Source organism: Physcomitrium patens, chromosome 4 (assembly GCF_059467195.1).
Source record: "Physcomitrium patens ecotype Gransden chromosome 4, ASM5946719v1, whole genome shotgun sequence".
In the NCBI taxonomy this organism is placed as follows: domain Eukaryota; kingdom Viridiplantae; phylum Streptophyta; class Bryopsida; order Funariales; family Funariaceae; genus Physcomitrium; species Physcomitrium patens.
This window is the reverse complement of record NC_143413.1, coordinates 4,855,292-4,927,380: the sequence shown is the minus strand read 5'-3', so window position 1 is coordinate 4,927,380 and position 72,089 is coordinate 4,855,292. Positions and strand designations below refer to the sequence as shown.

Here is a 72,089-nt window from a genome sequence, read left to right as displayed (position 1 = left end):
TTCTAGAAGGTTCTAGAAACTTGTCTCTAGAAGGTTCTAAGGACTATGTCCCTAACATCACCCCCTCTTTTAGCTTTAAGGTCTCTGAGAAGCAATGTTGTTGTTAATCAGTACCAACGCAAGAAAATGAAGATCTGTCGCATAACGTCTGCTATAAACTCCAACTGTTGTTCACGAGGTAAGTGGTTCATCGGTCCTTGAAGCCAACGGTAGTGGCCTACTCCTTCAACTTCTGACCAAGCATGAACTTCCGTATCCTCTTTGTAAAATTGTCTTACAAACATGCCTTCTAGCTGACCATCGTAAGCAGGCTAGGACTCAAATACAATCACCAGTGATCTGTTACTTGGTATCCTCCGTCGTCGTCATGGTGTAGGCGGTTCTTCATCTCGGAGTCGCCTTCGTGAGCTAGTCAGTTGAGATAATCTGACTGGCATAGTATCTATCTCTTGGCTATCCATATCAGAAGACCAAATTATGGCTACTAAAAAAATTCTATTTTATCTTGGAGAAAATAACTACATGAACTACGAATTTTGGTGGTGCTCTCTCCTTTTCTTATATTCTTGGGTGAACAAGCTTCAGAAGGAAGCTATCGTTGAACCGGCTTAGGTTTATGAGGATGTTATTGATGAAACTGCTATACCTTTTATGGGGCATTGGCAAGATTTTCAACTGGCTCCCACATTTGCTCATTAATATCGTAGCCGCACCAATGAACAAGATACTCCAACTTGCTCCACTTTCACCGTGAATCCAGTACCTTTTCAACCTCGTATTCCTCGTGGTTCTCGATCTCAATACTAGGTGGTGGACATTGCACTCTTCTAAAAAAAGACGACTCTCGATAAGGCTCCAATAGAGAAACATGAAAGACTGGATGTACCTTCATAGAAGCCGGTAATTCCAGATGGTACGCTACTGGATTGATTTGCTTCTGGATGATAAATGGTCCCAATCTTCGATAGTCCAACTTATTATATAGTCGCTTGGTCTTGATATTTCGTCAAAGAAGCCATGCTTTATCTCCAATTTTGAAAATAGGTGCTTGATTCTGAAATCTATCTGTAGACGCCTTGTAGGATTCTTGAGCGGATTGTAATTGAAGCTTCAATGTATTTTGAAGCTCTAATAGTTGTTTCGCAAATCCTTCAGCTGTTGGATTGTTATTTGTTGACGGACTCAATAAATCAAACTTCGGATGATACCCATAGTTGGAAAAGAATAGTATGTATTGAGTCGACGCATGGAGGATGTTGTTATATGCAAACTCGACTAGCGACAGATATTTGGTCCAATCGTCTTGCTGATAGTTGATGCTGCATCGTAAGTATTGTTCCAAGACTTGGTTCACCCGTTCCGTTTGGCCGTTAGTTTGAGGATGAAAAGTCGAAGAAAGCTTAATATCGACCTTCAGTATCTCAAAGAGAGATCTCCAAAACTTTGATACGAACTGGGTTCCTCGATTTGATACGATATCATCTGGTAGTCCATGATATCGATACACATTATCAAGAAAGAGCCTTGCTGTGAATTCACTGGACGATGTCTTCTTGCAAGGGACAAAGTGCGCCATCTTTGTAAGCCGATCTACCACGACAAAGACACTGTCAAATGAGTTCGATGATAGCAGGTCCGTGATGAAGTCCATGGAAATTGAAGACCATGGTCGATGTAGAATCGACAATGGCTGTAGGAGTCCATAAGGGCGATGTCGAGGATTCTTGGATTTTGAACTGATGTCGCAGGAGAAGACAAAATCTTTCACATCCTTCCACATTTGGGGCCACCAAAAATCTCGAGAAATAAACTTCAAGGTCTTGTTGAATCCAAAATATCCCGCAGCTGGAAAATCGTGGCGAGATTGAAGAACTCGGAGTCGTGCTGGTCCTTTTGGGATATATAACTGCTCCTCAAAGTATAAAAGATCTCCCTCCACCTTGAACTTGTCGTCATTGGCATGCTGCTTAATATCAATGGCTACTGAATCTTCAATGGTCACAGCACGTACCTGATTTAGGAAGTCAGCATCAATTGGCATAATAGTAGCTAAAATTACTCTGGCTTCAACAATGTTGTATATTGTTGATCAAACGCTGCTTCTCCAGCCTTTGGTACAAGATACGATCTCCTCGATAAGGCATCAGATAGTCCTTGGTACTTTCCTAGTCGATAAGTGATAACAAAATCGAACCTAGATAGCAACATACTCCACCGAGCTTCACGTCAATTTAGATCTCGAGCCGACATAAAATACTCCAAATTCTTATGATCTGTGTATATGGTCACTGGATGTGCAGCTCATTGAAGAAAATGATGCCATTCTTGGAAAGAATCCACTATAGCAAGAAGTTTCTTATCGTGGATCTCATAATTGATTTTAGCAGCAAAGAACTTTCGAGAATAGAATGCAACCAGATGAAGCTTCTTGTCTTCTCCCATTTGTGAAAGTACAGCTCCCAAAGCAAAATTCAAAGCATCAGTTTCTAAATAAAAGGCCTTTGTAAAGTCTAGATGTACTAAGATTGGAGCCGTAGTAAATGCAGTCTTCAGGTCTTGAAATGCCTTCTCTGCTAGAGATCCCCATTCCAACTTATCCTTGCATGTCAACCGAGTGAGAGAAGCAGCAACTTCAGAGTAATTCTTGATGAAGATCCAATAAAAGTTGGTAAAACCAAGAAAGCATTGTATATCTCTAACCGTCTTCGGAAACTCCCAGGACATGATTGCTTCCACCTTCTTGGGATCCATCTTCAAGCCTTCAGTAGTCGCAACAAACCTCAGAAACTCCATCTCTATTTGGTAAAATAAACACTTCTCTAACTTGGCATATAGTCCTTGCTCACGTAGTTTCTTCAAGACCAAACGAACGTACTTTTCATGTTCTTCCTCATTTTTGGAGAATATCAGAATATCATCCAAACAGATGACAACAAAATCGTCAAGGTGCTCTCAAAAAATGTCATTCATCATATGTTGAAAGACTGCTGGAGCATTGGTAAGACCAAAGGGAATGACATTATACTCAAAATAGCCATACCTTGTACGGAATGCTGTCTTCCACTCATCTCCTTCCTTGATTCGTAAGAGGTTGTAAGCTCCCCTTAGATCAATTTTTGTAAAGATCCTTGCACGTCCAAGTTGTTCTAAGAGACCAGAAATCAAGGGTAACGGATAACGATTCTTCTTTGTTACCTTATTGAGGCCTCGATAGTCCACGCACATCCGCAATGAGCTATCTTTCTTCTTCACAAATAAGATGGATGCTCCAGTTGACGATTTTGAATGACGGATGAAGTTCTTGGCTAGATTCTCGTCGATATACTTCCGCAACTCCGCCAACTCCGTCTGCAATAGATTGTAGATTGGGCCAAAAGACAGTTGTGCTCCTTCCTGCAAGTCTATGGCGCAATCATATGGTCAGTGTTCCAGTAGCATGTCGACATTCTTCTTTTGAAACACGTCTTTAAAATCCTTATATTGCTCAGGTATACTTGTTGTCGAGATCTTTTCTCTGGTAGTTGGAGCCGCATAAATAACAAACGGTGTGCCTTCTTTGGACGATCTTATAAACGCTCTTGCTCTAATGAATAAAGATTTCTCTATTCGGGGTTTTCCAATAGGCTTGCTCTTGGGTGGTTTTGTGGAAAAGGTCATCTTTCGTAACCTCTAATCTATGGATGGGTTATACTTTTTCAACTAAGAAAGACCAAGAATAACAAGATTTGATGGGATTCTAATATAATTGAAAATAATATGACTACTATGGCCCTTAAACATCACTTCTATAGGTTTTGATTCATGGGTGACACTACTAGACAATAAAGGTCGCCCATCTATGACCTCAACGTGAAAAGGTTTGGATTTTTGTACTAAAGGGATCTTATGACACTTCGCAAATTCTTCATCTAAGAAACAAGCAGATGCTCCTCAATCTAATAATGCTAAGGTTCTCAGTTTTTGAGGGCCAATAAGCAAAGAGATTGTAAAGCAAAGGGCAGGTTGAGCAGAAAGAAAAGAATCTCGTTGTTGTTGCGATATTTCACTATCCAACTGCACGGTTCCTATTGTGGTTGGGCATCCTCGTTTTCCTGAACAAACGTGCCTCTAGTCCTGACAATACATCGATTTTGCTTCTTGGGGCAGTTTCTAACTTTGTGGCCTTCTTCACCGCAATACAAACATAGACCTTCCTCCATACGCCGCTTTTTTTCTTCTAGGGTAAGGGATTTGACACGTACCACATCAATTTACATGTCTTCTACCTCTGAATGTGAATTCACGTTGCTTGCCGACATAGTTGGGACGTGGCGAACTATATGTTGTCTTGAACATTGGTCTTGGTAGCGTTGAAATAGGTGATTATCGCACTTCACAGCTTAGCTAATAGCTTCGTTGAGCATTTGTGGATCAGGAAGAGTTAACAGCAAATCCTTCACATCATCCCTTAAACCCCAATAGAATTGACTTATCAACGCTTCTTCATCCCAATTGATGTCGCATGTTAATTACTTGAAGTTTGATGCATAGACTGATATAGAGCGCATCCCTTGTCGTAGTGACCGGATCTTTGTTGTAGCCCATCGAACCTTGTCGTGTTCACCAAATGCTTCCGCAAACACCTCCAAAAAGGTTTCAAAGTTGTTTAGTATGGATGATTGTTTCTCAAACAAAGGAGCAAACTATGATAGAGCTTGCCCTATAAGTAAGGTTCCAACAAGCCTAACACGTGACTCCTCCGTTGGATAGCGTTTGGACTGTAAAACTGTTATCAACCTGATTTGATTAATGAATCCTCAAAACTTAGAACGCGTACCATTGAACTTGTCCGAAAGGCTAACTTGGGGCTCCTTATGTTGTAGAACTAGTGGTGCTTGTCGAACCTGAGGCAAAGTTGCTTCTCCAAGTGCAGAAGTTTGAGGTTGGTGCAACTTAGATTGTGCCATCCCAGATGCTCCATCATTATGAAGCCTTGCCACAACTCCTTCAATCTCTGCAGTTCTTTGCGATAACGTAGCAAGGGCATTCATGATAGCATCCAACTTGGACTTCAAACTTTCTGTCATACTAATGTCTTGGCCTCCGGCCATTCTAAGAGAAGGACAGAAATGACTCTATAAGAAGACAATATTGATTTAGAGGAGGGTACTCTGCAACCTCTAAAATGCCTTAAGAGCTTCAAGAAAAGGGGTAATCCACTCTCTCCAAGAAGAATAAGACTCCAATATTGTAACAAAAGAAGTATCAATTTAGAGGAGGATAATCTGCAACCTCTAAAATGCTAGTACACTTTCAAGCAGAGGGGTAATCTATACTCTAACGAGGAAGAAACTAACTCTGATATCTGAGGTGAGTGAAGTCTCGACAAACTGTCACGGACACAGAAATACAGACTTGAGATCTAATAAGAAGTTCAAGAAGAACTGGTAAGAACTAGATTAATCAGATGAATACAAGAACAACACCAAAGAGGTGAGCTAGAGCTCGAAGAGATGTGTTGTCGAGACTGAAGAACTCTTCAGCCTCGATTCTAATATATACTCCTATTTAGGAAGCTTCTCAAGCAACTTCTACCAACTAGGAAGCTTTTAGAAGGTTCGAGAGACTTGCTTCTAGAAGGTTCTAGAAACTTATCTCTAGAAGGTTCTAAGGAGTATGTCCCTAACATCTTCTACCAACTAAAAAGGTTCCAGAGACTTGCTTCTAAAAGGTTCTAGAAACTTGTCTTCAGAAGGTTCTGAGGACTATGTCCCTAACATATTGGCGTCTTTCAAAGAATTGATTATTACATTTAATGGCTTTAACAATAAATTATTGCAATAAATCTGTTTTTAGCATTGTCAATAATAAATCTTTGACATTATCTTTTAATCCATATTAAAATTGATTGATAAGAATATTATCATTCTAATCCACATTGTAAGTAAGATTTTGGAATTTAACAGTATGTATAGGGACTAAATGTGATCTTTGTTGTAGCAATATAAGTGTGGTCTCTTTTATCTTTTTTTGATATTTTTTCCAAATATAGCTACAAATACTTCCAAAAATGAATTCAAATTATAGAGTAGTCATTAATCTTTTTCTATCAAAAGTACAAACTAATAGAGAGTTCTTCTTGATAGAAGTGCGTCTATAAATCCAACTTGAATTAATCCATTGATGTATTGAAAAAGATGCAATCTTAAATAGACCTTAATTTGTTGCAAAAATCTTTAAAATTTTGATCTTGTTTCATCAAACTTCTCAATCATACTAATCTTTGCCTCTTTTATGCTTATAAAAACAAGACATCTTAAATTTGGTTGTAAGGCTGATTTACTTGCTTTTCTCAACCATAAAACTTCATGGTATAGACTTTAAACTTCAATCATACGTATAGAAATAGTACCTCTATGATTTATATTAGAAATACATGTTTCTATTCTTAGAATGTTGACAAGCTTGTGAGGATCTATAATGGTTATAAATCTATTCTTACTTTTGTAAAGAATAGCATCTATAATATTTCCTTCTATAGAAAACTCAAATAAATTCAAAAAATTATAGCAGAGGAAGATAATCTGCAACCTCTAACATCAAATGAAAATTTCTACAAAAAGAAATAATCCACTCTCCTTAAGAAAAAAATCAGTGCTAAAAAAGTAACTATTTATTCAAAAGTAGATAGTCTACAAATTTCAAAACATAATAATAGAAGTAGAATAATCTATTCACTTTTAAAATAAGATAAGAAGAATAAATTATGACTCTTATCAAATTATAAAGGACGTGAATTTCAAAGAAAGAAATCTTCAATGCATTCTTATGTCACCCAAAAAGACTAAGAAATCATTCAAAGATGGTAAAATATTGAATTAAAATGGCTATTGTCAAAGACAAGAAGACTAAAAAGTCTTGAATTAAGACTGCGGATTATAAAGGCATTAATAAGAGTGAAGAAGGCTTCATTCTTGCCTCTATATATACTCTTTGACTAAAAACTACATGGCGATATGCTATAGGATCTCTAACACATATTGACTTTGTTAGATACATGTCTTAACTTGCAAGACAAATTATCTATATATAAACCACATAATTAGCTTGTTCTACAAGCTTCTAAATGTGTGATATGTAGCTAATTTGTTGAAATTTTTTCTAGCCTATCAATTAACTACAAACATGTATAAAGTCAATTCAACATCTATGAAGCTACTAAAAATTTTCTTTAGAAGATATTATAAAATTAATCTACTTTTATCTACTTATATTTAATTATATAGGTAAGTATTGGAATAAATATGTACGTCCATAACCACATTGTAACTAATTACAAAAGCATATAAGTTATTTCACCAAAATCAATATTTAAAAATAATATTAAATTTGTATAATAATATTATTAGATTTATAATCCATTTTTTATTTTTTTATTGAGTAGACACTCCATATACATATACCATGGAAAAAAATTAATATATTTTTTAAAATTATTTAATTATTTTTATTATACATTTATCTTAGTTTGACAATAAAATTTGATATTTGCCTATCTATTTAGATTCATATTATATCAACTTTGAATGCTTTTTTCTTTGTAAATATTTGTTAAGAAAGCATCACAAAATAAAAAAATTATTAAATATTATTAGTATTAATATTTATATATTTTAAATTTTTAAAATAAAATAATTGAATTAAATCAAACAAGCTATTTTTTTGTTGGAATGTGTATTTGAAAGGTGTCCATGCATTAAAAATGAGATATCTATCTAAGATTTTTTAAATATATATATATATATATATATATATATATTATTTTAAAAGAATATAATTGTTTTTGCATTAAATATGAAAATAGAAATCTTAACAAAATACAGCTTGATTATATATATATATATATATATATATATATATATAATCATATATAGATTATAATAGATTATATATCATATATATATCTTAAAAATTAATATTTGTGACATATTTATTTTATTCTTGTTACAAAAATTATGTATTCTCTTATATTAAGATATTAAGTCAATATACTGACCTATTTTTAAAGTATATATATATATATATATATATATATATATATACATAAAACTATTATCAAATATGGTTTATGATTTAAGATTTTTATAAGCAATATAAACTTATATTATTTCAAAGTATAAGGTTTACATCAATATATGTATATAAATATTTTTATTTATTATACTTTATTTAAAATAAAAATATTAGATTATTATGTAATGATTTTAATGTACATAAAAAATAAAATAAAATAAAGTCGAAAATAAAAACAAATTTATTTATACAAAACATGTAGTCATAATTAATTAATATTATTATTTTATTTTTATAAATTTACAATCTAAAATTTGAATCATATACTATATTTTTTAAATAACCAACTAAATTAATATTTATATAAACTTAAAAATAATAATATCTAGTAATTCTTTTAAAAAGCATATCAAATGTATATATTACTTGATTATATCAAATAAACACATAATTTGTTTTATTGTCTAAGGCCTTTGCAACATAAAAAGATATACTATATTTAAGAAAGAAATATCTAGTTACTCAGATTTATTAGCATATTATATAAATTTTTTTTACTATATTCAAAATAAAATAAAAATCACATATTATCATTTTGAAATTTAATTTATATAAAAATATAATATCTTCACATAAATACTAATATCAAATATTTCAAAATATTAAATATTTTTATTTGTAAATTTTGCAAGTAAATCTTTATAATTTTCCTAAAAATATTCCAAAAAAATAAAAATAGAAAATTTATTCAGAAAATAAATCTATAAAAGTTGCACAAATATGAATACATATAAAAAAAATTATATTTTGCATTTAAATTTTTGTTTATTAAATTTGATTATAGTCTTTTTAAAATCGATTTTTATACTTTCATAAAACTTGCCATTACAAATAAAAAGAAATCTAAAATATAAAATATTTTTTATTACAAGTATTATAATTTTTTATTATTTTAGAATTACACATTTATTATAATGTTGATAAAATTACAATATTTTGATATCTTCAATAAAATTAAATGCAACACACAACTATAATTTAATATAAAATATTTAATATATTTATTTTTTAAAATTTTAGATGGTTTTAATTAAATTTTTATTCTAATTAATACATATAATTTGCACTAATTTTATCATGGTCTTAATTATGTATTTTTATTGTGATCATGCATAAATCTTGTACATTATATGTCATTTATTTTATAAATGGCCAAAGCTACATACATACCCCAAATTTCTATAAATACATCCCAAAAAATAGAAGCTTCTAATTGATTAGTTGGCTAATTTGACTAGCAAATGACAGGAAAAAGGGAGACAAGGTTAAGACTAGTACCTAGACTAGGACTCTAACCTGAGACAAGGAAGAGGAGAAAGAAGTCAAAGACCCATGTTAGAATTAGGTTTCATGCCAAGACAAAGAAGTGGAGAAGGAAGTCATCTTCAAATCCATTCATAGCAAATAAACAAAGCAACCAATTAAAGACCTTACATGTGCACATAGACATAATAGATGTATGTATAACAATTTGAGATGTGTGTTTAACATAAGCCTTTGCAAATATGTAATTTATATATTATCCAATTTTTTTATTATAAGTAGCTTTTAATTTAAATGTGGATTACATACATATATATAAAATAGAAATTAATCACATCTTTTAAATATATTCTTTAAAATGAAAAATTAAATCAAATTAATAAGTTGTATAATAGATATTTTTAAACTTATTTTAAATGATAAATTCAAGTATCATTTGTTAAATTTATTTTAATTAAATTATTAATCTTAATATAATAAATTGCATGTTTGATTTCAAGGATGAATTGAAATTAAAATGTGTCTGTGTGTGTGTATATATATATATATATATATATATATATTTCTCATTATTAATATAATCTTTTTCCTAGAATATGTAATATTCTTTGATATAAATCTCTTATATATATATATTTCAATGGAATTGTGAAGAAGTGGCTTCAAAATTACTTACATATTTGAAGATTTATTCTAAGCATCCTGCACACAAATGATAACATAGCTTCTCAAACATCTTACAAGGAAACAAAAGAGAAAGAAAAGTTGGCATTCTTGTACTCCATTGGGACGGATTCAACTTGGAGCAACAGCAGCAGAGCAAAAAAAGAATATATATATATATATATATATAGATAAGAAAAAGAAAAAGAAAAACACCACAACAACAATACTGGCACTTCTGAGGTTGGGTCCGGCGAAGATGCTTGGTCGAAGACGTCCCGCAAGGGGGCGAGCAAATCCAGGCGACATGCCGAATTGAATTGCAAAAGCAAGGAAACAAACAAACAAACAAGGGAATGCTCCTACTCGGTGAAATGCTACTCATGCAAGGGAAGGGACCCCACCCAACGCAAGCTCCTCCTCCTCCTCCTCAATTAGTTGTACAAGCAAGCCCCAGGGATCAACCAGCTAGCTACTCCTCCTTCTGTACTCCTGGGTGACATCGCAGAGTGAGTGCCGCTCCTCTCTGCTACAGCACTGATTGAGTGATACGGAACCAGGGAGCTCTCATACCTGGATTCAGAGGGCACCCAGCTGCATGAAACCCTTGTTGGCTCTGTTGCGTCCAAATCTAGCAACTGGAGTTCAGTTGGTGAGAGATGGAGAGATGGAGAGAACTGAAGATGAGTGACACGAGGAGGGAGATGAGTGATTTGTGACGTGGTAGTAGTGGTGGTCTCGATCGGTGCAGGAACAGCTGAAGTGTCGGTTCCGTGCACACATTAAGACAAAGTACTGGTGTGGTGCGCTGGTAGATGGCGACTCGGGTTGAAGTGTAGAAGTTAAACAGAAGGGGTTTCTTGACTGCAGTGGGTGATGTTAATAGGTGCTTGATTGAACGGTGAGAGAGAGTAGAGAAAGAGTGGGATAGAGAGAGAGAGAAGCTAGTTAAGCTTGGTTCGAGACGTCAAGATCGTTGCAGCTGTCGATGAGTTGATGATCCTGGAGACATGGAGAGCTAGACGTGCGCTGGCACCAAATGTAAGCAGGCTTGGAAGCTTTTGGCAGCCTGTGGTGACCGAGTGAGGGAGAGCGGAGAGAGACAGAGACAGAGAGAGAACGAGCGAGAGAGACAGGTAGATAGCTACAGCTTTCAATCATCCCAATCACCAATCTGTGAGGACTGGTTCATGGTCTTCACACACCGACATTCACAGCCACCCGACCCGTCTCCTGCCCATAACGCGAATTGTATAAGTCTCCTGTCGATGAGTCTGACTTCGTGGTCTTCGATGATCTCGTGAGCGGCATTCTAGTCGTGAACTATTGGGTGGTCGTGTGGAGCCTGCGCTAGCAGAGACTAAAGGCGTGCATAGTACTCGATCACGTACAAGTGTTTGGTCACTTTTGCATTCTAAGACCAAGTGGAAGAGAATCTTCGTTGTCTGTAGGATACTAACTGCATCATACCAGGACTGGCGAAGTTGTTGAGGTAGAGTACAGTAGGTCATCCGATGCCGTTTACCTGCTCTTGCACTGTCAACGATTACCTTGCCTGATTCAGAGGAATGATGTTAACAAGTTTTCAGTTGGCATCGGTAGAATTCCAAGCGAATGGGGAATCTACTTGTTGGGGTAGCACAAATTTGGCCTTGTAGATCCTTCGTACAGGAAGGGAAGCACCAAGAGACTGTGCACCCCGATTTCTGTCGTGAACATTGTTGCCTAAGTTAAGAGTAGAGTTGCAAAGGCACTCATACTGCGAAATTCTGAAATTCTGATGCTTCATCTCATGACCTACTCTTCGGACATATTCCGCACAAAGTAAACCTGAACTTCGCCTGGTGATTGCAGTCATTTGGTTTCTGCCGTGGGGGGCACGACTAAGAAGATTCCAACTCGCCATGGATTCGAGGCAGGAGTTGGCTACCATGAACCCGATGTTGCTGCAACAAGCATTACGCAGCGTGTGTACCGACCAGCAGTGGGTTACGCTGTGTTTTGGCGAATCTTGCCCCGCAATTATCCCCCTCCTCAGTGAGTCTCTCTATCCGGCTTACTCAACTTTCTATCTAGTCTTCGCATTGCGCGTTCTGAGAAATGTTCTTCTCTGCCAAAAAAGCCATGATGTTTCTTTCATGCGTGAGTTCCATGCAGTTCATGAATATTCAAGTCGCATCCACCCCTTCCTGTTGATTAGTTTCTCAGAAAGCGAACTTGGTAACATGCTGCTGGTCGACTGTAACTGTATACACTTAACCATCTCATGCGGACAGCTCAGTTGTGGAATTGCCTTCGCTGGTCCTGTTACGAGATTCTAGCCTAGTCCATTTGCAGTACTGCTATACTTCGAGCTTTTCAATATCACTGGAACTCTGATTATTCAACCACATTGATAAATTTGTTACAGATGGGACACCGAAGGCGGAATTATGGACAGGTCCAAGAGCAACAAGCGCAATTGGTAGTGTACCTAACCCACCGCACAACACTTGAGCGTCTTGGTCGACGGATGTAAGTCAAGTTGCCACATATCAATCAGTGAAAAATATAGCTTGATAGTTGACTAACTGTGTGCAGGATCCTAGTTTGGGAGGAGGGGTTCTGCAACTTCCCTGCGTACAGCTTGGCGAGGACAGACAGCGAGGCATCAAGAGCCAGCTCCTCCTTCCTGTCCACGCAACAATCGCACCACGGCAACGACTCTGAAGAACCGGGTGCCATATCCCCGGAGCTTTTCTTCAAGATGTCACACGAGGTATACAACTATGGAGAAGGCTTCATGGGCAAGGTAGCTGTTGATAACAGTCACAAGTGGGTGTACCGAGATCCCGCCGAGAATGAGATAAGCTTCTTCTCGCCATGGCAAGGTTCACTTGAGCCCGTAAGCCTCCACATTCACACAAGCTTAAACCACGGTCACTGACATTGCTTGGTTACCTCATCTACTATAATGTGGAATATAACCTAAGTAACGCATTGACGGTGAATGCTGCTGCAGCATCCGCGTGTCTTGGACGCGCAATTCAAATCTGGAATTCAGACGATTGTGGTTGTGGCGGTACAAGAAGGCGTGCTCCAGCTGGGATCCACCCAAAAGGTGCTAAAGTAGCTCGTTATCTTCGAACTCATGTTTTCATGCGTGATTGCCTAACTATGTGGCTAATCAAAACGTTTGCCATGCTTTCACGCTCTGTAATTAATGACTCTCTCTCTCTCTCTCTCTCTCTCTCTCTCTGTGAGGTGAATCAGATCATGGAAGACTTGAACTTTGTCTTGTACATGCAACGGAAATTCAACCTCCTCCTCACTGTCCCCGGCCTGTTTGTGCCCCCACAGCAGGCATCAACGTCAGGGGATGGCACGAGGCGAACTATCGACGATTATAACGGCAACTGGAGTGTGCCCTCAGGCAAGGAGTTTGAGGGATCATCCACAGCTCAGCCAAATGATTTCCAATATCTGTCGCCACGAGAGGCGTGGAGCTTCACCACTGCCGGAACGAAGAGCGTACCCCCGATTTTAGAACCTTATGCATTCTCAAACGGAAACTTGGAAGCATGTCTAACTACATGTTCATCTCCTACGAAAGCTCACAACACAGGGCACACCAGTTCTCACGGCAGCACATCACCCACCATGCCACCAACGCTGATCCCCTCCATGTCCAGCCTGCAAGCGTTGTTGTCAAAGCTGCCAAGTGTGACGCCTGTAGAAGATCCGGAGGGTGCCACCCGATTGCATCCCAGCTATAGTTTTCCAGTAGCAAATTTCCCCAGTAATTGGCCTCCCATTTCTCGTCAGGGGCTGGGGATGCCGCCACATGCTCACGATCTATCCGCCGATACATCAAGGTCTCAGAACTCGTCGCTGATCTTGGAGTCGTTCGACAATGTGGGAGACTTTGGGATCCAGAAGGCGGTAGAGAATGGCGACTCCAGCTACAGTTCGTTCCTCAACGAGATTTGCAGCTGATGGATCAGAAAAAGCAAGCATTTATCTCCACAACTCGCACAGCCTCAAATAAGTTACCCGCAATGCACTTGACACAATTTGATTACAATCAGTGATGATTCGAACACTCATCGAGTTTTGTGATGTAAAACCAATAAATGCTAACTAACACTCGGCTGGGTAGCAACGACGAGTATTGACTGATGTTCTCAACAGAGCTCCGAAGTGGAAGATGGTGCTAACGTCTTGGATAGGACTCAGGGTTGGGATTTGTCAAATACGACGCCATTTAGTTTAAGGTTAGTGAATGGATCCCTTGATTAGAGGTGATTCCTGAATGGATGGCGAGCTTGTCAAACATTTGGATTCTAAATTAAATATGTGGTCGTTTCAGCCTCAAGTTTGGACTTTTATTGCGAAGTGACTTCTGAAACTTCTCAACAACATTACAGTCCCAAATTTTGCACTCAACCTTCTCTTGTCTACGAATTGTTATTCATGTTAGTGGATGAGCGATGCTAAATTCATCGGCATCATGCTGACGTTCAATAAAGGGCAGGCTTGACTCTTGCTTTCTGCCTACGAAAATTATTGACCTTAAAGTCTGTTGATGAACGGTGGTTGAGTACATCTGTCCTGTTGGCCGGCCACCAATTCTATTTGGTCGAATTTGTGGCAACTTTTTCGACGATCTGAGCTCACCTGATCACAAGCTCCACCGTTAGAATTCCCCTCTCCCCGAATGCCTGAGATCCCATCAGCCCTATTTCACAAACCTACAGATGCTCTTTTTCCTGCGTGTGCATGTTGGCAGATAGTGCAGTAATTTGCAAGTCCTCTGTGTGGTGATGCATTCTTGTCTCTTTGGGTCTGTTTGAAGCAATTAGCTTAACTGCAACTTCACCTCTGTGGCTATTTGTGGGCTATTGAAGGTAGCAGAATGAGTTGGACTTTAGAAGCAACAATACAATTTTGCGCAGCATGATGTTGCAATGCTTTGAAATGCAATGTAGTTGGGCTCTGGAAGAGAAAAAAATAAAACATTCAAAGGTGATTTTAAGATGAGAAGATCTTGATGTCAATTAGAGGGTGATGGAGACAATCACAAAAGATAATCTTTATGCCGAGCAGAGGAAGGTAGCACTGGTGGGTAGTGCAAATTGTGAAACCAACAAATGGAGTTGTATTGTACTGCGTGGTAATCCAAAAAGAACAGATGATTGAGGATGACTACAGAGTAGAACCTCAAACAGAATGAAAAACAAACAATATACAATTTTAATTCCGAATAAAAAATAATTATTGTAGGAAGTAGTTTTACATTTTGATCATAAATAAATTTTATTGAAAAAAAAGATATAAAATTATTTAAAAGATGCAACAAGATTAAATTATAATAAAACAATAAATCAGCATTGCAAAACTACGAAAAGATTTGTTTCTATTTTATAAATTGATTTTTGGTCAAAATTCTTAAAAGATGATTTTTAGAGAAATTATGTAAAAAATGTGATTCCTAAATTTTTATTATTGAATTTATTTAAGGTTTCTAAAATTTTAAGAAGAATATTAAAGAATAAAAAATATTTTATAATTTTTTTAATAAAATAATTTCTATTAGTGGTTAAATAATTAGAAAGTATTCAAAAAAATTGACAAAAAGATCATATATATCTCTCAAATGTGGTGAAATATCAAAAATATCCTTATATTCTTAATATTAGCAAATATATCCTTCACTTTTGTGATAATAGCAAATGTACCCTCAAATGTGATAAGGTATTGCCAAACTTTCTTTTTTAGTCATCATCTGGGGTCCAAACCACATCCATTTTGCCACACAAATTTTGGCCTCACCTAGTATTGGATCTTTTGGCAATTGCAAAAAAATTGCCTTTTTTTTTTCTATTAATTTGTTGAGCACAAGGATGATATAACTTATAGATTCTAAACTTGCCAATATGCATATCTAAGTCAACCATATCTTTGACATGTCTTTGGTGATAGATTAATATTTAAAAAAAAATTACTATTTAAATCCTTTACATACTACAAAACTCTTATATCTTGATGCATTAGTTTAATGTAGAATTATATATTGTAGTGACATCTACAATCAAGAATAATTATTTATTTTACAAGGGTGAAGAAAATAGTTCTATAGATACTTAGATTAAAAGTTAACAAACTAGTATATGATTAAACTTGATACCAATAACTTGTGATTGCCAAATCCAACCTTTTGCAACTTATAGATTTCATGATTTAGAGATAGAGACAATTAGTATAAGTACCAAATGACTTGAGATTCTCTCTCACAAGTTTATATTCTATAAGTATATGTAGTATATACAAAAGTATAAATTATATGAGGCACAAACAATGCATTGAGATCTACGTTAGATTAAAGTATACATTATTCATCTATAGCTATATTTGGACCACATGAGAAGAGGAGCCTTATATGTCGAGGTTGCTAAGATTTTGCAACAAATGCATAATCCATCAATTTCACCTCCTCTTAAATGCATATTCCTAAGGAGGATGTCATTTAAATTGGCAACAACTTATAGAATGTATGTCCTTATTTAGCAACATGCACTCTATTCTATAATAGTAAGCTCCAATAGCAAGTTAGTTTTTTATTATGATGAAATTCTATTTGACTTTAAAAAAACTAGATGTTGTAACAATTATTGTTCTATACTTCTTGTAGACCATGTAAAAAGTTAATAAAAAGATTTGTTTATGTATTAATATAGATGATCTTTCAACATCTAAACATATCAAGTAATTAAGGATTACTCCATGCATTCCATAGTCACACAAGATAGTTAGTAATGAAGAAATTACTTGAAATATGATGCACTGTCTGTGCTTTTAGTTTGAAAATGTAAGTTAAATTTTGCTAATTCCTCTATGACATTTATGGTATAGATTAAAGACACATAAGTAGCTTCACAAAGGAACATAATATGGTCCTGTATTTTAGTAAGACATTGCTACCTGCACTCTATCACCATGTCACATTAAGCTATTATTATACCTATGGAATAATAAAAAAGCCAATAATTAGACAAGTCCAAAATCTATGTGATAAAATTCATATAGCTTGGATCTTGAATAATGACTGAAAAAGAAAAAAAATTAGTACCTTTTATCAAAGACATGAATCTCATTGTATCAAAAACTCAATACATTTTTGTGTAACTCAAAAAGAATAGGTATTTATTCAAAATTAATAAAGTATTAAAATTGGAATGACAATTGTCAAAGACAAAAAGATTAGAAAGTCTTGAAACAAGACTAAAGACTAAAAGGCATTGACAAAGGTGAAGAAGGTTTTATTCTTGCCTCCATATATATTATCTAACTTGATGTTATGTAGGAATGTTTTAGAAGACTTCCAACACGTGACTGATTTATAAGGTACTTGTCTTAACTTATAAAGCAAGTTTCTTATATGTATGCTATATTGTTAGCTTGTGTCACAAGCTATCAACACGTATGACACATAGCTAATTTATTGGTCAAGTTTCTAATCTATCAATTATTTATAGATATGTATAAATGTGAAATTGTGTCTATAAAGCTTTTGAGAAGTTTTCTTATAATATATTATTGAATTGAATGTATTTTTATCTATTCATAATATCTAAGTAATTATTGAAATAAATATGTATGTCCATCATAATATTCCTTCTTTTCAAGACAAATTATATGAGTAGGAGTAATTCTAATGTTGAGGAAGTCCATGATGCAGAGAATTGTATTTGCTACATATTTTAATCTTTGTTCTTTCTTAAAGGTAGTTGATAGGTCCTCTCAACCATCAATAGTGTCTCATTTTAAAGTGGGAAGATTACCTTGCTATTTAATATTTATTGAAGCCTTCATAATTTTTTTTAAACAAAATATTTATAAAATTCTTAAGAATTATTTCTACTTCTAATAAAATCACCAAATATCAAGAGTCTCTTCTAAGATCATGATATCAAGCGCATTATATCTTGCTATTTAATTAAAAAAGAATATTTCATTTTTGAAGGTCTTCATTTTCATTACGTCATCTTAAAGGTTGTAATAATCACAATGTATCATTCAATAAATCAATAAACAATGGTTCTTAGGTTAAATCTACTAGCTATTAGTTCTCCATTTTTTTAGTACCACAAATATACAAAAACTACAAATAAAAATAAAAAAATTAAATATAATTTTTTTTGAAATACAATTCTATTATAGTAAAAAATTCTATCCTTCATATTGATTTTGATAAATGTTATCAATAAAAAGTATCAATATTCTTTGCTGCATTTTAAAGATTCTTAATTAGATTCTATGTGTATTCAGTAATATCATATTTGCATCAATGAACAAAATATTCTAACTTATTTCAGTGCCACCTTAAGTTTAAAGCTTCTTTGACATCATACTCTTAGTTATTATCTACTTCTATAGAAAGAAGTGGCATTTGTCATCTTTCTTATATATCTATTGTCTTATATAGCTCAAAAAGAGACACATCAAATATAAGATGGATCTTCATATACTTTAATAGGTATAATTATTAAGCAACTTGATTAATCTATTTATATATATAAAATAGTCAAAGTCTACAATAATTCAATTTGTCACAAGAGCAAATAGTCTTGATATTATGATGAAATAATCATACCTTATTGTTCTAACAAACATCTTAAATAGAAGAATTTATCATATTATTATAAGTAAATTTTATCAATAGTAAAAGAATTGTTCAATCATCTTGTTGGTAGTTTATAATACACCTCAAATATTGCTCCAAAATTTGATTCACTTACTTTGTTTGACTATCAATTTGTAAATAGAAAGCCAAAGATAGTTTCATATCCACCTTTAGAATCTTGAAAAATAGTTCTCTAAAATCTTGATATAAATTACATCCTTGTATCTAATATAATATCTCTTAGCAATCTATGATATCAATAGATATTGTCAAAGAAAAGTTAAATTGTTTCTTCACTTATATTAGATTTTGTATATGGTACAAAATATGCCATCTTAATGAATCAATCTATTAACACAAATATAAAATCAAAGGAACTTAAGACTAAAAGTTTGATGATAAAGTCTATAGAAACAAAAGACCATAGTTGTTCTAAAATAGGTAAGGATTGAAGAAGTCCATAAGGTCAATAATGAGGAGTTTTTGATCTTAAACTAATGTCTTGTGATTGTACAAAGACTTTAACTATGTTCCATATTTGAACCTACCAAAAATCTCTAGGTACTAGCTCTAAAGTTTTGTTGTATCTAAAATGTTTGGCTATTGGAAAGTTGTGACAAATTTAAAGAATGCTTAATCATACTTTATATTTTGGAATGTATAATTTTTTTTTAAAATAAAGTAGGTTGTTCTTAAATTTGAACTTATAAGTATCTTGAGACTTTGAAGAATTATTCTTAATATCATAAATAAGGAAATCACAAAACATATTCAATTGAACTTATTTGAAAAATGTTGAATGAATAATTAATATTGATTTTATTGCTCAAAGATGAAAATACTTTGACTTCAAGAAAATTATTTTTTTATTAATCACAAGATGCATCTCTTTTTTTTGGTACCAAAAAAGAATGTTTACAAAAATAATCTAATAAATCTTATTATTTTTTGGATTGATAAATGAACTTGAAATCAACTTTTGACAAAGACATTCTCTAACAAGCTTGACAACAATCCAAAATATATACCAACATGAAGTACTTGAGATTCTTATAATCTATATACATGATGATTAGATTGAAAGTGCTTTCCAGATAATGATGCTATTCTTAAGATGAGCCTATCATTGCAAGAAGCTCTTTATTGTAGATCTCATAGTTAATCTTGGCTACTGAATTTTTTTGGAATTGAAAGCTATCTATCATGGACATATACATATAAACCAATAATTATCTATATAATTTAGATAAAAATAGATAAAAATAGGTTAATTCCATAATATCTTCTAAAGAAACTTTTTAAAAGCTTCATAGACATTGCTTTGAGTTTATAGGTATCTGTAATTGATTTTTTTAGATTAGAAACATGGTCAGCAATTTGGTTATGTGCTACATATGTTAGTAGCTAGAAGAATAAGCTAACTATGTGGCCCACATGTTGTCATATTATGTATTGTCTTATTTAGGAATGCACTAGGCACCTAGCTGTGCAAGGTGAGGTTGTGTTTCACAAGTATCCAAGAAATCCTAATAGGTTTCACTCATATGAGAAGAATATAATCCGAATTTTAATTCAAAAGTGCTAAAAAATACTCTTCTTAGTAGCCTTAATCATACATAAATCCCAAATACCTTGTTACTTTCATATTTAAGCAATTTAGATTTTTTTATAAGTCCTAATCCTAATTAGTGAGCTTTGACAAGTTGTAACTTCTAATCTGATTATTGTCTTGATATAAAAGCTTGCATGCGATTGTCAATGTAAGCTTTCTATAGGCTTAAGAAATTTCAGCCCAATCCAACTTATGGATTGTAAGAGAACTTCCAAAAACTACATTGATGTTTCTCGGTCACGAACTTGAAAGGTGAAGTAAAAATTTTAGTAGTGATTTCTCCTTCTCCAACCGTTAACTTCAATTCAAAATTAGTGTGCAGCTTGATCTTCAAGTCTTGCAATACCATGCCAAATTTCACCTTGATCCAACTAATAGATCTTTAGATATCATAGAAATCCTACTCAATTCCAAATTGCCAACTTTCAAAATCCTCTTATACTAAAACTTAGATATCTCTAAACCACACCGTTAGATTATTAAAAAAAATTGTATACACTTAGTGCATTTGATAATCTAAGTAGTGTCAAATTTTGAACCGTAGATGTTATATCAATTGTACGAACTAGCCAAAATTTCTAGCCCCAATTATATTACATAAAATCCAAAACACCAATATAAATCCTAACTTTGAACAACAATTGCCAAATCCTCAAAAATCCTAAAAAAACAATCATTATGCCTTTGAAAAGATAATAAAGCTAGCTCTCAAATCCTAATCTTTGATCTTCAAAATGAATCCTTAATTTATCCTAGGCTATGATTTTTGAGACTAGAGGTCTGATTTTGACCCTGTCTCAAAAACAGTCAACCCCCGGGTATCAATCTTATCTATCCTATGGATTTTTTAGCCCAATCCTACCCTCAACTTGACCCTAGTATCAACCATACCACCATTTATCTCTTCTACTATGATTTTATCAATTTATGACCTTTCTAAGGTAGTAAAAGAGTTTTTATATCCTAGAAGGTAAAAATACTAACTAACTTTTATCTACTTGCTATTAAGACAAGAAAATAGGCTAAGAGGCTTTCATAAAAGCCTTATTAAAATATTTTGAATTCTTGTTGAATTAATATAATAGAGTATTAATAAAAAAATCATTTTTAGTCATATTTTCACCATATAATTGTATTACAATACAACAACGTAGAAGACTTGCCTTCTAAGCCAAGACATGTGTTTTGCAAAGTCAACACATATTAAAAGTCATATAGAACATCACGACATAGCTCTTAGTTAGATAGTATATATAGAAGCAAGAGTGAAGCCTTCTTCATTCTTATCAACTCTTTTTTTGTTTCTAATATAGATTTAAGAATCTCTAGTTTCCTTGTCATTTGGTAATAGCCATTCTAGTTCTTTTTAATATACATACTACTTTATTTCTATTTTGCCACTTTTCTTTTGATACAAATTTTTTAAGTTTATGCATCTTTTTCCAGTTCATATCTTTAACAAATTGATCAGAGTGTACTTATAATATTAGAGCTTTGTCTTTTCTTGGTTAATAGAGGATTACCCCTTTTTCTTGATAAGATATAAGTATATTAGAAGTTACCGATTACCCTCTTCTAAACTAATATTATTCTTAATATCCTCTTTGTTCTCAAGTCTCCTCTTCTACTTATCTTGAATAATATTAGATATTTATTTTCTAAAGTATTATCGTGGTAGAGCTTCTTGAAATGTAAAGTGCAATGGCACAAATGCAAGAACAATTGAAGGAGTTAATGCTTGCAATGCATCAACTCAGTTTACCACCACAATGAGCAACAAGAATGGTAGGAAGTGAAGACATAGATATGATTGGAGCTGCTTCAATATCTACATCCAATCATGTCCCTTTTCCTACAGTAGAACATCCTTCTAGTACTAGAGAACGAAGAGTTACCTTGCTTGAAAAGTTTGATGGCACAAGATCCAAGTTTTGAAGATTTATCAATCAGCTATAACTTGTGATTGAACTTCAATCTCAAAACTATCCAATTCCAAGATCACAAGTTAGATTTATTAGAACACTTCTTTAAGGTTCAGTATTATCATGGTTTTCATCTTTTTTTGAACAATAAGATCTAATATTGAATGATTTGGAGGCTTTTTTAATAGAATTTTGATCCATGTATAGAGAACATGATGCAACTCGTGTTGCAACTAACAAGATTTATATTTTACAACAAGGCAATCAATTCATAATATTATGTGCTTCATAATTTTGACAACTTGCAACTAATATCAAGTGAGATGATGGTGCACTGATTAGCCAATTTTTTTATAGATAACAATATAAAGTAAAAAAATTGATGCTCAACTTACTTCATCCTCAAACATTAAGTCAAGCAATTGACTTTACTGTGAAGTGTAATAATTGACTTTTTAAATCTGAGAGTCGAACAAATCTCAATAATTTTGATCTGAGAGTCGAACAAGTGGGCCTCAAAGTTACCATAATTCAATGGCAATACCAATGCCTCTTCAACACATATATTCAAAAGTAGATGATATGTAAATTAATGTGGTACATTTTAAAACTCTTACTGAGCAAGAAAAGACTTATCGCCATCAAAAATGATTGTGCTTATATTGCTGAGAACCTAAGCACACTACTCAACATTTTCCTAAGAAGTGATACAATTATAAAATAAGGAGTATAAATGTCAAAGAAGAAAATATATAAGAAAACAAGTTTGTCCAGCTACAATAAGGACCATGCAGTTGGAACCTTATATAATACCTAATGAAGGTCCTATCCTCTCTTCAAAATCCTCTCCTTATTTTACATTAAACATTATTTTAGGACCTAAAAATTATGAAGCCTTTACCTTGTTAGATTCAAGAGCCTTAGCATATTTCTTAAATGAAGAATTAGCTAAAAGACTTAACATATCTTTAGTAAGAAAAACTAAACTTATTCACATAGAAATCATAGATGGTCACTTGTTGTCTTCTAGAGATATTACTTACAAAATCCTTCCCATAGAAGTAATAACTAATGGTTATAATAGCTTTGTGGTATTTAATATCATTAGATCTCCCTCTAATCCAATCATTTTAGATTTATCATGGTTAGAAAAATAAAATCCTTGAATAGATTGGATTTTTTATACTCTTAGCTTTTCTAAAAGTATAATTAAGAGTGTAGTTAATCAAGTAAAAAATCACAAGTTTAGTATAATTAAACTTATGTTTGTAGGTACAAAAGCTTTCTTGCATGTTGTAAAAGAAAGATCACCTTGTGTCATTTATGCCACATCCATTTCTAATAGCACAAAGACTTCAAGTGGTATTCCAATCCAATATCAGGAACTTCAAGATGTATTTGAAAAAAAGAATGCAAACATTCTTCCACAACATCATCCCTATGACTGTTTAATTGAACTTCAACAAAGAGTACAATTGCCATTTGGACCAATCTACAACATATCACAAAATAAATTGGCCAAGCTCAAGGATTATATTAAAGAGAATCTAGCCAAGAACTTCATATATCATTCCAAATCTCTAGCATGAGTTCCAATTCTATTTATAAAGAAAAAAGATGGATAATAGTGGATGTATGTTGATTATCGAGGACTCAACAAGATCACCATCAAGAATAGGTTTCCACTACCTTTAATATTTAGACTTTTTGATCAATTGAATCAAGCTAAGATCTATACAAAAATAAATCTACGAGGAGCATACAATCTGGTATGCATCAAAGAAGGAGATGAATAGAAGACTGCATTGCGAACTACGTACAAATATTTTGAATATAATGTCATACCTTTTGGACTTATAAATACACTAGTAGCTTTTCAATATCTTATAAATGATATTTTTTGAGAATTTTTGGACGATTTTATTGACTGTTATTTAGACAATGTCTTGATCTATTTTAACAACATATAAGAACATGAACTTCATGTTCGTCATGTCTTACAAAAATTAAGACATACAGGACTCTATGCCAAGATAGAAAAGTATGTATTCTATACTACTCAAGTTGACTTCTTAAGTTACATCATTTCAATTGACGGACCTATGATAGATCCTAAGAAAGTTCAAATGATTATGGATTGGAAGATCCCAAAAATGGTTCTAGATGTCTAATATTTTTTAAAATTTTCTAATTATTGTCAGATCTTTATCAAGGACTTCTTTCAAACTGCAGCTCCACTTATACTTTTGACTTGTAAAGACAAACTTCAATAGAATCAAGAAGCCAAAGCAGCATTTGAAGCTTGAAAGACAGCCTTTATTTCTGTACCAATCTTATATTGTATTGTCATGGTGTAATACAACTATATAGTGAAATTATAATCAAAATTAAATTTCTAATTAATACCTAATTATCTTAGTTTAATAATAATTCAAGGTTTGTAAACATGAATTTTATAAAGCCTCTTAGATTATTTTCTTATCTTAATAGTTAGTAGGTTGAAGATTTATTAGTAATTTTACCTTCTAGCTGTAGAGACTCTTTCATTATTTTAGAAAGACCATAAATTAATAAAATGAGATTAAATGAAGTAAATAATTGATATAGTTGATACTAGGATTAAGTTGAAGGTAGGATTAGGTTAAAAAATCCTTAGGATAGGTTAGATTGATATCCGAGGGTTGATGGTTTGTGAAACAGGATCAAAATCAGACCTCTAGCAACTAAAACGACTGCCTAGGGCAAAATAAGAATTTATTTGAAGATTGGAGATGAAGATTTGAGAGTTAGGTTAGAGCTTGTTTCAAAAACATAAGGTTAGTTTTGATAGGATTTGGAGAGAGTTAGTAATTGTTTTTAGAAATCAAGGTTTGTATTGGCAACTTAGGATGCAATATAATTAGGGCTAGCACTCTCGGCTAATTCCTAAAATTGATATCTCATCTATAATTCAAATTTTGATAGTGCTTGAATAATTAGGTGTTCTAAGTATATGTGAAATTTTGTAGTAATTCAATGGTGCAATTAGGAGATCTTTGGGTTTTGGTACAAGAACATATTAGAAGTTGGTAGTAGGAGTTGGATAGGATTTCTATAATATCTAGAGATCTACTAGTCAAATGATGGTGAAATTTTGCATGAGATTGAAGGACTTAAAGGTCAAGCTACATAACAATTTTGAATTGAAGTTAATAATCAAAAAATGAGAAATCTTTATTGGAACTTTTGTTTCACTTTTCAAGTTGGCAGCCAAGTAACATTGGTGCAATTTTTGGAGGTTTTTTCACAATTTGTAAATTGGATTGGGCTAAAAAATCTTGAGCTTATAGAAGACTTATATTGACAATTGTATACAAAATTTTATATCAAGTGAATAGTCAGATTAGAAGTTACTGCTTGTCAAAGCTCACTGATTAAGGTTGGACTTTACAAGAAAAATCTAAATTGCTTAAATATAAAAGTAACAAGGTAATTGAAGTTTATATATAATTGAGGCTACTAAGTAGAGTGTTTTTTAACACTTTTGACTTTTAGTCCAATCATTGTATATATAGATTGCAAGAACCTCAAGTATTTCATATTAACTTGTGTTTTGAATCGTCGTTAGGCTTGTTGGAGCATATCTTTGTCAAGATTTGAGTTCAATATTAATTATCAACCAAGAAAATAACAAGGTTTGTCCGATACCCTTTCCAAAATTTCTTATGTGATCCATTGAATTAATTCACTTTAATATTTAGTATAAAAAAATGTACTTATTGTGCTTAAAATACAAATTTTATGAGTTAATATTAGAATTTTAGAAATTATTTAGTAGGAAACATGCAATCTAGGATAAAGTTTAGTAAGAAAAAACTATAAAGACTATATTTTTCTAATTAGCTAATAGTAGAAGAATTACAAAGGAAGTAATCTTGGTGTTAAAAAAGAAAAAAGAAAATCTAGTGAGGTTTAATTAAGATGGATTTGAAGATTTTTTCCAAATTCAATAAATCTAAGTGGCAAAGTGATTCTTATAACTTATGGAAGCCTTTCAAATGCAATGGAGGCATCAAATGCACCATGTTGAGTGAAAAAAAATAAGATCAACATTCTTTCCTTCAAAGTACAAGTAGAGGAATGAAATTCTTATTTTTTAAAGAATTTTACAAATATTGCCTAAATCCTTGTAAGTAAAAAACCTTCATAAAAGTTGCAAAGGAGCATATATTGATGCATGTGAGTAGTCAATCTTAGCATAAAAAGGTGTTTTAAACACAATGGTTAAGTTAGATTTATCAATTTTTTTTTTTTTTTTTTTTTTTTTTTTCACTTACAAGAGTCATTAGCCTTTATCACAAAATTAACTCTTGGATGAAGGAAGGCCATCGATCTACATTAAGAATCTTAGAGGTGAAGGGTGGAAATGTGGCTGCCCTTCTACAAGCCACCACTCAATTTTATAAGAGTGGTTTGGTTTTCCAAGCCTCTCTCTCTCTTTCTTTTGATGAAGGCAAAGCCATGCCAAACTGTGGTTTCAACCTTAATCTTAATCTTATTTTTTTGCTTCTTTTTTGATTTTAGATCTCAATGTGAACTATAGGAACATATGAGCATTGATTTTGTGTCATGGGTGGTGCTTGTTGTAGTTTAAAAGGCGCCCCTTTGTAATTAGTAGTCATCAACCATTTCCATAGTTAAAAGAGTTTGAGGGGCCTCTAATTTTTTTCAATCATTCTATGGTTTTTTATGATTTGTAAGTGAAGAATTTTTTATCACCTAAATCTTGTTGTTAGCTTTCCAACGAACTAAGACTTGCTCAATTTGGAGTTGAACCGAATTTTTGATGAACTTTTGAGTGCAGAAGGCGGCTAGCTTGGTAGTTTCAATAATTCAACTTTGAAAAGGCATTTCTTAGTGCCACTTAATGGAATCATTTTGAAATTTTGGAAATAAAAGCATCTTTAAGCTGAGCTTCTATTGGTATAAATTTCATTAAATTTGAAGCGATTTTTAATTTTTAACGAATTTTTGAATGAAGAAGGGACGGCTACAGTGGCTAGCCTAATTATCCAACTTTGAAGAAGCATTGCTCGCAGCTCAAGTACTAGATTGCCACAAAAAATTTGGAGCAACAGCATCTTGAAGTTAAATTTCTAATACAAAAAATATCACTAGATTTGAAGCTAATTTGGTTTTTTGGCAAATTTTGGAGTAAAAAGGAGGTGCTTCCTTCAATCCTTGGACATTGTCAAGGTACTTTTGCTTGTACCTCTCTTTATTTTATTTTATTTTTTCTTTTCTTTTCTTTTCTTTTATTTTTACGATAACTTGTGACTTCTACATTTCACTTTTGGCTTTAATTTTTAACTTTCAATCTTCTTTCTTTTATTTTTATTTTTTATTTTTTTAACCTTTATTTATTTTTTATTTTTTTACTTTACTTTTATTTTTAAAACTTTACTTTTATCTTTTATATTTTAATTTTTAATCCAACCTTTAAAAAAATTATAATTATTATGTATTAAGGATAATAACTTAATTAATTACCATCAATTATTTAAGAAGTAAAAATATATATATTTTAAAAAATAATATAATAATAAAATAATAAAAATGACCTAATAAAAATAATAATAATAATATAAAATTAAATATAAAATTAAATCAATTTATTTAATTAGAAATAAAAGAAAGAATTATTTTACATGAAGTTAAAGAGTGAATTATCATTGTGAATGTGAGTAATATTAGAGGATTTGATTAATAAGTTGGTGTTTAAGAAGAACAAGTAATAAGTGGATTAGAATTTAAATAATAGCTTTATTTTTAAATTCACATAGTTAATTTACTTATTGTGAGTTAGAATAAACTTCCAATTAGTGGACGTTTATTTTAGCTCACATCTTATCTTGCACCTAAAGAAAGAGATGTAGCTTTTAATCAATAAATGACAATTTTATTGAAACTAGAATAATTTCATCTTTGAGCACTGAAATCTACATTGATTGTTGATTCAACTTTTCTCAAATAAATTCAATCAAGTATGTCTTCTGATCTTCTTGTTTATGATATCAAGAATACTTCTTCTATGTCTCATGATACTTCTAAGTTTGAGTTCAAGAGCAGCCTATTTTATTTTGAAGGACACCTATATATGTCAGAAGGAGAAGCATGTTTACGTGTTCTTCAAGCATATCACAACTTTCCAATAGCATGACATTTTGGATACAACAAGACTCTAAAACTAATATCTAGAGATTTTTAGTGGTCGCAAATGTTGAAAGTTGTAAAAGACTGTGTTCAATTGTGTGACATTTGTTCAAGGTCAAAAACTCCTCAGCATCGACTTCATAGATTTTTTCAACCATTACCTATTCCAGAACAATAAAGATCTTTTATTTCCATGAATTTTATTACAGATCTTTCAATCTCATGATCGAAAGATCCTATATTTGTGATAATAGATCATTTTACTAAAATGGCACATTTTATACCATACACAAAATCTATCACATGTGAAAAAGCTGCCAAACTTTTTCTTAACAATATCTATTGATATTATGGATTTTCAAAAGATATTATATTTGATAGGAAGACTCAATTTGTATCAAGATTTTAGAGAACTCTTTATAAGATTTTAAAGGTGGATAGAAAGCTTTCTTTAGTCTTTTATCCTCAAATTAATGGACAAACAGAGTACGTAAACCAAGTTTTAGAGCAATACTTAAGATGTACCATCAATTATCAACAAAAAAATCAAAGAATCTCTTGCCATTAGCAAAGTTTGATTATAATAATATGATGCATTCTTCTACATAATAAATATCTTTTTTTGCCAATTATCATTATCATCCATGACTTGATACTTTTGACTTTTCAAAAGTTGATAATCTTACAGTAGAAGGTTTGGCAAATCATTTGTTAGAGCTATATGCAACAATGAAGGTGCAATTAAAAGAAGCTCAAAAATGAAAAAAGATCAATGTAGATGCTTATCCAAAGAAACAACTACAATTCAATGTAGGTAACAAGGTATAATTGCTTCATTGTAATATCAAAACTACTTATTTTTGTCATAAGTTGGACTATTGCAAGCTTGGATCTTTTCTTATTTATAGACAAATCAATCCAGTTGCTTATCAATTACATCTACTGGAGGCAATGAAGATCCATCATATCTTCTATATGTCTCTTCTTGAACTATACAAGACTACAAACATACTAAGAAGAAGACAAGCTTCACCTCCTCCTATAGAAGTTGACAATAATGAAGAATTCGAAGTAGAAGAAGTTTTAGACTCAAGGTGGCACCAAAATAAATTAAAATATCTTATCCATTGGTACAAATATGATATTAGTGAATGCACATAAAAGCCAGTAAAGAATCTTACAAATGCAGTAAAGGTGGTGGAGGCTTTTCATTGACAACATCCATCTAAATCAAGATGAAGAATAGTAAGTCTTTTGTTATAAAAGAAATAAGGTCCAGAAAAGATTACATTCTACCTTCTATCTTTCTTTGTAGCTTTTGTGTATTTGTAATGCTAAAGAAATAGAGAACCAACAACTAGCAGATTCAATTCAAGAGCTTTTATTTGCAGACTTACCAAATGAGACATTGTGATTGTCACAACCTTCAAGATGAAAAAATTGAGATAAAGATCCTTAAAAATAACATGTCCTTTCTTGAACAAATGACGAGATACAATGTATTTGGTATTACGACCTTCAAAGACACTCTCAATGTTTGGTGATTCTATTAGAGGTAGGAACAACTCTTGACGATGTTTCAAATATTTTATTTGAAAGAAGTTACAAAAGCTTCAACAATGACCAAACAACAACATAATCTTCTCGCCTTGGTATAGAATACTATCGATGGCTGAGAGGGCCTATCAATTATCTGTGAAGAGAACAAAGATCAGAGTATGTGGCAAATACAATTTGCTACATCTTAGATTTCTTCATCATATGAAGACCGCTCTTCATGGAACTCGTTCCTCAAAGGGAGGATAATGTCATGGACATAAACATGTAAACCAATAATTATTTATGTGATTTAGATAAAAGTAGGTGAAATTAGATTAATTTTTTAATATCTTTTATAGAAGCTTTATAGATGCTACTTTGATTTTACAAGTGTCTTTAATTGACTTTTTAGATTAAAAATGTGGTCAACAACTTGGCCATGTGTCACATATATTGGTAGCTTGAAGAAGAAGCTAATTATATGGCCCACACGTAGAAAACTTACCTTATAAGCTAAAGTCAACACATATTAGAGGTCTTATAGAACATTGCTACATAGCTCTTAATTAGATAGTATATATAGAAGCAAGAGTTAAGCCTTCTTCACTCTTGTCAATTCTTTTCTTGCTTTTAATATAGATTTAAGAGTTTCTAGTTTCTTTGTCATTTGGCAATAGCCATTTTAATTTTCTTTTAATATATATACTACTTTATTTCTATTTTGTCACTTTTTTTTTTACACAGTTTTTTTTAGTTTATGCATCTTCTTCTAATTCATATCCTTGATACTATCAAATGGAACTTATCATCTATTCTTATTTATAACAATACTATACCCATAGCAAAGTCTGATGCATTTATTTCCATAAAAAATGCTTTAAAAAAATTAACATAATACAAGATTAATGGAAAAATAAATGATGTTTTCAAAGCTCCAAAAAATATGCCAACTTCTTTGTTCCACCCAAGTTTGTCTTTATATATCAAATGTGTAAGATGAGTTGTAATTTGAAAAAATTTCTTGATGAAGATTTGATAATAATTCAAAAATTCAAAAAAACATTATATATCTTTGACTATTTTTTGAATCTTCTAATCCATGATAATGTAGACCTTCTATCATAGATATATATATTTAGTGTAATTATTATCTAAGTAGTATGAATAAGTAGAAGTAAATAAAAATAATTTAATTTTATAATATCTTTTGGAAAAACTTCCTAAAAGCTTCATAGACACTCTTTTGACTTTACATATGATTGTAATTGATTTGTAGGTTAGAAACTTGGTCAACAAATTTATCACATGCTAGATGAGATGATAGCTTATAGAATAAGCTAACTATGTGGCGTCCATATAGAAACTTTATCTTGTAAGTTAAAATACATGTCATCTAAAGTCAATACATTTTGGAGGACCTATAAAATGTTGTGATATAGCTCTTAAGTAGATAGTATATATAAAGGTAAGAGTGAAGCCTTCTTCATTTTTGTCAACTTCTTTCTTACTTCTAGTCTAATTTCAAGAAGTCTTTGATTTTCTTGTCTTTTGGCAATAGTCATTTTTATTTCCTTTTAATGTACATAATTCCTTATTTCTATTTTGTCATATTACTTTGAGAAAGTCTGACTTGTTTATTTGCTTTCATTGAATTTTTGTCCTTGATATCTTGTTAAGATCTATCATAAGGTCATCATTTGAAATGATATATTTTAAGAAGTCAATTTGAGTAGTGTGAAATACATATTTTTCTATCTTAATATATAATCCTACATCTCTTAGTTTTTGTAATACATAGTGAATATGAGGTTCATATTTTTTATGTTTTTAGAATAGATTAAAATGTTGTTCAAGTAATAGATGATAAAATCATTAAGAAACTCATAAAAACTATCATTCATTAGATGTTGAAAAGCAATTGGTATATTCATGAGTCTAAAAGACATGACATTATATTCAAAATATCCATACTTGATTCAAAATGTAGTTTTTCATTTATCTCCTTCTTTAATGCATACTAGATTATATGCTCCTCATAGATCTATTTTGATATAAATCTTTGCTTGATTGAGTTGATCAAGGAGTCTTAAAATCAAAAATAGATGGTATCTATTCTTAATCATGGTCTTATTAAGCCCTTGATAGTCTATATACATCTACAAAGATTTATCTTTTTTTCTTCAAAAATAAGATAAGAGTCCTTGCTAGAGATTTAAAGTGGTAAATTTAGTTTTTAGCCAAATTTTCATCAATGTATTCTTTGAATGTAGTTAAATCATCCTGTAATAGGCTATAGATTGGTTTGAATAGTGATTAAGCTTCTTCTTGAAGATTGATGGAATAATTATAAGGATGATGCTTTAGAAGAATATCTACATTTTTTTTCAAAAATTCTTGATAGTCTCAATATTAACTTGAAATGTCACTTAAAATCTTTTATCCATAAAAAATAGATATGGCATATGTAGCAAAATTTGACTCTTTTTTTGTAGCATGTGTTGAAGCTCTTATACATATTAATAAGGATTTGGATATATTTGACTTATAGATTTTTATTTAACTAGCAAAATCTTGAATTAAACTATAGAAAAAATCAAGGTTATAAGAATTCTAGTCTAATAAAGGATTGTATTTTTTTAGCTATGATAATCCTAAAATAATTAGATTAAAAAGAGATTTAATCACATTATATACTATTAAGCTATTAGGACCATTAATTGTAACATCTAAAGAAACTACTTCATAGATAATATCTTTGAAAATGAATAAACAACCATCTATTACTTCTATATATATAAGTTTGATTTTCTTAACTAAGAATATTTCTTGTTTTTTGACAAAGTCTTCATTTATAAAATAAGTTGAGGCTCTTGAATCTAATCATGCTAAGACTTTGTGATTTTTTAGTTTTAAAAAAAATTCCATTATAAAACAAGGTAAAGAATCTAAGGAGATGATAGGACCTTTATAAGGTGTCATTGAAGATTTTAGTTGTATGGTCCTATCATAACTAGAAAAAATGATTTTTTAACACATTATTTTTTTTGATAACCATGTTCCTCATTTTGTAGTTACGTTGTTTTTTTTGGACAAAATTGAGCAATATGCTTAGATTCTCGATAATATATACACAATTCTTTTTTATAATACTAAGTCTTTTCTTGTTCAATAAGAGGACTAAAACGTACCATGTCGATTTGTATAAATTTTAGTCTTGATGAATAAGCTTCTATGAATATAGAAGTTGTCACTATAACTTGACTTACATTACTTTAATCAAATCTTTGTTCTTGCCATCTTTCAAAGAATTAATTATTATATGTAATGGCTTATGCAATAAATTGCTCCAATAAATTTGCTCTTGACATTGTCAATAGTAAATCTTTAATGTAAACTTTTAATCCATATCAAAATTGATTGATAAGGATCTTATCATTTCAATCTTTATTGCAAGCAAGATTTTGGAATTTAACAATATATATAGTGGCTAAATATGATCTTTATTATAAAGATATAAATTTGATTTTTTCTACTTTTTTCAATCACTTTCTCCGAACATAGTTATAAAGATTTTTAAAATAAACTTAAATTATAGAATAGTTGTGAATCCTTCTCCATCAAAGATGCAAACCAAGAGAAAATGCCCCTCGAATGAAGTGCATATATGAATTCAACTTAAGTAAAACCATTAGGATATTGAAAAGCATGCAACCTTAAATAGAACTTTACTTGTTGTAAAAATCTTTGAAACTTAGATCTTGTTCCATCAAACTTCTTCAGCATACTTATCTTTATTTCTCTCATACTTGTAGTTGTCAAGGAAAAGAATATGATAAAGACAAATAAACAAGTGAGACTTCTCTCAAAGAAAGATGACAAAATAGATATAACTTGATATGTAAATTAAAAAAGAAACTGGAATGGCTATTGCCAAAAGCCAAGAAAACTAGAGACCCTTGAAACTAGACTGGAAGCAAGAAAAGAGTTGACAAGAGTGAAGAATGCTTCACTTTTGTCTCTATATATACTATCTTATTAAGGACTACATGGCGATGTTCTATAGGACCTCCAATATGTGTTGACTTTATAGGACACATGCCTTGACTTACAAGGCAAGTTTTTTTATGTGTTGGCCATATAGCTAGCTTGGTCTTTAAGCTAACAACATGTGTGGCACATGGCCAACTTGTTGACCATATTCTTAATCCCAAAAAGTCAATTAAAGACACCTATAAAGTCAAAGCAGCATCTATACTATAGAATTAACTTATTTTTACTTACTTTTACTTACTTCTATCTATTTATACATGTAATTATTGGCTTACATGAGTGTGTCCGTGATATTACCTCCCTTTCTAGGAATGAGTTCTATGAGGAGCGGTAATCATATGTTGAGGAAATCTATGACGTGACGAATTATATTTGCCACATACTCTGATCTTTGTTCTCTTTGAAGATGATTGATAGGGCCTCTCAACCATCGATAGTGTTCCATATCAGGGCAGGAAGACCACCTAGTTATTTGATCATTGTTGAGGCCTTCATAACTTCCTTCGAATAAAACATTTGAAACACCATTAGGAGTCGTTCCTACCTCTAGTAAAATCACCAAACATCGAGAGTCCCTTCCAAGGTCGTGATACCAAATGCGTTGTATCTCCCCATCTATTCAAGGAAGAACATATCGTTCTTAAAGGTCTTCATCTCGATTGCATCATCTTGAAGGTTGTGACAATCATAATGTCTCATCCGATATGTTAGCAAACAAAGGCTCTTGAGTCAAATCCGCTGGTTGTTGGTTCTCCATCTCTTGAGTGTCACAACTACAAAGAAGCTACAAACAAGGATTGAAAGTAGAATGTTATCTTTCCTAGATCTTGTTTTTTTTATAAAAAAGGTTTTCATCTTGATTTTGATAGATGTCATCGATGAAAAGTCTCCACCACCTTTGCTGCATTTGTAAGATTCTTTACTGACTCCCATGTGCGTTCACTAATATCATATCTACGCCAATGGACAAGATATTCTAATTTATTTGGATGCCGCCTTGAATCTAAGACTTCTTCTACTTCAAACTCTTCATTATTGTCCACTTCTATAGGAGGAGGTAGAGCTTATCTTCTTCTTGGTATGTTCACTACCTTGTATGGTTCAAGAAGAGACTTGTGGAATACTGGATGGATTTTCATTGACTCCGATAGGTGTAAACAATATGCAACTAGATTGATTTGTGCAAAAATAAAAAATAGTCCAAGCCTTCAATAGTCCAACTTGTTACAAGGACGAGTGGTCTTGATATTGCGACGAAGTAACCATACCTTATCATCCATGTAGAATGGTGGCTGTTCCTTTTGATAGACATCCGCATTGACCTTTTGTTGTTCTTGAGCTTCTTTTAACTGTGCCTTCATCGTTGCATATAGCTCTGACAAATAAATTGCCAAATCTTTCGCAACAGGATTATCAACTTTTGAAAAGTCAAAAGTATCAAGTCGTAGATGATAACCATAATTGGCAAAGAAAGGTGTTTACTTTGTAGAAGAATGTACCGTGTTATTGTAAGCAAACTCTGCCAATGGCAAAAGAGTTGTCCAATTATCTTATTGGTAGTTAATGGTACATCTTAAATACTGCTCCAAAACTTCATTAATACTCTCCATTTGTCCATCAATTTGAAGATGGAATGTCGAAGATAGTTTTATATCCACTTTTATAAACTTGAAAAGAATCTGTTAAAATCTTGATATAAATTGAATTCGCCTATTTGATACAATATCTTTAGATAATCTATGATAGCGATAGATATTGTTAAGAAAGAGAATAGTTGTTTCTTCACCTATGATAGATTTTGTACATGGTACAAAATATGCCATCTTGGTAAAATGATCTACTATTATGAATATAGAGTCATAAGAACTTGAGATTGGAAGATCTGTGATGAAATCCATAGAAATAAAAGACCATGGTTGTTTTGGAATGGGTAATGGCTAAAAAAGTCTGTAAGGTCAGCAACAAGGAGTTTTTGATCTCGAATAAACATCACAAGATTGTACAAAATCTTTGACTGCTTTCCACATTTGTGGCCACCAAAAGTCCTTGGATATTAGTTCCAAAATTTTATTGTACCCAAAATGTCCTACTGCTAGAAAGTCATGATGAGCTTGAAGAACACGTAATCGAGCTTCACCTTCTGGAACATATAGGGGTCCCTCAAAATATAGTAGATTCTTCTTGAATTCAAATTTGGAAGTATGATGAGGCTTTGAAGGATTTCCCTTAATATCACGAATAAGAAGATCAGAAGACATACTTGATTGAACTTGCTTAATGAAAGTTGAATCAATAGTTAGTGTTGATTTCATTGCTCGAAGGTGAAGATACTTTGGCTTCAAGAGAATTATTTGTTGTTGATCAAAAGTAACATCCTCTTCCTTTGGTATAAGTTAAGATCGTCTAGAGAGTGCATCTGACATACTTTGTTGTTTTCTTGGTCAATAAGTGATCTTGAATTCGAATCTTGACAAAAACATACTCCAACGGGCTTGGCGATGATTCAAAACATGTGTTGACATTAAATATTCAAGGTTCTTGTGATTCATATATATTGTAATTGGGCTAAAAGTACCTTCTAGTTAATAGTGCCATTCTTGAAATGAATCCACGATTGCAAGAAGTTCTTTGTCATGGATCTTGTAGTTCATCTCGGTTGATGAAAATTTTCTAGAATGAAAAGCTATTGGATGAAGTTTATTATCTATTCCCATTTGTGACAATACGACACCCAAAGCAAAGTCTCATGTCTTTGTTTCTATAAAAAATGGCTTAGAAAAATTGACGCGATACAAGATTGATGCAGAAACAAATGTTGCCTTCAAAGCTTCAAATGTTACTTCTGCTTCTTGATTCCATTGAAGTTTGTCTTTGCAAGTCAAACGTCTAAGTGGAGTTGCAACTTGAGAGAAGTCTTTGATGAAGATCTGATAGTAGTTGGCAAATTCCAAAAAATATTGGACATCTCTTACCGTTTTTGGGATCTTCCAATCCATAACACTTTGAACTTTTTTAGGATCCATCATAAGTCCATCATTTGAAATGATGTATCCTAAGAAGTAGACTTAAGTAGTAAGAAATACACACTTTTCTATCTTGGCATAGAGTCCTAAATCTTTTAGTTTTTGTAATACTTGGTGAATATGAAGTTCATGTTCTTTTGAGTTCTTAGAATAGATTAAGATGTCGTTTAGGTAACAGACAACAAAATCATCTAAAAACTCCTAAAAGACATCATTCAATAGATGTTGGAATGTTATTGGTGCATTTATAAGTCCAAAAGGCATGACATTGTATTTGAAATGTCCTTACTTTGTTCGAAACGCAGTCTTCTATTCATCTCCTTCTTTGATGCGTACCAAAGATCTTAGTTTGATTCAACTGATCAAGAAGTCCAAATATCAAAGGTAGCGGATACTTGTTTTTGATAGTGATTTTATTGAGTCCTCGATAATCAACATTCATTTACAATGATCCATTTTTTTTTTTCATAAATAAAATTAGAGCTCATTTTGGAGATTTGGAATGGCGTATGAAGCTCTTGGCCAAATTCTCTTCAATATACTCCTTGAGTTCAGCCAACTTATTTTGAGATAAATTGTAGATTGGTCCAAATGGTGGTTGTGCTCCTTCTTGAAGGTCAATTGAGCAGTCATAGGAATGATGTTCTGGAAGAGTATCCACATTCTTTTTTTCAAATACATCTTGAAAATTTTAATATTGGCTTGGAATGCCACTTAAAGTCTTTCCACCAGTAAAAACAAGTGTGGCATAAATGACACAAGGTGATCCTTGTTTTATAGCATGCAAGAAAGCACTTGCATCTATAAATATAGGTTTAATTATACTAGACTTATGACTTTTTACTTGATTAACTACACTCTTAGTTATACTTTTAGAAAAGTCAAGACTACGAGAAGTCCAATCTATTTTAGGATTATATCTTTCTAGCCATGATAAACCTAAAATGGTTGGATTAGAAAGAGATCTAATCATATTAAATATTACAAAGCTACTTTGACTATTAGTTGCTATTTCTATAGGAAGGGTTTCATGAATAATATCTCCTGAAGACAATGGACGACCATCTATGACTTCTACATGAACATGTTTAGTTTTCTTTAGTAAAGATATGCAATGTCTTTTAGCAATTTTTTCATCTAAAAAACATGTTGAAGCTCATGAATCTAGCAAGACAAAGGCTTTGAGATGTTTAGATCCTAGAATAACATTTATCGTAAAATATGGAGAGGATTTAGAGGAGAGGATAGGACCTTCACTAAGCATTGTACAAGGTTCCAGCCGCACTGTCCCTATTGTAGTTGGACAAATTTGTTTTTCGACATGCTATCTCCTTTGATCGCCGTACTCCTCATTTTATGGTTGCGTCGCTTCTTTAGACAATGTTGAGCACTGTGCTTAGATTCTCCATAATATAAGTACAATCCTTCCTGACAACGACGAGTCTTTTCTTGCTCAGTAAGAGGTTTGAAACGTATTACATTAATTTGCCTATCCTCTACTTTAGAATGTATGTGTTGAAGAGATGTTGGTGTTGCCATTGAATTATAGTAACGTTGAGGTCTACTTGTACGGTTCTTAAATTGGAATTCAAAAAGATGATTATGGCACTTCACAGCAAAGTCAATTGCTTGACTCAATGTTTGAAGATCAAGTAAGTTGAGTATTAATTTTTTTACCTCGTATTATAATTCATAGAGAAATTGGCTAACAAGTATAGCATCATCCTATTTGATATCAGTTGCAAGTTGTTAAAACTATAAAGCATACAATATTATTGATCGATTGTCTTATCATAAGATATGGATCTTGTTGGTTGTAATACGAATTGTATCATGTTTTCCATACATGGATCAAAACTCTACCAAAAAAGCCTCTAGATTATCCAATAATGATCTCATCGTTCAAGAAAAGATGAAAACCATGATAATGCTGAATCTGAAAGAAGCATACCAATGAATCAAACTCGCGATCCTGGAGTTGGATAGCTTTGGGGTTGAAGTTCAATTACAAGTTGTACTTGAATGATAAATCCTCTAAACTTTGATCTGTTGCCATCAAACTTCTCATATAGGATAATTCTTAATTCTCTAACACTAGAAGGGCATTCTACCATAGAAGAAGGGACATGATTTGGTGCAGATGTTGAAGCAGCTTCAATCATTTCTATATCTTCACTTCTTGCCAATCTTGTTGCTCTTTGTGATAGTAAATTGAGTTGATGCATCGCAAGCATTAACTCCTTCAATTGCTCTTGAATTTGTGCCATTACACTCTTCATTTGAGCAAGTTCTACCATGATAACACTTAGAAAAAAGAAGATGTCTAATATCGCTCAAGACAAGTAGAAGAAAGGACTTGAGAACAAAGAAAATACTAAGGACAATATCAATTTAGAAGAAGGTAATCCACAACTTCTAATATGCTTATGTCTTATCAAGAAAAAGGAGTAATCCACTCTTAATTAAGATTAGACAAAGCTTTGATATTGTAAGTGTACTCTTGTCAAGTTGTCAAGAACAAGAACATGATAAAGACAAATAAACAAGTGAGACTTCTTTCAAAGAAAGATGACAAAATAGATATAACTTGATATGTATATTAAAAAAGAAACTGGAATGGCTATTGCTAAAAGCCAAGAAAACTAGAGACCCTTGAAATTAGACTAGAAGTAAGAAAAGAGTTGACAAGAATGAAGAAGGCTTCACTCTTGTCTCTATATATACTATCTTATTAGGGGCTACATGGCGACGTTCTATAAGACCTCCAATATGTGTTGACTTTGTAGGACACATGCCTTGACTTACAAGGCAAGGTTTTTTACTTGTAGGCCACATAGTTAACTTGGACTTCAAGCTAACAACATGTGTGGTACATGGCCAACTTGTTGACCATATTCCTAATCCCAAAAAGTCAATTAAAGACACTTCAAAAGTCAAAGCAGCATCTATGAAGCTTCTAGGAAGCTTTGATATCAAATACTATAGAATTAACTTACTTTTACTTACTTCTATCTATTTATACATGTAATTACTGGCTTACATGTGTATGTCGATGACAGTAGTAGCAAGATTTCTTCATTGTAAATCTAATCTCACTTTTGTTAAGAATAGCACCCATAATTTTTTCTTATATAGATAATTCAAATAAATCTATAAGTCATATTAAAGTAAGATAATCTAAAATTTCTAATATGAAATGAAAATTTTCATAAAGAAGGGTAGTCCACTCTCTTTAAAGAAAAAATGTCAAATTGAAGGTGGATAGTCTGCAACCTTCAAAATACAAGAATAGAAGTGAGATGGTTTACTTATTTCTAAAAACAAGATAAGAACAATAAATTAGCACTGTAATCAAAATCTCAAGGACATAAATCTCTAAGAACCAGAAAATCAATACACTCTTGTGTAACTTAAAAAGAAAAAATATTCACTCAAAATTAATATAGTATTGAAATTGGAATAGCTATTGTCAAAGACGAAAAGATTAAAAAGTCTTGAAACAAGACTAAGGACTAGAAAGGCATAGATAAGAGTGAAGAAGGCTTCACTCTTAAATCTATATATATTATCTAACTAGAAGCTACATAGCAATGTTCTATAGGACCTCCGATACATGCATATTTTGCAAGACACATGTCTTAACTTACAAGGCAAGTTTTATATATTTGCACCACATTATTAGCTTGTATCACAAGCTATCAATACATGCAACTGTCAAGGACAAGAACTTGATGAAAGCAATTAAATAAGTGAGACTCTTTCAAAGAAATATAACAAAATAGAAATAAAAAAGTATGTATATTAAAAAAGAAATTGAAATGGCTATTGCCAAAAGACAAGGAAACTAAAGACTCTTGAAACTAGACTAGAATCAAGAAAAGACTTGACAAAAGTGAAGAAGACTTCATTTTTACTTCTATATATACTATCTACCTAGGATTTATATGGTAATGTTCTACAAGACCTCTAAAAATATGTTGACTTTGCATGACATGTATCTTAACTTGTAAGGCAAGTTTTCTGTATAAGTGCCATATAGTTAGCTTGTTCCACAAGCTAACAACATATATTTGGCATGTAGTTAGCTTGTTGTCCAAGTTTCTAACCTACCAATCAACTATAAATACATGTAAAATCAGAACAACGTTTAGAAAGCTTCTAAAAAGCTTCCCTTGAAGATATTATGAAATTAATCTACTTTTACCTACTTCTACCTATTCATATTATCTATGTAATAATTATAATAGATATATATCTGTAACAACAATACATGACTAATTTGTTGGCCAAGTTTCTAACCTATTAATTACCTATAGATACATATAAAGATGAAACTCCATCTATAAAGCTTTTAGGAAGCTTTTCTATAATATATTATCAAATTAGTTTACTTTTATCTATTCATAATATTTAGATAACTATTAAAGTAAATATGTATGTTCATGATACTTTTTCACATTCAAAGGTATATTTTCTATTATCACAAAAATAAAGGTTATATTTTCTATTATTAAAAGTATATGAATATTCTTAATATGTTAACATATTTGAGGGAAATATATATATATATATATAATTAAATAATATATTAATCTATAAAATAAATAAGAGCCAATATTAAAAAATAATTATTATATTTAAATTTGAATTATATTAATGTTGATGTAATTATTAAAAATAATATTTAAAAAAATTATGTATATTTATTTTAAATAATTACAAAATTAATACTTTAAAGACTTGTATAGATTTGAATAATAGTATATCCTTTAAAATATTTATAGTTATTTTACTTTATGAAAAACTCAGTGATAACTAACACAATAAAATTTCACATTGATGATTGGTTTTGAAAAAAACAATCAAAAGATAAATAAAATAGAATAAATATCTAACATTAATTAATTTATTTATTTTAAAAAATTATTTTTAAAATCACAAATCTAAACCTATTTTTATCTATAAGCTTATTTACTTTGAAATACTACTCCTTATCCTCAACAAATTTTGTAAAATAAATAAAAATTTTGCAAAATTTGTTTTTCTAATTTACAATTTTTTTTATGTTATGGTTCTTAATTTTAGAAAGTAGTTATTCATATCCTAGGATAGTTTTTTATTTTATTTTTAAGAGAACCATACTTAATATTCTTTAATTTTAGTTTTGTTGTTGTAATATTATTTAAAAAATCAGACTTTATACAACAATTAATTTCCATCTCTCCAATTACATTTAGGGCTCTATGCTAATGTGTGTATATATATATATATATATATATATATATTTAAATTGTATGTATTTGTATTGATTCAACCAAAATAGAATTATAATAAAGTTTACAAGATTTATACTTACACAACATTTTATCATGGAATGATTTCCCATTAGCTCAAATCTACACATAGTCCAACAACATCAACTTAGTATGAACAACTGTTTTTAAATTTTGAGAGAGGCCAACAATGTATATTATTATTCAACATAATCTGAATGGCAGATTAAAACATTTTTTACTTCTTTTTTATGAACACAAAACTGAGAACTTAAAGTGAGAGAAAGGAGAAAAAGATGAGGGAGGGGGTCATGGGAGTCAAGATGGCAGAGGGGGAATTTCATTCATTCTTCTTGTAAACTATGAGGAAAGGACGGAGGAGAGGGAGAGTTGTAGAAAGAAAGAAAGAAAGAAAGAAAGAAATGGCAATAAACAGGGTGTGTGTCCTCCCTCTAGAGAGGATGAATGATGGGTACCCCCCCCAAAGCTTGGGAGTCATATATCAAAAGGGAGGGAAGGGGAGGGGGGAACTGAACAGAAGGGACCCAGGGGAAAGAAAAAGAAAAAAGAAAAAGTAAGAAGAAAGAAAGAAAGATATGGGCACTGCACAGCACATTACTAATTATACATAACACACCAAAATAACCAATTACCAACCCACAAACTAACTGTCTAGTGGGGAAAAACACACCAAGTGGAACTTCCTTCCTTTCTTTCTTTCTTTCGAACCAACCAACTAACTAACCAACTAGTGAGGGAGTAGTGAGAGACAAAGAAAAGGAAACGGGGGGGGGGAGGGGGCAGTGGTGGTGATCTCTCTTCTTTCTCTCTTTTTTCTCTTTCTTTCTCTTCCCTCCTCCTCCCCCCCCCCCCCCCCCGGCGGAGTCCCCTTTTTCTTCTTCTCCTTTCTGACATCAATCAGCCCCCCCCCCCCAACCCTGCCGTAGCTTTCGCCACCGCTCCTTCCCTTCCCTCCCTCCGACTCCGACTTGGTCCTCCTCCTGCTGCCCTGCTGCTGCTGCTCATGTTGCTCTCGCTCTCTTCTCTCCAGGGCCTACTCCCCCCCCCCCTCCTCCCCTTCATTCCCTGCTGCTACTGCTAACCGCGCGCGCTTCTTCACCCCTCGCTACTGCGATATTGTGTCCATTCGCGACAGCAGGAGGAGAAGGAGGAGCAGCAGGAGCAGGAGCACCTCTGCCCCTAATTGCTGCTGCTTGTAGGGTTAAGAGGTAGCTATTGCGTGCTCCTCGGCGATCGTTGCTCTCTGTGGGGACAGGGCGCGTGCTCGTGGCTGGTGCTGGTTTGTTATGCGGTGTGGATGTAGGGGACTGAGCGAGAGAGAGAGAGGGAGAGAGAGGTATGGAGGGAGGCGAATGTTAGATTTGAAGGAGGTGAAGCGTAGGGTTTTGTGCGGAGGAGGAGGAATGTGCGTGTGTGTGTGCGGGGGAATGAAAATGTGGTGGGCCGTGTGGAATTGGAAGGATACATTGTGAATTGGCTGCGCGCGGTCGGACGCGGGAAGCAGAGCTCGTTGGGGGAAGGTAGAAATCAGTGTGTAAGGTAGCTTTGGCTATTGGGGTAGAGAGGTGCATAGTTATTGATAGTGGTTATACTAGGGTGGCGTGCCCGGTAATTGAGAAAATTTGAGTTGGAAACAACGAACATGGTGCTCACGGAACTGCATTTTTAGCACGAAGAGAATGTAGCGTTGCCGAAAACTTCCGAAGTTCATTTGTAATGTACAGGACTGGACAAGAATTGATGGAGAACCGCATGTATTAGTCTGGAGAGCAAGGCTTTTTATGGAGGAATGCGCTTTTAAGGCTCAGGTCACTCAATTTCGAGTGAAATGTGGTGATGATCAACAGGGATAACAATGCGTTCGATGGTATTCTTCGCGCAATGTACCTGAAGCTTTGTTATTATGGCAGTTTTTTGGAGGCGTGTTAAACACGTGCCGTGTTGGTTATCGCGTGAGTTACCTGGGTGCAACCGATAATTGACTTGCATAGGCTGGTTAGGTTTCAGCTTGGACAGCGAGGCAAACGACTGTACCTGTTTGAATTTCTATTGGATGTCTGCCACCAATCAAGGATATCATAATTGAAGGCATGTATCTGTTTAGTGGCAATTTCCAGCTTTGCATTGCAGCTTTCATCTGATAGTGACTACTATTACATACACAAGAGGCATACTGCTGGATTTGAGACTGGAAGATTTATACCTGAGCGATTTGACGACGCATTTGAATCACATGGAGTTCAATTATCTTCAGGTAATACACTTCTCAGTAACGATTAGAAATTGACCATCAACATTTGCGAAATTTTACTCTTTCTCAGCTGGGTTGTCGAAATATGTAATTGCTACTCAAGGGGAAGTTACACTTAAAATATGTGAACAGTTTCGTTCTTAAAGTCTTGATGGGTATTTGGCTGGTGCTGTGTAATACGAAGGGGTCCAGAGTTCTATCTGTACTAGGCTGCAGAATATGGAGGGAGATGTTTAGGGAGGTTTAGAGAGAATGAATTCTGTTACGTTGCGGGAGATAAAATCAGAGCGTTGCGCTGGCCATTAAGAGATACAACTCTTGATCATTCAATGAGTGAAGGTCTGTGCAACGCTCGGTTCCTCTAGAATTTGTTTAGGGTTAGAGTTTGGTTGAACTTTGAAAGCACCTTGATAAAGGCAAGTGTTTCTTCAATTCTGAGCGGCTTTGTTTGTTTGTTTGTTTTTAAATTCTTTCTTTTCGGGACATCGTTCCATCATTGAGTATGTGTTTGATTGTTCCTTGAACACATCAATCAAAAGGATATATTACATTGAGATTGGCATTGACTTTAAATTAAAACTGAGCGATATAAATGTTACGAATGAGCAACTTTGACTCTTTTTACTGTTCAAGGAAACTTGATAAAATCCGTCTGATACTTGGTAATAAACTCTTGTTTTAGGAGTGTACCGTCTAAAGATGTTCGTAATTGGAGCTCGTCGTTTTTTTTGTTTGTTTGTTTGATTGTGTCTTTTTTATCTTGCGAATAAATGAAACTTCTGTGGAATAGTACTTGATGTTGCTCCCTGTGTTTTGCAGCGAGTGAAGGTTTACCGCCTCAATGACGAAGGTAAATGGGACGACAAAGGAACAGGCCATGTATCTGTTGAATATTTAGAGGTATTTTTCGTGCCTTTGTTTTTTCATGTTGCAGTGTTCCTAATGTAAGTACTTTACGGAATAATTAAAAAGCAAAATAAATTCATTGAAAATCGTAAAACGAAAATCAAGTAAGGCTTCCAAGAATTCAGGTCATTGGAAACACCATCTATCTACTCAGGTCTTCTAGTTTACGCTGGTGGATCTCATTTGGGGAGCAGGACAATGAGCTAACTTATGGGATTGCAATTGGCCACGCCCTCTCTCTAGCACGGTGGCAGAGTCCTGAAACTCAGGTGGCTTTTGTATCTATATTCAATTAGTGTTTTAGAGGAACTGATGTATTTGCCGCCACCACCGAAAACTTATCTACGACAGTAAGAGCAACTACTCGCTAAGATGTCGTGTGTTGACCACCAGTTTCGATCAGGTGTTGCTTTCCTTTGAGGTGCCCTGGTTGGATGCTAAGACTGGGGATGGTGGCAATCAGAATTTTTTGGGAAGCTTCACAAGCTTTTGGTTGAACTCTGTTCACGAACGTCAGATCTTGAGTTGAATACGTTCGTACTTCTATTTCTCTCTTTAGGAATTTTTCCTTGCTCAGTCTGGGGCTTGCGCTTTCTTAATGGGCGCAGTGTAGCCTTCGTTTATGTTGGTCTTTTGAGCCTCATCGGTCTGCTGTGTTTTCAAACAACCGAACCGCAGGACATGGTCTGAGGAAATGTGCAAGGCATAGGCAAACTGATTGTTACTCATGTCAGGGGCTCTGAACAAGTGCATAGACTACGCATATATGTTGTTGTCAGGCGCGAGGTTCGATCTAATGTGTGTTTCTTGGTATAATGGATCGATTTACAAAACCATTTGGGGTACATTACTCGAGATATGTTGATCAGTGTGTTTGTTGGTCGATGCAGCGCTCGGATGCCGTGGGTTTAGTGGTTATTGACGAGGAAGACAATCAAACTTTATTAGTCCATCGGATATCAGCGGATGACATTTACAGGCGACAAGAAGGTTTATTTCATCTTATTTTAGTTATTACTCTCTATCCTGCAACCTGATCAGCTGGATTGGTCTTAATCAGTGTGATGGTTGTTGCTTGTTCAGTTTCAGTGATAGTCCAATTTGTTAGTAGACGCAGGTGTTGATGCAGTTTGCGTGTGTGTTGCTAAATTGTATATGCGGTTGCTGTAGACACTATCATATCATGGACGGATCCAGAAGTGGCCACAGATTTGGCTCTCAGTTTCCAAGAGACCATGGGCTGTTCATTTATATGGTAAGATCATGGTACGACATAGTGTTCTTGGAGTGTTGCGGAGTCTGTTATAGCTGACATTCATATTTGGAGTCGGTTATGCTTCTTCATTTTCTCTATATTGAAAGTGTAGAAGTGTAGCTTTTGTGGGAATTGAACCATTTTATTTGCGCATCTGAAGCTGTTTGGTTTTGGATTTCAGAACACTTGATTTGTATGAGGTTTGATCCGTTGAGGATGTGAGTCTGAAATATAGTTCTGGCTTCACTGTAACGTATCGCCTGGGTGGGTTGTTTCTTGTGGCTTCTCAAGTTCATGTGGTCTTTCTATTGTTTGATAAACTAAATGGAAATGCTTTTTTGATGTATTTTTTCAAAGTGACACTGCTTTGTATTAAATATGAGCTGTACGTCGTTGATATTGCAGGGATCAAATATGCAGTGTGCAACGCTCAGTGCAATTAATGTCAGTGGGTGGTAAGTTTGCGATTGTTGCATTAGTGTGCTCTATCTTTACTTTACTATGAGAGAGGTGGATGCTGGAATCTACACTCTCTACAATGCCTTCGCTGTGGGTTGCTTTAAGACATCTGTCCACGCTCTCCGTCTGACGTTATGCCATTTATAGTGCATGCTCTCGATTTCTCAATAGCTTTTTTAATGAAGAAGTTTTTATGAATGATAGACCTTTTGATACTCTTCGAGCTTCTTTGAGACTTTTTATATTGGTATTATGCTGCAACCAGAGTTAATCATTGGGACTGACATACAGAGAGCTCAAGTGTCTATGTTGTTAGAGTTATGGTTAGTGTCTACAAATGTTATTGTTCACATTAGAACATTTCAGATTTCTAGTACTGAAATTACATTTAAGTTGCGGTACAAAAATTGTGTTAATCATGTTACAGGCATGGAGAGAAATACACGTCCAGTCGGTGATGATTTGGAACATTCTGGTACTTCGCAAGATGATGGTAAGCCAGTGATGGTGTCATTCAAAAAGCTTTTATTGCGGGCACACCCGATCAGGGTGCTGATCCCTTTGGATATAGCCAAAGCATCAACTTTGTATACAGACAATTCGACTTGTTTGCAAATGTAGAATATTCTCATGATGTCATTTGGTCACAGATGATGCATTTCGTGAAAGTGGAGGCCCTGAAGTTTTGGAACTTCCGCCAGCGGAGCTCTCCAACCTTCCTCTTATTGCTAAGGTGTGAAACAATTAGAGCAAAGAAATTCATACTTCTACTTCTTTTCATACTTCAGACCCACATAGTCTGCTCATATCTTAGGACATAGCCATATTGCTATACATGTGCCGCTTATATGCTTATTTCTTCTACTCTCATAAGTTATACCTTAGTTCAATTATTTGTTCAATTAGCATTCAGCGTGTTTCCTTATTTGCAGTTAGTTTTTTTTCTTACCTCCTTATAAGCGTCTTTTGCAATTTGAAACATAGTCTGGTTGCAATTTCTTTGGGCACAATCCTTTTTGATAGGAGTTAGATTTGTGAAACTCTAACTTGTAGATTGCTTCGCTGTTGGAGAGTAATGTTTTCATTCCAGATGCATGTATTGTTGCAGTTTCTAACTGTACCCCTGGTTTGTAATGCATTGCAGACGGTTGCAGAAGTTATGCCTTTCGATCGTGATAGAGTGGCCTCCATGATTGTTCGAGATGTAAGCAGAACAAGCGCGTCATTTAAGTTATAACTGTCATCTCATAAGTTTCAAAGAGAAATTGAATAATGTATTAGTGCCTCTTTTTGAATTCCTTCATCAAAGTACTACATGTGCCTTTGTAACTTTTATGCCGGAAGTGTGGACATTGATGAAGTGGGTTTGTGGCTCGTTATGTCCAGCAAAATTACATACCTAAACTTGTGCAGCTCTTTCGCACTTGCGAAGACCTCGAGAATCTTGAATGTTTGCGTTTGATATTCAAGATTGTGAAAGGAATCAGTGAGTTACAATATCACCTTCTAATTGACTCTTTTATGTTCTTTATTAGCTTTTCTCTTGTTTATTTCCGAGAATTTCGTGTTACATTCCGTTTTTATTTAACCATGGCGAGTACACACCATGATTTGACCAAGCCAAGGCACCAGTAGAATTTGATTATGAATCGACTAGCGTTAGGGATCGCAGGCAATCTTTATTAGATGGAACTGGTTTTCGATTTTCTTTTCTTTTGTGTATGTCGAAGTTTGTGCATTAGGTTATGGTGACTGTAGTCTATCTGTGGCTCTGTTTATGATTTTTGAAGAGTTTTCTCCAAGTGACAGGAGTATAGTTGCAGGGTTTCTGCAGTATTTAGGTGAAACCCCTTAATATCACATCGAGTTTGTTTTTATGTGTTCGATCAAGAATACCGAGTTATCTATTTCAGGCGATTTTTTTAATACTGTATTCTGTGTTATCTATTTGCAGTATCACTGAATGATGGACTCATATTTGATATTATCTTCAGTGACGACTACATAATGGATATTGTAGGAGCTTTGGAATGTGAGTACTCTCTTTCTATTTTTCTTATAGTCCTTATATTTAGGGCTTGTAGTGTCTTGTACGTTTTCCTCTTTCTTATTTTACCCACTTTAACATTCTCAGTTAGTTAGCGCGTGTTTTTTTCTTAATGATAGATTTTTATATTTTTGAATTTATTTGTTTATTTATTTCTTCGTGTTTAGACGATCCTGACGCTACAAATTTCCATAAGCACCGTACTTTCCTCAAGGATCAAGTTAATTTCAAGGAGGTAAGTAGGGTTGAAACATTCTCATTTTCATTATTGTACGTTTCTAGACGTGTTTTTGCGTTTGCCTAAGAGCCGCCAAGTTTCTTCTCTACTTGCCCTGAGGTTTTGAAAGTTTGGAATCTGCAGAAGTTTGTCATGAACAACTGTCGTAGAGGTTTTCATGATATGCAGCAAAGGTTAACATTGTCCCTAATGTCTTTATAGATAAGGATATGCTTCATTATGTATGTTTGTCAGCTCAATTTCAGGCTTCATAGTCTCATGTGGATGTTATTTGGATAAGCAGGCTGTTCCTATTCGTGATCCGGTAATCTTGTCGAAGATCCACCAGACATATCGTATCGGCTATATTAAGGTTTCACATATTGCATTACTGTAATTTAACTGCGGTGGTTTTTGGCCAGTGTGTTCTTGTAATATTGTGGATCCTTTCCGCCTAATGCTTTTGTTTACTTGTGATTCACAACTTTAAATGTATATGCTCTTGTATACAGGATGTAATATTACCTAGGGTGCTTGATGATGCAACTTATGCTACAATCAACTCAATCATGCTTTTCAACAATGTTTCGGTAAGTTTCCTTGTTGGAAGGTTATTTGGAAAACTCCTTACCATAATTATGTACTTCCTGTGGAATAGTACTTGTATATGCGTATTTGTACATTATGCTTCGGGTCATTTGGAACGAAGATGCTTTATATTACATATCCTTCATGCAGGTGGTGACTGCGCTTCACAACGATCCTGCTTTCCTGTCGGAGCTTTTCGCAAGACTCCGCGTTCCCGAAACTCCCGAGAGAAATAGGCGGGACTTGGTAAGTGTCATGACACAGAAGAACTAATTTCATTCTTTTTTGTATGCATTAATCTGTGAATACTAGTTAGTCTTCAGAAGAAAGCGATGGTGGTGATGTTAAGACACTTATAAGCTCTCTTTTTGGTATATGTGTAAATATCGTTGATGTAGGTTATTTTTGTTCAAGAGTTCTGCAACCTGAGCAAACATCTTCAACCGGTAATGCGAGGTCAGCTCTTCAGGTACGCTTTCACCTAACCGATCTTTGTATTCACATGACACTTGTTTTATTTGAGGCGTTCAGTGATTATTTTGGTTGAGTTCATGTCCTTCCTTTTTTTTCGGAGATCAATTTTGTGGTTAGTAAGAGCTAGATTGTTTATTTTTGGATTGTTGCCGTCCTTCTGAACCATTTTACTTATGTCAGACATTGTAATTGTTCCTCTTGGCAGTACACTTGTCAAAGAAGGACTATTTGATATTGTGAAGGACATACTCAAGGAGTCAGACGAGGTTGTCCGACTCAGTGGGTGAGCCTCTTCCATCATGACTTGTAATGTCACATGTTGTGGCATAGAATTGTTTTCGCTGCTCCTAGTAGCTACATTTGTAAGATAGTAGCTAGTTTGTTTAGGTGTCTCTCATTATCAGCTCTTTCTGTTTATATACTCAGAGACAGGCCAGATTCCAGTTGATTTTGCAGGCGAATTGATTTGCACGAGTTGGGGTGCTTTGGTGTCAGGTGTGATATTTTACTTGTAATTCTGAATCATGATCCCACATTACTACGGACGTTTCTCGTGCACCAATCGGATCTCACATTGTTCGGTGAACTGGTGGGCGGCATGTGCTTTGATGTTGATATGTGGTCTTGAATTTGACAGTTTCGTTGAAAGTTTCACTTCCAGCTCATTTCAGTCAGTGATTGAAGAGAATTGTTTTATTAACACTTTGGAAATGAATTACATTTTAAGTCGATGTCTTTCACTGGTTGACTTAAAATGTAATTCATCGACTTAAAATGTAATTCATCGACTTAAGATGTAAGTCTAGTCACTTAGGTTCATTGACAGTTGCAAATTTTAAGAGATTAATTTTTAAATCTTTATTCGTCGAATTCTTTAAAATAACCCTGGATTCATGACAGTTGACATGTCCTAAAATTTGTAGAGCAAAAATGTTGTATGCACATGTAGTGAATCGGGATGAGTTATTTCGAAATGTATTGGATCATGAGTTGATGACGACTAGAGATCTTGCACTAACATCTTGATCACATGTACAGGTAGAAGGGATGTTAACTCCTAGTGAAGATGGATTGCAAGCACAGCTGCTGGAAATTATGCGGATGCTCCTGGATTCAGAGACAATGGATTCAGTAAGTCTTTAAATTTGGTTCGGTTTGTAGTTGCCTGTGTAATTGCAGTTTTTGTTCCATCTTAGAATGCGTGGACTTAAGCTAAAACATTTTTTTGCCAGCAGTTTAGTTCACAAATGTTTAAGAAATTTGAGTTTGTATTAGTGTACAGTTTATAGTCATTGCTCCTTAACTGCTCTTTTTATGATGTGTGTACGAAATTCGATTTCTGATTGTAACAGTCACTGATTTATGCCATTCACGTGATTACAGCCGCTTGTTGATAAAAGCCTTTTTCTGGAGATATTTTATGAAAGATATATGGATCAAATGGTTCAGATTATTACAGACAGTTGTCCACCAGAATCATGCAGGACACAGTCCACTTATGGCTCCTCAACCGATTTTGGGAAACAGACCAGGCGGGCCGTTGCTCCAGAAATTCTTGGAAACATCTGCGAGCTCATGTGTTTTTGTGTCCAGCATCATCGGTTCAGAATCAAGTAAGTTTACTGCTATTTTCGAATTGTTTATTAAGCGTAGGGTTGGGGTGAAGATGGTTACATCAACCTATGAACTTTTTGGTATTATAGTAGGCAACAAACCTCAAAAGTCATGGCGGCTAGATCTCTTGTTCATTTTGATCCTTTGTACGTAGTTGATTAACTTTCATTTCTTCTGTATTTCACTTTTGATCGTAAGTTGAATTGTGATGCACATAGTTCTGTTCTTGTTAAAAAAATTTAAAAATTTTAATAAATTGTTTTTTTGTCACTTTACAGGTATTATGTGATGAGAAATCATGTTGTGGAGAAAATATTGAAGTTAACTCGTAGGAAGGAAAAGTACCTGGTTGTAGCTGCTGTACGATTTTTAAGGACATGTGTAGCTTTAAAGGTTAGTTCTGTTGGAAGTCTGCCTTTCGTAGGTGCATTATGAGTATTATCATCTAGAGCAAGTTCTTTTGAGTTAAAATGGATGGAGAGGTTAGTTGTGCCTAACAGTGATGAAAAATGAACATAAAATCATCGTTTTGAGGGACAAATTTTATTTATTTATTTGGGTTCAGTGTTCTCTGCAGGGTTTGATGTATGTGAAGTTTGTTAGCTCTAGTTTCCTTAATTGGTTGATTGCTGCTGAATAGCGTTTTGCAAAGACATCGATGCTTTGAATTAATCATGGAAAGGCTTCAACAAGGTAATGAACGCTGGTTATCTTGCTCCTGCTAAATGTCGTGATGAATCGCAGGACGAATTTTACTATCGGTACATTGTGAAGCACAATTTGTTTGAACCTATTATTGGAGCTTTCGTGGCGAATGGTAATCGCTACAATCTCCTCAATTCGACTGTATTGGAGCTCGTTGACTTCATCCGAAAGGTGTGTCCCCTGTTTACATCATTTCTTGGCTCTTATTCTCCTGGGTAGATAGTATGTAAATATTTGTTCTTGCTTTTTGATGCTATCAATTAACCATGTGTGCAGAATAGAGCTTTTCATTAGTCTTTCCCTGTAGCGCACGTTTGTGCAGCACACGGAGTTGGACCTCCTTTTGCATATGCGATTTAAGTGCAACAATTAAGATTTTTGGAGTTAGTCCTTCGTTCTAGGATAAAAACTGGCGTTTCTGTACTGTGGCGCCATCATAGGGCAACGATTTGATTAAGCATCAGTCGAATATTATTGCCTGTTTTTTGAACTGTATATGTATACTGTCAAACTACGATTCGGTGATTTGACTCATTTATAACGCAACTTGTGCAGGAGGGCATCAAAACTCTCATAGTACATTTGATCGAGAAATATTCTTTAAAATTTGAATCCATTGATTACGTCGACACATTTCGAGCCCTGAAAGTGAAATATGAACAGGTGAGTATCAAACTTGAGAAATTGGTTAGGTGCGAAAAATCACTAGAAGTAGTGCAAATAATATGATATGCAGGTACCGCATCCTGTCAAGAAGTTCCACACACGTGTCAAAATATTTTTCTAATTCTGTAAAGTGTTTGAATTCGTAGTGATTAATACTCAATCCTAGATACGTTTCGAATGGGCTTTCATCCATCATGGTACCAAGGTCAACATCAGATGAATGTGAAATGGTGGATCAAATGTACATTGATGCGAAGTACATTTTAAACTCAGTTTGATGGATTTGAAATTTAATGAAAAGCGTGAGTTTGGGCCTGGTATTACATGATATCCTCACATGAAGTTCAAGAATTTCAGCGACTTGAAATGTATTTACTTCTGCTGATCTTGATAAGAATGTGGGGCAGTCGAGTTAGCATGTGCAGGGAATGCTCAAGGCATTAACTCCGATTTCTTGTGTTTGCTTCAGCTTTTGGAGGGTCCTTCACCTGGCACAAGAGATGCAGGTGGTGCTGTTGCAAGCGGCGGCCCCGATCATGGTTCACGCTCATTTCGTGACAGGCACAATCAAGCAGGCTTTTCCGATAGCCGCAGGCGGAAGAACGAACGAGAATTGGACAAAGATGAAGAGGACTATTTCAACCAGGATAGGTAATTATCACTTTATCGAAGTTTCACTTATATGCAGAGATTTTTTTTGGTGTCGAGACTTCAGGTACTTTTGCATGGTGAATCATGGTCATGTGACTTGTAATTTCGTTTCTATCTGGACAGAGACGACGAAGAAGATACGGTAACTGCTCGAGTTAGCACAGCTTCACAACCTCAATTAATAAAGGCAGTCGTAATCAATGATGGCGATGTGGATGGTGCACCTTTCAGGTTACTACCTCTTGTTGTCACATTTCTTTTATTTCTTATGCTCGAGGTTATGGAGTCGTGTTAATGCCCTCCCACAGTTCGTTTCTTAATTTTAGCTGAATTTTGATTCGACAGGGGAAGCGCCATTGGGCTCGTAGATTATGAGGATGAGGATGAAGATATGCCTACAACAGTGAGCACCAATGGCAAGGATCCAGGTGAGGTGGTGGAGAGGTCAGAGAATCCACTTCCTGCTGCTCCACTTACAGACCCTGTTCGGCATGGAGTAGAAGATGGAACTCCAACCAAGCGAAAGACTCCTCTTGCTCCAACGTTGGAGGAAACTGATGCGACTGCGTCCAAGAGACTGAAACCTGAGGATGGTCATTCAGTTGACCTTCCCAATGCCCAGTCTAGTCGTTCTGGTATTGTTGACACCAGCAGAGTTGGGTCTTGTACAAAGAGTTCAGAAGAACTGAGCCTGTCAGAATCTACAACGCTGAGTCCTGAATCTATAGCTGAGCAGGATATTAGTTTGAATGTAGGCGAAGCAAAAGTTTTCGGCACATCTTCCGCAGATCTACCTGTATCAGGTGCAGAACATCAGCCATCCAGCTCGAATGAAGGGACTCCTGACACGAGCAGCGAACTTCGACATCAGGATTTGGACACAGCTCCTTCAGGCACCAGTGCTACGCTTCCTAGTGACCATCATCTGTCACATGAATCCGCAGAAACTGCGGCTGTATTAGCCGCTATTAAAGGTGAAAAAGTTGCTGCATCATTAAGTCCTGATGAGGACATGAGTTCTCACGATGTAACAGGAAATGTGGTGAGAGTGGAATGTGCAAACGGAGGCGAAAGCCTCAATAGATCATCGGAAGTGGGTTGTACTTTGGCCACAGGGAGTGGTCCTACCGAGAATGGAGTGGATTGTTGCTCAGTTGAAGATTGTAATGGATCTGCATCCGAGAGCTCAGAGTGTCTTGGGTCTCTACCCACAAAAGGTGTCAATGACGGCAACAAAATTGTTCCACAGCAGCACAATGTGAATTTAGGTAGTGAAGGCAACAAACTGACCAACTTAGGTACTGAAATAGAGCCTAACACTGTCCGATAGTATGATCTTATATTTTTGAAATTATTGACACTCCCTGGTTCTCATTGTTTCATGTTGCCACTGCCTAATCTGTCCGCTCCAGCTCAATTCAACTCACAGATACCACCTCTGGCTCTAAATCTAACCCGTAACAGGATCGGATGCTGGTGGTGCCGATGGGCATGATGAAATGTTTTTTCTTGAAAGAGGTGGACTTTGTTCTGGAGAATGCTGAGAGGCATCTTATATTGGCCATCGTAACATCTGCTGTTACCATTGCAAGGTTCGCTATCTTAGCTGAAATCGTTGTACCAGGCTATGTACTCTAGTACTAAGTGGAAATGACTAGGATTTTGTCTACTCGTGCCTTCGGTGGTTGACTACGAATGCCTTACAGGATATTAATAAACATGATTCATTCCATCCAATCCTTGGTTGGCTGAGATTGTCCGTCTTAGGTTCTGCATTTCGGTCGCGACTTGGCAGTAGCCAGAATCTTTTTTGTCTCCTTGTGTTTTTTACAGTTGGATGTAAATGCCCTTATCCCCATGTGTTGTTCAACTTGATTTGCCCCATACAACTTTTGTACTGCTGAGTCATCCATTGAGAAATGTCGTGTGGGTTTCTTAAACTATTATGGAGTGTTGCAGTCCGAACTGAGCAACATGCATAGGGTGCGGATTCTCATTCAGTGATATCAAGAAAGATTCCTGTTGATCAGGTTACTTTCAGAATCGCTTCACTCCTGTGCTGTGTTGCTGTAGCAGAGGACAATGTTATCCAGATGAAGTCAACTCCTAAATGTCTTCACATTCAATCACATTGTCCTTTAATTTCAAAAATTGCGAGTCCAATATGTTGCAATTGTTGACACATGTGTACGGTCAGGTATGCATTGAATTGTTACCAGTATTGTCATTCAAGTACTGCCTCATGAATGGAGCATGTCCAAAGTTTTCAAACAGATGAATTCTCACAAAGTTTTGGAGTTGAATTAATAATTTGAGCAAATGTTCCTCACAACCACTTGTAATCATATTTAATAATTCAGTTTCAATGAACGTGTGCATGAATGTAGATACATTATAATATTATTATTGAACTTTCATAAGCTTTGTCAAAGAGGTTCTCTAAGTTGAAGGACAAAATAAGAGAAAATATGATTTGCATGTTCATGGTATGCATGTTGGTTAAACTTTGTGTGTTCATTTGATTAATTCAAAATGAGAAAATTTGGTCCCACTGGACCATGACTCTATTGTCTTGTGTCTAAATTGTCAATTTATTTATAGAAATGTAACCTCGTATTTTACCTCTAATGTTTTCATTGTTTTTATTTTATTTTATTTTATTTTTAAATTATATATGCGGTGGTAGTAAAAAAGAAAATGTGGCCCAAATATTTATTATTCTTTTATTTGAGACATCCAACACGAAATGCCAAGGACATTAAAAAGATTCAACAATTTAAGAAATTAAAAACTAAAGTTCAGCAGAAGTTAATTTCTATCCACTACTCAATTGCAATATATTTCTATTCTCTTCACATGTTAAGGTATTTAATTATTATATAAAAGACCTATACCTTGATATAAATAAAGGTGATTTAAATTGTAATGATATACAAGTAATTAAAACAGAAGATAAAATTTATTTACATATATCTATTTATCTATATATATGTTTTTATGCATAAATACATCAATAAAAATTTGGTGATACAATTTCATAATATATCTGATACAAATTATTAGTAAAACAAATCCTAAAAAATATTAATTTATTCTATAAATTTACTTCTCTGTTTTTAAATACACATGAAGATTAATATCTACAATCATAATAATTAATCCAACAATTATATGCTTTGTAAGCAGTTTATTTTAGAAAAATTGTTTCAATGCACATTTTTTTGATTTTAATTAGTTTCATAATCTAAAAAATTACATTTAATCTTATTAATGTCTGTAAAAACAATATTTATAAAACTACACTTAAACTGTTAAAAAGAATCTATAGTTACCACTAGCCACTAAATTGTTAGAAATCACTATGGTTTCACTTTGTATATTTGCTAAAGTTATCATTTTAAAACTCTTCAAAGAAGTAAAATAGTTAACTTTATTTCTTTTGAAATACTTATTTTTTAAATTGAAATTTATTTTTTTACTAATATATAATTATATAAAATAAAATAATTTTTATCAGTTACATATATTTGTAAATTTATATTTATCTATTTATATAAATTTATAATTTTTATTATAAATATTTTATTTAATTATATTCATGCCTAACATTCCTTCTTATAATGGATAGAGTAAAAAAATCAATATGTACAAAACAATAAAAACTATCTAATAAATTAAATGATTAAAATTATAAAATTTTAAATTTTATTTTACATCTAAAACTACTAAGTTTAAAATTTGTATATAAAAAATTATTGTGATATTCTAATATGCATCATTAAGTAAGAATTCTGCTATTTGTAATAAATAAACTTATGCTTAAACAACTAATTGATATATTTTATTTTATTTAACTTAAAAATGAAATATACGCTTCATGTGATCAAATAAATATATAAAAAATGATTTTGTTCTACTAAAATCAAATCAAAATTCACACACAATTTGTAATTTTATCAAACTAGGTACAAGAGTTGCTAAACTTCTTAAAGATTGTCTACAAGATCTTATAATTGCTTATCAAAAAATACTCTCACCATACAACAAGAATCTTGCACTTGCTCCCTCTTCCATAGAAAGACCAAAATACAAGACATTAGTACACCAATCTCTACCTTAAATCAAATTCTATCTATCTAAGTAAAAACTAACCATTTAAATTTTTCATGTTCTATTCTAATGGGTGCTCATCTATTAAACATGTTTTATATTCAAATAATAAAATCATAACTGGAACCTTTTAACATATTCACTACATTGATTTTTTTAAGTAGTTATTGTCATCAAACTTAAGAAAAATGAAAACACAATATATGTTTTTACCATCATAACCTCACTTTCCCATGTTAATTTATTTTAAACTTCTTGATTTAAAAGTCTTATAAAAGTGGTTATAACTGTTTTTCTTCTCATTATGTGAGATATGATTACACTTTGATCACACTAAAAAATTTACTCACATGTATATATTTGAATATTTGTCTACTATAATATATATATATATATATATATAAACATCATTTTAAGCATATTCATATTTTTCAATTATAGTATTTCATTTATAAACTAAGATATCAATTTCATAATTCTGTTTTTGTTTCAAATATATAATCAGGTTTGGTCAAAATCATTCAAGAAAGAATATCAATGTATTGAGAAGAAAAGACTGAAGATTTTATTTGACACATCGAATTTTAAATTTTTCATAAATGTAGAAAATATCTATTTCTTAAAACATATTAGGCATGTAAAATGGTACAATGCCTTAAATGGTACAATGCCTTAAATCGTGTATTGAAACTTCTAATTCTTATACATTATTTATTTCTGAAAGTATTTTCCAAAAACCAACAACACCTTATAACCTTTCATTTTTTATGAAGTCTATTATTTGCACAATTATTTAATCAATCACAAGCAACAATCAATTCAACAAACTTTTTTAATAATGTTTGTTAAAATTACAAACCCAGAAAACCACTTTGTTTCAAACATACACATCACATGAACAAAATATTAATTCCACAATGTGATGTGCATTTAGCATGTTCACAATTGAAAATCCCAAAAATACTGAATGATCAATTGATTCTTTCAGCCTATTCTAATATTTAATGAAAAAAGAGATTAAACTTCCACAAAGCATTCTAAGTACAAGAAAATAAAATAACAGCTCTGAGCAAAAATTAAGAATCAAAAATCCAAATTCTTATCCATGTATCATGATTTGTATGCAAAACTCAAGGTTTTCTACACTTTTAAGAATAAAATGGTACTTTGATCAATTATATTTGTAAATGGAACTGAAATAATTGGCGTATGGCTCATCTTAATTTATTTTATTTTTTTAATTTCATGATAAAGAATATCTTCAATCGGCAATATTTTTTAAAATAAAAACATAAGTGAAAGCGTAAGTATTCTTCCAAAATCTCACCCATTTAGAGTCCTGATTACTATGGCTTTTCTTTTACAAAATGAGTAAAATTGATATAACTAAGAATAGTTACAAAATTAGTCATGAATAATATTAATAATAAAGTGTAATAAAAGTAAGTTACTCTATCGAAAAGAATGAAAAAAGAGAATTGAGCCATGTGGCTGCCATGACGGAAAAGACTCGTGCCCCCCTCCCCGGTGTGAACAGGACCCACCTCTTGTCTGGTTATTCGTGCCCAGATGCTCCCCCATCCACTAAAAAGTAGATTCGTCATTCATCCATTTGAATGTCCTTCGTCCATGGGTTCTGGATTGGCATGAAGAGCGTGCTTAGAAAGCCTGATTCATGTGGGGAATTCATTCATCGCATAAAATGGGAGAGAAACGGAAAAGTGAAAGTGAGCGGAAAAAGGCAAAGCAGTAGAGGGGTGGAGAAGGGGCCATTTATTTAGTTGGTTGTTTATTTATTCTTATTTTACCTCTGCTTTCCATTTGATTTCCACCATCCCAATAATAACGATAATAATCATGAAAACACTGACCAGCATCAAAGCCAGTGCACTTGAATGTCCCCTCCCAGCACAGAAATAAAACAAAAAAGCCAACCACGTCTTTTCACTTTTTCAATTCCCCTACGAGCGCGGTGAAGAGCCCCGACAAGCAGTACAATTTTTTTTTTTAAAAAAACAAATCAGGGAAAGAGGCCCCTAACACCGACCCAGCGATGAAGTGCCAGCTGGGTAAGACTGTATATCACTTTTGGCATCTGGTGGATGCTTTCCATCAAAATCGGGCATCCACCCATCCACCCATCCACACATCCACTCATTCTCATTCATCCACGTACCCACCCACTACACCAATCCAACCCTCTCTTGTATCTTCTTCCTCGAAGCTTCGAGGTCTAAAGCAGGGGGTCGGAACTTGGTAACGGATTTCGAGGTGACGTTCCCGATGAGGAATTGGGCTTGTAATACGGGGGTGCGAACTAGGAGAGAGGCTTCGGAGATAGAAAGAGAGTAAGAGAGATTGGTAACATATACATATATATATATATATATATAGAACACAATGCGGGGTGGGGGGAGACAAGGACCAGGTTCAAAGTAACATACACACAGGGGGGGGGAGACAAGGACCAGGTTCAAAGTCACACACACACACACACGCACACAATACATAAATATAAATACAGAGTTCTTATTCTTAAATCGAGGAATTAATTAGGAATTAGGGTATGAAAAGGGGGGAATGTGGTATCTCCAAAGGGACAGACAGAGTCCCTTGTTCAACCAACCCACGAATTTAGATAATTCCACCCCCAATTCTCTAATCCCCCACACACAACACATTCATCTTCCTTTTGTCCTTCCTCATCGTCATCATCATAATATTAATAGTGTATTATTGCTATTATTGTTATTTGTTTTTTTTTATTTGTGAGATGTAGAATGAATGCTGTTGGTGTCATGATCCAAATCGAGACCCCCTTTTTCTTCACTGCAATCTCTAATCTAACTGATATATATATATATATATATATATATATGAGAGTGAGATTAATGTTTATTAAAGCATTGGAATTGATCCAATTTTAATAGGGATAGAATTTTAGTTGTTTGTTAGAAAAATTAAAAGTGATACATGGAGCAACTTCCTTTGTTGTATGTGCATGCTAGTCACATGTTACATGTCTTTCAAGAATCTTTTCTTTGTGTTACGTGGTTAATAAAAAAGTTGGTTTGATATGATTTAAAAAAAAAAAAATCTTAGTTCTATAAATATTTGAGTGGAATGCATAGTAGGTTCTATTAAAAATTAAGAATTTATAAGAAATTTATTGAGTGTGTATACATAAATTGAACATGATTGTTTCTTTTATATTCTAATAATGATAGAATTTTTATTATGCTATATTGAAAACCAATTGTAAAATATTAAGAAATAAAAATTTATATATATATATATATATATATATATATTTTTAACTAAATAAGTAGAAGAAGTAGAATTGGTATACTAAGCTAAATTGTCAAGGCTTAATATGTAAAAATAATCCAAATTATACTACAATAATTTTTTGGTACAATTTTTTCAAGAAAGACTAAGGTAATATATATATATATATATATATATTGGAATCTTAAATAGATCTAGGATTTTACTAAATTTATCCATCCATCATTACCATCATTAAAAAAAAATGACCTCAAGATTCATTTCCCTACTACTAGATTTGAAACTAATGAAAACCAACTACACTCATCATGATTACCATATTCTTCATTATAGGTAAGTTAATTTAATAAAAATGTGAAATAGATTTTAAATTAGATAAGGCTTTTCATTATTTCTATAGCACTATGTGTGTGTATATGTGTTTTTTTTTTTTTTTTTTTTTTTTTTAATGTTAATAGAAAAGAAAATTCATTTTATTTATTTTGTCTTATTTTATTTTTTTATTTTACTATTCAAATTTGATGAAAATAGAGAGAATTGTTGACTTTAAATGTATTTAGAAAGAGACTTCATACCAGGATGCCAAAGCATTTTAAAAAGCTAGTACATAAATTACACAAATATTATCATGACATGAAATTCAATAAATAGGGAATATCTATAAGTTACAAAAAGCATATAATTAATAATAATAATATAACTGATGAATGTAAGAATGACCAACCGCTATTATAATTGGTAACTATAGATTTATGTGAAAATTACTATGATCAATAAATAAGAAACTATGACCAAAAGCTTCAGCATCCAATGCCACATTTTTGGAAGTAAGAAGTATACTCTATAGAATTCAAATTAATCTTGATTAGAATTAAGAAAAAATTTGTAAAGTTTGGAGGCTGTGAATCATGAATTGTCACAGACAACTAAACAAGAAGAGTCTCTGTAATTCAATAAGAGTCTTTGTAGTTCATATTGGATTGGATCCAAACTTTTGTGACTTTTATTATTCTATTTAATGCTTTAATCTACCTATTTGTATACACATCCCTCTCCTCTTCTCTCTCTCTCTCTCAAAAAAAAAAAAAAAACAAAATAAAACAAAACAAAAATAAACAAAAAGAATAACAACAACAATAACAAAGTTGCCATTGATAATTTTTACAACAAAAAATTGTCATGCTTTTAATGCATGCTAAAGAAGTATTGTATAGAGCTAGGAGTTGATTCGATCCTAATCTTGTCTAGGAATAGTAAGGATTCTTAGTGCTAGTTGTACACCATATGTGTAATAATGAAGAACATGCTAGGAGTAGTTGTGAGGTCGACACATATACGTTTGGACAACTTCTATAACATACTCACTTGAGTTGCAAGGAGACAAGTGTGTGAAAAATCCTAGCCACTCTCAAGATATAAGTTAATTTTTTAATTATCTATCTTTTAGGTTTTTTATTTATTGATATATAGCAATGATACATGAGTTTATCTACTTCAATATGACATAATCACTATCTAATTGGCTAGAATAGGATTATGGTTAAAGGAGATCTTATCCCTACATGTGTAGGGCTATTTTCTCCCTTTTTTCCTATCAAATTGAATTGTGAGCATGGTGTGATGTACGTTGAGGCCATAACTAGTCTTGATTTTCTTCCATATAGTAATTCAAATGGACACAAGTACATATTAGAATATGTGCTCATTTTGTATGCAAAGATGATGGTAGGCAAAGAGATGTATCAATTCTCATAATAACTACCATTTTTTTCAATTAATGAACACATGGTGTGGTTGAAGTGTTTTATGAGTCCATTGCACTAAAGGTGGTATGAGGTTGTTGTCTTGTGTTTGGCACCTATGTGGATTGCAAAGACATCTATGAGAACAATGCAAAATTTTGTTCCATTGTTGATAAGAATTTCAATAGTACTATTGTAGAACATTATAATTTGATCAAAAAAGAACTAGACTACTAAATTATAGGCCTTTAATAGGAATGGCTTTACCTTGATCTATTTTATGAAGTAATATATTGCGACAATGACATATTATGATTCTCTATGGATGGAATTAGAGACCGTATTAAATCCATATAGACATGGATAAAGGAAGCCAATACTACAATGAGTATGAATAATTGTAGATTTATCACTTTAAAATAGTTATGTTTTATCTTACAGGTCGTACATTTATTGCTATAATTTGTTACATCTATGACTATGTCAATTCAATAGTACACTTCATAGATTCTAGATAGGGTTTGGTTGATGATTAACTAGTCGACTTGCATGAAATAATTCCAAGATACCTTCAACTTCTGACTGCTTTGCTATTTGAAGGTTGTATCAATCTTCACAAGTGTTTTTTTGATAGAACAAGGTATCACCTTAGGTGATGTAGTAGAAGAGATGATACTAGATTCTCTTTTGCATGGTGACACTTGTGCTTTTGGATATAGATCTAGTTAAGCAAGTAGCTAATAGAGCTTTATACATCACTTTTTTCCATGGCTTTCTGCAAGTTGTAAAGAGAGCAACCAATTTGGATGAAGGTAGGATGAAGAATGGCTGTTCAAAGTGATCTTTGTCCTAAATGTATGATTTGATTGTCAAAATAAGGAGTGCACATAGACATAATCAATGATTATTAAGAAGCAATAATTAAGGCAGATTGGGTATTGTACTAGCTATAAGAATGGACTACTCTGACTACTATATTGAATAAAATAGAACTGTGGTGCATTGGATGATTGGTTTGCTACATCTCATAGATGTTACGGATGTATAGTGTTATGTGAATTAATTTTTTAAGCATAAGGTTTTCTATCTAAATTAAGAGATTATAAGTCTTGATAGAAGAAAGATGCTACAATAGAAGATTATTAAAGATAAGTATAATTGCTAAAAAATTATGTACAATAATAGAATAAGCCAAATTATGTAGGCTTTTAATGAATCAAGGCTTAAGTGACTAACTACTCAGTTTAATGTGTATTATGAATGATCATTGATGTGCATGTTTATGATCATTTCAATCATATGATAATGAATATCTTAGATTGGATGTTGTCATTGATTGAAGTGTTTGTGGTTAGATTGAAAAAAGTTGAATCTAGTTCAAATATAATATACATGATTCTAGTAAGTACATCAATATTTTTATGTATGCGGCCAAGTTCATATATTATAGTATATTTGTATGACCATAGTGACAAGGCCCAATGTATTAGTCATCTAATCAAGTGGAAAATGATCACTAGTATACATAAAGGGAGATATGATGAGTTTAATAGTAAAGTAAGAGCCATGTAAGTAGGATTGATAGTGCTTCATTTCAAATACTTATGCAAAGTTATCTTTATCATTAATATTATAATTTTATTTTACCTTTGAAGACTAACATAATGCATATGCCACCATGTGCTCTTTGTAATTGATAATTTGACTCATAATAGCGTCAATAGTGTTTCTAGATGCATCAGTTTATTAGAGGAAGGAAACAACAAAACATGGATAAATGAAGAGAGAAGCATTACAAAGGACTGTCTTAAGTTACTTGAAGGCAAGTTATTCATTGGGTCTCCAAACAAAAGCAAAATATTTCTTTATAAGTCAATATAATAGGATAGGCAATATAGCAAAGCTACAGACAAAATTATTATAGTGATTAATAAGCTTAATGAATGACTGTATACATTTGAAGTTGGTGGATTATAAAAAATCCATGACAACTTGTAGTTTTGCTAAATTGGGATAAGCTCCAAAAGTAAAGATGATTGTTCTAAATACATGAGTTCAAGAAGTCTTAATATATATTTCCATACTTTGAGCTTAAATTTGGCAAAATAGATGCCATCAAATATCTTTAAGAGATCAATAAGATGAGTATCAAAATTTTAAGAATAGATATCAATATCATCTACATAGACTAACAATCACTTGCATTTGAAATAGCTAAGAATCATGTCCATCAAACATTAAAAAGTGTAAGTGGTATCACATAGATCCATCAATATTGTGCTAAAATAGAATAATTATTTGCAACAAATGAAGGCAGTCTTTTCCTTGGCTATTTTGATGATGAGAATTTATCAAAAGTCGACTACTAAATCAATAGATAAGAATATGATTACTATTGCTAATTAATCAAAAGTATTATTGATGCAGAAGAGTGAATATGTATCTTTTTTAATAATAGCTTTGAGTTTTTTATATCTTTTTTAATAATAGCTTTAATTACAATCAAGTTGAATGGCCTTAATAGAAGACTAAATTTTTGATGTGCTTTGGATTGATTTATAAAAGTTATAGGCAAAGTGGTGTCATTTCATATAGTTATTAAATTTAGATAGTTATATGGTTTTTTATTTTTATTTTTAAACATACTTTTGGTACAAGCGGCAGTTGGACTACCAAAGATATTTTAACAACAATGAAACATGTAACTACTTGATTATGCACTAATTGGAATGATGTGGAAGTAGATTTTATAATTAGAAGTTTGATTATATTCCAATAGTGGTAGTCATATATGCCATGTACTATGAACCTCATGTCATGTTGAGCAAGTTGATGCCAAAAATCTATCTATAAGTAGCATGCAACAATGCAAGCTACTACAATGCCATTGGCAACTAAATCCTATAAATGAGACAAAACCATGATTGGATTGGAAGTGTATTTGAACATAGTCCTATGTGTCAAAGCTAGTAAGGTAGGATTTTTTGTATCAATAGATGGAATGATTCAAATATAGAGATGATTATCTATAGGTTTATATTTAAAAAAGATGTTTTAGTCATTATAGATAGTAATATGAATTGGAATGATATAAATGACACTAAGAAGATATGTTCTAGATTAGAAGATTATTACTATCATGAATATAATTTTAGGATCAAGACCTAATGCATTGAGTGTCAACTCGTGGCAAGTAATATTAAGCACGTATATAACTTGGATAAGCTAGTCCAATTCTAAGAAGATTTATTCTCCAATACTCTTAATCACTTCTATCATGGTTTCCTATCTTGTGGCTAATATGTAGACTACCATATTTTCAAGTGATTGATATGTGGTGCCATCTACGATGGTTATTATAATATGAATAAATTTGATTTTGGGATTTAGTAATTATATTAGTGTATAGAGGACAATAGTAAGGTTATAGCTTGTATCAATGATATATTGTTTGTTCATGTTGTTGATCTGTCTTACTACTATCCATAATTGAACTACAATAAACTTACAAGAGGGTGCTGAGCAATTAAGCACAAAGAAGGTGGTAGATATTAGAGCATGAATTCATGGTCTTTTGACAATATGCATATCTAGGCTACATGATGATGCAAATGTGCTATTTAGTTTAAAGACTTGGTTGTGGCCTATTTAGCAAGCAATCATGAAAACTTGAAGATTATTTTAAACATGAAGGATTGTAGAAGATATTCCATAGTATTGTGTCCTATGTCACAATACAGACTACATGACAATAATCATTACATAGAAGGTGGTTGTTTTGGTCATTTTATGGATTTGCCATCGCTTCAATGTTGTCATGTTGTTGTAGTTTAAAGTGAATGTAGCTATTTTATAATATGTACAATTATAGTATTAAAATCAAGGTCCTTATTGTTATCATTAATAATTATCTCGGAAAACAAATTAAAGAGTATGATAGTTGTAGTCCTAGATTTGGAAGTAGTGTATATCAAATCACTCTCACAAGAGAATCCTAGGCATATCTTGATATAGTTGAGGATAGCAACATCTAAAAAAAAATTGATTGACTCTTATTTCTTGCATGAGACTAAGAAGAAAAGAACTTATGAAGTAGGCTTTGTTATTTATTGTATGAATTTTTCTTTATTATTTGTGGCAAGTTTGGTTTGCATAATGAAATGTGAGCAATGAAGCTCAAGGTTGTTATCCAAATTATACTTTGTGCTACTAAGAAAATTCAAAGCTACATTACATTGGTTAATTGGAACAAAGAATTTCTTGCCAAGATTTTGTACCAAGATCCAATTGCTAAGTATCATGGAATCTATGCAAGACTCAAATAAGTCTTTGGTATCCAATTGTAACCTTATTTTGAAGTAGAAGGTATAATATGATATGAGGGCAAGATATGCATCTGTAATTATATTGAAGTTGCATAAAAAGGCTAAAAAGTCTTAGACAAGGATATAATTGCTAAAAAAAAATGCATGAAGGTAATTCATACTATAATCGGCCTAGAATGTTGATGAAACTATGATCAAGTGTCACTACTATTGATTCCTTGAGAAATGAATGTTCATATTTATGATGTTATTGACAATCAATGTTATAATAGGAATGAAATTGATTAATAAAATGATTAGAAATGGTATAGATGATGCCTATTTAGTCAATTTTGTTGATGATAAAGATCTAGATTGGATGAATTGGGCTTGTTTTTTTAGCATCATAATAAGTATAGCTTGTCAAATTATATCAACTATAGTTGTGTAGATTTGAGATGTATCATTGCATATCATTACTTCTTGTTTATCATCCATGGAATCATTGAAAGAAGTTAGCATTATAACTTCCATCATGGTGGAGAAGCCATTTGTCATTTCATATTTTAGATGTGTTGTTTTTCCATTTAAGTTCCAAGAGATAGGTAGTTTTTTGGATTTTGGAATCATTGTGAGTTGAATTGCTCCTACAATTCAATGTGATCTCTATAAATTGGATAGTTACTTCATGTCAAGTCTAAAATTTTAAAGTCTAAAGATATAAATGTCTTATTAAATAAGACATTGCCTCATTGTACAAACCCTTACTGGACACATTGCCATGTAAATAGGTGAAAATATGTTGGCTTATTATAAAGATTGATTAATATATTGTGAAAGCCAAAGGATGATGCATCAATGTGACCAACATCCCAATGTCTTAATTAGAATAGATTGATTATGTTTGGAATGATTTTTAAATTATTGTATTAGATCCAAAGTGCTTAAATGATTATATATCATTTAAATTAGGAAAAGGTGGCTAGCTACCTATTATATGATAGAATATGCTTCTATATCTAAAATAAATAATAGCATATGATAGAACTTAATAAATGAATAATATAAATATGTTCAAATAGAGCGGCTCTCTTATTTATTTGATAAATGATAAAAAAAACTTGACTAAGAAAGATTCTTAAAATGAAACAAATCATATTCCTATGATTTATATATTTGTAAAAGCTCAATCATTGATGTTATGAATTTACTGCTTGGTCACTAAATGAGTGGGTGATTGTAGAAGATTGAAGATGGAAATTTTCATATTTATGCAAAGTTTATCTTTCACACTTTACTTTTTTCCATGAGCTCAAGTTGATAAAATCTCAAATATTTGAGATGGTAATTTGTAGAATTGCATTTGCTTGAAGTTGCCTTTCTTGATCATTTGTATCTTTCAAATTCTCTACTCGTGTTCCAATTTTTTTTCTTCTCACCATTATAAAGTGGTTGAAGTCAATCATTTGTTGCCCTTGTATAGCTCAAAATTTTCCATACTATATAATTGATCATTTTCAAATCATATACACCTATCTAAGTGCCTTCATCTTCTTTGGTCATATTTTGACCTCACACATATTCAACATTTCCACCAAAGGGTTGGCTCGACCCTAATCTTATCCAATAGTAGCAAAGATTCTTAATTCTAGTTTTATGCTATATGTGTTCAATAATCAAGAACTTTTTAGGAGCAGTTGTGAGACCAAGACGTATGCATTTAGACAACCTCTACAGTATATCCACTTGAGCTACAAGGAGGTGTTTGTGGATCAAATCCTAGCTGCTCTTAATATACAAGTTAACTTCTCAACTACCTATCTTCCAAGTTTTTCATTCATTAATATATAGCAACAATACAATAGTTCATTTGCCTAAATAGGACGTAATTGCTAACTAATTGGCATGAATAGGATTATGGTTGGGCAAGAGCTTATCCCTACATATTGTACCAAAGTGGATCAACCTAAATATTCTCTTTCTACCATTTCCAATCCATCAAAATAAAATAATAAAATTTAAAAAGTGAACACAAAATTGGGACCATGTGTTGAGAAATGAATAATGAACAATGAATGAATGGCACTGTGAGCACAGTCAACTGTGGCTATCAGCAAAGCAAAAGGCAATATATGTATGTATGCTCAGCCAGCCAAGAGAAGGAGGGTTCTTCCAAATTCATCCATTCATACACCCATCCCCAATTAAATTAAATTAAATTAAGCACACCATTGTCCTCATCACACACACACACACACAATAAGAAGAAGCCCTGCCCCCCTTTATAGATATATATATATATATATATGCACATTGTTGCAGTCAGCACACACATACATGCCACATACTATGCACACCGGACAGACAGACGGGCAGACGGGCAGAAAAGAAAAGAAAAAAATTTAAGGAAAAGGAGAGCGTAAAAAGTAGCGGTAGCGGGAAGGAAAGGGAAAAGCGGTGGTTTGGGGGGGGGTGGTCGCCGTGAGAGAGAGAATCCCTTCCTGGAAGGCCAAGTCGTCACACCTTGCTTTCCACTTTCGACATCGTCAGAATACTTATAATAATAGCCTCACTGCTCCCCCTCGTATCGACCTCGTGTCGCTCATGGGAGTGTGAGAGAGAGTGAGTGAGTGAGCCAGGTCGCGCTGTAAAAAAAAGGGCGAGTCAAATGGTGGGCTGGGCTGGTGCTACCACATGGACGTTGCGTTCTAAAGTGTCGAGGAGGAACGGGGTGGATATTGGCACAGCAACCTTTGCTCATGCAAATGATGAGCAAAGCACCAGCTGCCGCTGATACCGCCCTCCTAGAAAGATTCCACTCTCGTCCGGACTCAAGGTTAAACATCCCCCCCTTCAGTCATTCCGTTTCGTCCCCCGGTGAAGAATCAAAGCCCCAGCTCTTCCTTTGCGCTTCGTGAACTCCTTCCGTGTCGGCGATGCTCCCATTCAGCTGGTTGATGCCCAATAGTAACAGCCCCAATATATTCGTAGTCGATGATATTCGCGACGAGTCCTGATGTTGTGCATCCGTCGCCCTGACAACCTCAAGCCTCCTTGGAAGTTAGTGTTCGTGTCAGAGTGTTTGCTGGGGAGTGACAGGGCCATTCCGCAGTCGTGCCCCGTCTACAATTGATCTCTCTCACCGAGGTGTGCTGAGCGCTAGAAAACGACTGTCTCGCAGACAAACCATCCCCCCTTGCGTCCCTATTTCCATCGACTGTATTACGGTTGTGATGATTGGTTTCTGTAGAGTCCGTCTGTGGTTGTGCCGTGGACACTTTGGATTCAGATCAGGAAAGTGGTGTTTTTTGAGCGATCGCGACGAATTCGGATTTCGTCTTGGTGTAGTTCAGAGAAGGTTAGTGCGATGAGGTCCGAGTGATATTCTAGAGTGCTCAAAAATTCATCTTGCGAGGTTGTAGACAAAGGAGCAGAGCGTGTACCACGGGAGAGTATATGGACAGGAGAGGGTGGTGCAAAGGGATTTCGCACTGGTGGCCGCGATTGAGGTTGGTGGTGGTGAATGATGGTGGAGTGTCGATTGTAGGGTCTGCGCGCTTTGGATTAAGAACACACCTTGTATGCAATGACTAGCTCTTAACGAGAAGCCGATCGTCCATGGCCGGTAACCATGGAGTCTGCATCTCACAAGTTTATGCAGATTCTGCGTGAGTCCGAGAAATTTTTCCTGCGGACGGGACGAGTCATTAGATCTTGCGAGATTTACGTGAATTGATGAGCCATGAGGAGAGACCGTACAGGATGAGCGTGAGCTTGCAAATGGATTGGTCTGTGTACTGGGCAGGAGTTGGTGAAGGATTACACAGCTGCACAAGAACCTTGTTGGTGATTGATCGCTTGGTTTCTTCAACCATAGACTACCATCGCTCCAGCTACTTTCGGATACCCCAACGACAACACACAAGTGTATCGTTTCTGCGTGAATACTTGGAGAATCGGTCATCGTAGTTGCCAAGGGGCAGGCGCATCAACCGGGGTGAGTACTCACTGAAATTTCATCTCCAGAAGCGTGCTAGTGGGAGAAAGTGGTTGGGATTTTTATCAGGTTATAGAGCAGGGATCTCATGTGCGTGGTCGCCAGCATGGCACCCATCTCAAGCGCCTCTGCGTCTCATGTGCCAGCATCGCAAAGTTGCGTAGCAGGTGCTAGCGAGGAGTGCGTCGCACCCCTTGCGCGCTTTGTCTCACGACAGGAAGATGGCACAAGTTTAAGTCTCAACCGGGCGCAAAGCATATCTGAGGTATTTGGCGGCAGCCAGGTGATTTCGCCAAAGGCCTCATCAGGGCAGAGCTTCTTTGTGGCACCGCAAGGATTCCATGAGGACTACGACCTCCAGTACGTGGTGAACGTTGCAATGGCGTCGCATGAACATGGCAGCCGGCAGCAGGTTCCGATTCTAGCCGACTCCGCTTCGGAACTGAAGTCACCGGAGTGGTCTCATAGGAACGAACATAACAA

At 33.6% G+C, this 72,089-nt stretch overlaps 3 protein-coding genes across 10 annotated transcripts in view; all 3 read left to right on the top strand.

Moving 5' to 3' along the window:
- Nucleotides 1-11,877: 11,877 nt before the first annotated feature.
- On the top strand, nt 11,878-14,392 carry LOC112281146 (uncharacterized). The gene is made up of 5 exons (XM_024517355.3): nt 11,878-12,075; nt 12,449-12,502; nt 12,619-12,922; nt 13,040-13,138; nt 13,291-14,392. The coding sequence occupies exons 2-5, from the start codon at nt 12,471-12,473 to the stop codon at nt 14,011-14,013; spliced, it is 1,158 nt and encodes a 385-aa protein (XP_024373123.1). The 5' UTR covers nt 11,878-12,075; nt 12,449-12,470; the 3' UTR covers nt 14,014-14,392.
- Nucleotides 14,393-43,357: 28,965 nt separating this feature from the next.
- Nucleotides 43,358-55,902, top strand: LOC112281396 (uncharacterized). 3 transcript variants are annotated; one of them, XM_024517862.3, is made up of 26 exons: nt 43,934-44,284; nt 44,437-44,586; nt 45,403-45,483; nt 46,380-46,479; nt 46,660-46,744; nt 47,150-47,199; nt 47,631-47,696; nt 47,854-47,936; nt 48,348-48,407; nt 48,590-48,689; nt 49,158-49,235; nt 49,418-49,485; nt 49,772-49,840; nt 49,980-50,057; nt 50,206-50,301; nt 50,454-50,524; nt 50,735-50,812; nt 51,025-51,118; nt 51,568-51,660; nt 51,913-52,142; nt 52,422-52,536; nt 52,888-53,019; nt 53,404-53,511; nt 53,984-54,165; nt 54,289-54,396; nt 54,511-55,902. In XM_024517862.3, exons 2-26 carry the CDS (start codon nt 44,566-44,568, stop codon nt 55,493-55,495), a joined length of 3,231 nt encoding a protein of 1,076 aa, XP_024373630.1. In that variant the 5' UTR covers nt 43,934-44,284; nt 44,437-44,565; the 3' UTR covers nt 55,496-55,902. The 3 variants fall into 3 exon arrangements, with proteins under 3 accessions (XP_024373629.1, XP_024373630.1, XP_090105688.1); XM_024517861.3 differs by having other exon boundaries at nt 43,358-44,586; XM_090249562.1 differs by lacking the exons at nt 43,934-44,284; nt 44,437-44,586 and adding an exon at nt 44,768-44,922.
- A 14,588-nt stretch (nt 55,903-70,490) lies between these two features.
- The window catches only part of LOC112281493 (uncharacterized), a 4,502-nt gene continuing 2,903 nt past the window's right edge, over nt 70,491-72,089 (top strand). For 2 of the 6 annotated variants that reach the window (XM_090249561.1, XM_090249559.1), the window contains exons 1-2: nt 70,630-71,606; nt 71,753-72,089. The exon at nt 71,753-72,089 is cut by the window's right edge and continues 325 nt beyond it. In XM_090249561.1, the coding sequence (XP_090105687.1) occupies nt 71,986-72,089 (104 nt within the window). In that variant the 5' untranslated portion in view covers nt 70,630-71,606; nt 71,753-71,985. The other 4 variants (XM_090249560.1, XM_024518079.3, XM_024518078.3 and 1 more) reach the window with 4 other exon arrangements.

Coding starts and splice junctions, on each gene's coding strand:
- LOC112281146 (XM_024517355.3), top strand. CDS start 12,471: ATGGACAGGTCCAAGAGCAACAAGCGCAATTG. Junction 12,503..12,618: donor AAGAGCAACAAGCGCAATTG/GTAGTGTACCTA, acceptor AACTGTGTGCAG/GATCCTAGTTTGGGAGGAGG. Junction 13,139..13,290: donor AGCTGGGATCCACCCAAAAG/GTGCTAAAGTAG, acceptor GAGGTGAATCAG/ATCATGGAAGACTTGAACTT.
- LOC112281396 (XM_024517861.3), top strand. CDS start 44,566: ATGGAGTTCAATTATCTTCAG. Junction 51,119..51,567: donor TCACATTGTTCGGTGAACTG/GTGGGCGGCATG, acceptor TCACATGTACAG/GTAGAAGGGATGTTAACTCC. Junction 53,512..53,983: donor TGAAAGTGAAATATGAACAG/GTGAGTATCAAA, acceptor TGTTTGCTTCAG/CTTTTGGAGGGTCCTTCACC.